The sequence below is a fragment of the Chenopodium album genome, chromosome 2 (assembly GCF_948465745.1).
Source record: "Chenopodium album chromosome 2, dcCheAlbu1.1, whole genome shotgun sequence".
NCBI lineage: Eukaryota > Viridiplantae > Streptophyta > Magnoliopsida > Caryophyllales > Amaranthaceae > Chenopodium > Chenopodium album.
In genome coordinates this window covers 67,738,796-67,810,884 of record NC_137835.1, presented here as the reverse complement: position 1 = coordinate 67,810,884, position 72,089 = coordinate 67,738,796, and the positions used below count along the sequence as shown (strand labels likewise).

General features: G+C 36.0%; 1 protein-coding gene across 2 annotated transcripts; it reads left to right on the top strand.

Annotated features, from left to right (window-relative positions):
• The first annotated feature begins 37,156 nt into the window (after positions 1-37,156).
• On the top strand, positions 37,157-52,027 carry LOC145599960 (uncharacterized). Of its 2 annotated transcripts, XM_081655915.1 has the most exons (28): positions 37,157-37,531; positions 37,663-37,882; positions 37,997-38,124; positions 38,592-38,708; positions 38,888-39,043; positions 39,412-39,795; positions 39,881-40,038; positions 40,306-40,427; positions 40,524-40,615; positions 40,725-40,956; positions 41,090-41,153; positions 42,862-43,010; positions 43,125-43,195; positions 45,105-45,278; positions 45,377-45,448; positions 47,051-47,152; positions 47,274-47,363; positions 48,100-48,193; positions 48,255-48,348; positions 48,430-48,499; positions 48,622-48,801; positions 49,651-49,773; positions 49,852-49,935; positions 50,039-50,223; positions 50,362-50,500; positions 50,590-50,649; positions 51,378-51,482; positions 51,639-52,027. In XM_081655915.1, exons 1-28 carry the CDS (start codon positions 37,316-37,318, stop codon positions 51,750-51,752), a joined length of 3,795 nt encoding a protein of 1,264 aa, XP_081512041.1. In that variant the 5' UTR covers positions 37,157-37,315; the 3' UTR covers positions 51,753-52,027. The 2 variants fall into 2 exon arrangements, with proteins under 2 accessions (XP_081512041.1, XP_081512042.1); XM_081655916.1 differs by lacking the exons at positions 37,157-37,531; positions 37,663-37,882; positions 37,997-38,124 and having other exon boundaries at positions 38,603-38,708; positions 38,856-39,043.
• Positions 52,028-72,089: the final 20,062 nt, after the last annotated feature.

Here is a 72,089-nt window from a genome sequence, read left to right as displayed (position 1 = left end):
AGTATATAGCTTCCAGATATATTAGTGGATTCCTTTGACATGAGTGGAACATTGATTTCATTCAATGGATGGTATGACTGTGGTACACTCAAACGTCTGCCCGTAACTGGAGATTATAAAGGGTGTTTCCCGATTATTTTAGAAGTTGAGTGGGACCTTTGGTTGCCACAAGATTGGATTGATTCTACCTATTAAATAGGAATGTGTCTTGGCCCCTTGAAGAGGGAGAATTCAGAAAAATGCATGGTCGTGCTCAAATGTATTACATAGTAATCATTTGTTCTTTGAATCTCACTCAGTTTTTCAAGAAAAGATTTGTAGACTAATATGATCACGACATCAGATGTAATCATATTATCAAATCGACACACATTGACTTAAGGAATTTGAATATAGCGCACTTGTCTCAGACAAGTGGGAGATTGAAGGAGTTATGTCTTCGATAAGTGCAATTACTAGATATATCAAGGATCACTATTATGGAGATAATAAGTTCATTCTCTTGGGGCGTCATCATCTGTTGCTAGACTATGAGAGATGATCTTTGGGCTAGTAAAATAGTCCAAAGCCCGCTAGAATGGATCTTATGAGGTCACACACAAAGGTATTGGGTTAAGCAAGTAAGAGGCCCATTAATGGGCCTTATGAGCATTTAACTAATCATGAATAGGATTGGGCTAGTGTAGTTTGATTGGGATTAGGAATTGGGCTTTGTCATGGACTCTTATTTGGAGATGTGATCTATAAATAAGATTCATGCCTAGGGTTGAAATACAAGTCACAATTAACTTACAGTAAATTGTGAATTAAGGCAACCAAATCCCAAAAACCCTAACCACCCTCTCTCTCTCTCTCTCACGACACCCCTCCCCCCCCCCCCCCCCCTTGGACTTGCGGTCGGCCACCCCTAGTGGCTTTCGCGGTGGTTTGTGGTGGTTCGTGACTAGTTCGTTGTTCATACTTCTCCGTAGAAAGTCGATTGAAGAGTTCGATCGCGACTAACTAGCATTAGTGGAGGTCTTAATCCGTGCCTGTGGACCAAGTAGAGGAATCACGTTTGAGGTTCTTTGTCTCCCTTGTTCTTGCTCGATTACTAGTGGAATCACGCTTCAAAGGTATAATTCTTACTCTTTATGTGTTATGCATGAGATCCTTGTTTAGGTACTTAATGAATATGATTCATGTTTAATTCCGCTGCGTAGTACCTATAATTCCCTACACAAGAAGCACAAGAAGAAGATGAAGAACCATGGTATACAGATATCCTTAATTACGTGACAAAGGGAGAATACCCTCCTAATACTGATAAAAGGGCACGCCGTGCTTTGAGGCTCTTGGCCTCACAGTATGTGCTCATCAAGGGAGAACTCCACAAAAGGACTACACTATGGAGAAATCTCTTATGCATAACTAAGAAAGAAGCACACAAAACCATGGAAAACCTTCATGTCGGTATATGTGGAACGCATATGAATGCTAAGATGTTAGTCCAAAAGATTCAACGACAAGGTTATTATTGGACTACTATGGAGAGAGATTGTCACGAATACGTCAAGAAATGTATGAAGTGTCAAGTCTACGCAAATTTACAGCACGTTCCACCTTCGTTTCTCTATACATATACTTCTCCATGGCCTTTCTCTACTTGGGGTATCGACATCATTGGAAAGATAACGCCACCAGGACAAGGGGGACATGAGTTCATCCTTGTAGCGGTTGACTACTTCACCAAATGGGCCGAAGATGCCTCATATGCTAAGCTAACAGCAAAACATGTAGCTCAATTCATTGAGAAAAATATCATATGCCACTATGGGGTACCTCATGAGATGATCAGTGATAATGGAACGCATTTCCAAGCCGAGTGCGCAGAACTATTAAAGAAATATCATATCAAGCATCACATATCATCACCCTACAGACCACAAACAAATGGTGCGGTCGAATCGGCCAACAAAAATGTGAAGACTATCATCGAAAAGATGACGGAAAATTACAAAGATTGGCCAAGTAAGCTACATTTTGCCCTTTGGGGTTATCGAACCTCTGTTCGTACATCAACGGGGGCTACCCCTTTTTCTTTGGTCTATGGAGTTGAAGCTGTACAACCGATGTAGCTCAAAATCCCTTCTCTCCAAATCGCGTTGGAAAGCTAACTAGATGAAGTCGACTAGATTAGAGCAAAATATGATGAACTAGTCTTACTTGACGATAAACGCTTGGCAGCTTTGCGTCATGTCCAAACCTACCAACCGCGTATAGCGCAACATTTCAATAAAAAAGTCAAGGCTAGGAACATCAAGGAAGGTGACTTGGTGCTTAAGGCACTTCGCAAAAATGTGTTGGATCCAAGAGGAAAATTTAGACCAAACTGGTCAGGTCCGTACATTGTTAAATTCATTTTGACGGGTGGAGCGGCACAATTGGTAGACATGGACGGTAACGATTTCCACAATTTAACCAACTTGGATCAACTCAAGAAATTTTATGCCTAGTTGCATGGGTTCATGACCCGATAGAGCTATGTTTGGCCTGATTCCTTTTTAAGGATACGTAGGCAACCCCTCAAGGGGGCCCGGGCACTTAAAAAAAATCCTTCCTCCATTGATCAAGTACATGCGCTAGTTCAGCATTGCGCCACGACAAAATGGATCTTAAATCAAGAAAATAAGACATTGCGCTAGTTCAGCATCCACCACGCCACATCATCACACACCATGGCACGACAGTTTCCATCATGGCACGGTGGAATTCCAGCAAAAAAAAAAAAATGTCGCGCCATGGGAAGGTTCACCGTGTCACGGCAGTTTCCACCGTGGCACAGTGGAATTCCAGCAAAATAAAAAAAATTGACGCGCCACGGGAAGGTTCACCGTGTCACGGCAGTTTCCACCGTGGCACGGTGGAATTCCAGCAAAAAAAATGCGGTGAATTGTTCCGTGGCGCAGTAAAACCGAACTTTGCGAATTCTGTTATTTGTTCGATGTTTGTTATTATTCTTCCATTGCGTCCGACTTCTTGACTCGTATATAAAAAAAAAAATCTTTGTAATTTTTATTTAGGACGAAAATAAATATGCTATTATTATTAAATGTGACTACAATTATTGGCATCATGCGCCTTATTTAAAATTAAAAATTATAAATCATATAAGCAAAGCAATATTGATCTAATCCTTCTTCATTTTAGGAACCTCCTTCTCTTTTTCAACTAGGACGGCCTTCACCATTAATGTGTCTTTTGTAGCTCGAACCGTCACACCCCTAGTCGAACTTTCACCCCTTTCACCTTTCTTAGAATTCTTCGATTGCTTCACTCTATAAACCATCTTTTCCTTACCTTTTCCTTTCACATAATTCTTCTTTTTAGGCATTATAGGAGTCTTAAACTCAATTCCTTGTGTTCTCGGACCTAGACGATCATTAGAAGGCGTCTTCTTACTTCCAAGACGTCCCTTCACATCAAAGTTGCGTGATCCGACTCGATCCCTTCTACTTCTAGGATTCAACCATGCCTTGTACGCACTAGATAAGGGAGGAGGAGCTTGGTTACTTGCAAACACGGACCACAAAGGTCTTCCAATCTAATAAGCCTCGTACTTGTGAACGTTACTTTCATGCAACGATACTTCACGAGGACTATCGTTATAGTGTGGAACTACTTGTTCAAGTCCATATTGTCGCATCAATCGAGAAGGACAATAAAAAGTCAGCTTTGAAATACTAGGAACGCGACAATACGGAGTATCATTCGTGCCAACCATCCTAGTAAGCCTCCACCAAGGTACCACCCACCGAATGGAAAATTTTCTCTTTGCAAAGAAGACCTTCCAATCATCATATGACATGTTTGCAAAGTAATTCTTCTTCCTGCGGACTAGATCATTGGGACCATATTTTTCAATATCGTTAGGGGCTTCAAAGAGTCCAAACGCTTCATCAACCAAATCTGCAAAATAAAAAAAAATTAAGTCAAAAAAAAAATTGCAGAAAACCACCGTGACACGACATAATGCACCGTTTCACGGCAGACATGCATCGTGACATGATGCCTGCTTTGTGTCACGGGGGCTAATCAGAGCGCGTTTTTACTTGCAACAGTACTAGAGAGCCCTTCCTGACGGATTTTCGGTCAGCTTTTGCTTCGTCAAGGTCGCGCAAAGTTTCTCCAAGGCAAGTAGGCATAGAAGATCTCCCAGATTCAACATGTTCAAGCACAGACGCTAAACAAGCATGTCCTACCCTACCGTTTGCAAATAAAAGCTTGCTAAACATACAAAAAATATACATGATAAGACTCAGAGACAGGGCGATTGAAATACAAATTTGCAAGCTTTTCTAAGTCTACCTCATTACCACACACAATTTTATTTAGATCTGGATCTGTCAGATTCAGATGGCGTTTAAAGTCTTGTTAATAATATTCACGTAGGGTAGGCATGGCAATGAGAAATCTGGCAGGAAATCCAAAGATGGCACCGAATTCCTCCGGCAAGGGGCATATTTCATCATAATCAAATTTAAAACAATGTGTTTCTAGACTTCAATAGTCAAAGAATAAGACCAGTCGCGCAATGTATTATCAAAATTCTGAGACATTATTATTGAAATATGAAATTCTAATTATTTTATGTTTCGTATTTATGCATATCACGAATAAACTGGTCCTATTTTATAGCCAAAACGCTTGGAAATACTCAAAATCTATCTTTCTATGCGCGCAAACTACACCGCTGAAGAATAAGTGCAACGTGACACGGGAAATTCCACCGTGTCATGGGAAATAGTGCCGCGACACGACAGACTTTGCCATGACACGGTGTACACTATCGTGTCGCGCTGCCCACTCGTTTTCAATTTTTATCCTTTACCTATTTTTATCTGGATTTTTATTGTTTTGTCTCTACCGTTTATCTTCTAGTTCTGTTTTTCGAGAGTTTCATTCCTAATAAAATTCTCCATTTATTTTATTTTTTATTTTTTATTATTTTTTCTTTTTTATCTTTATTATCTATTATTATTTTATTTTATTATTTATTATTACTTTATTCTTATTTCTATTTTTATTTATTTATTTTTATTACTTTTTATTTATATTTTTATTTTCCTTTTTCTTTTGGGGAAGTTGTAAAACTTGTCCCATTTTCATGTTTATGTTTATTTTTCTTTTTTATTTTGGGGGAGTTGTAAAACTTGTCCCATTTTATTTTTTTATTCCTTTTTTCTTTTGGGGAAGGTCGGTACCTTCCACTTACGATTTTTTCGCATCATTAATAAATACACAATCATACACAATGAGTCTCAAGCACACACTATTACACACTAATAAATGCATAAACTGTGAATAAAATATACAAAGTGAATCATGATGCATAAACAGTGTCAAGTGTCATCAACCAAATTACAAAATAAAAACCCTCGGTCAAAAATCTATAGAACTAGAAGAGTGAGGATCAATGTCATCTCCAGCCTGTGAATACGAGAACGGTGGACCAAAGAGTCCCTCCATCATCCGGGTAAGAGTAGTATCCCTACTAGTCCCTGTAGCTCCAGTAGCATACAAACTCAAAGCAGGACCCGTCCAACTGGCAAACGGCGTAGACTGACTCCAAGAGGTAGGAAGTGTCGGTGGAGGCATCGTCCCAGACACTAGAATTGAAAACAAGACGGACACTGGTGGAGGAAGCGCCCCAGACAATGGAACTGGGTATAAACCCTGATCCACAGGAGTAATGACTGGCCTGAACTCATGCTGTGAAGGCTGGGAAGATGAAGGTCGCTGCCACTGACCCTGAAAGTGCTGGAATGGCTGGGAAGGCTGAGGCTGCTGCCACTGAGTCTCCTGAAAAGGCTGAAAACCGAGGTTGCCGCTAAGACTAAGAATGCCGACGAACCTCAGGAGATCGTCTGCCTCGACTAGGCTCCCCCTCGTCCGAGCCTCTATGCCTCGAGCGCGAGCAGGACCTCCGTCGCTCTTAAAAGACACAAAATCAAAAGATCTCAATGGTGCAAGATAGAACAAGTGGTAAAAATGAAAAAAAAAAGTGAACATACCTCAAGAACATCGCCAAAACCGCCCTGACAACTCGCACCACGCCGAAGCTTGATGATGTAGTACTTCAAAGCTGTAGGAGTTTATAGGTACTACGCAGCGGAAATACGTGAATCATATTCATACAGTACCTAATCCCAAGATCTAATGCATAACACATAAAGAACATATAATCGTACCTTTGAAGCGTGATTCCACGTGCGATCGAGCAAGAACAATGGGAGATAAAAAACCCCAAGCGTGATTCCTCTACTTAGTCCACGAGCATGTATTAAACCTCCACTAATGCTAGTTAGTTGTGACTGAACACTTCAAACAACCTTCAATGGAGATTTGAGCCACGAACACACCACAACACCACCCACGCACCACCACACGCGCCACCCAAGGAGGAGGGTCGTACGGACAAGGAGGAGAGAGAAAGGGCCGAGTAGAGAGAGAGAGAGTTAGGGTTTTTGGGAAACTTGGTTGCTTGTGTGACAATTCACTATATGTCAATTGTTCTGTCTTGCAACCCTAGGCATGGTTTATATTTATAGATCATATCTAGAAATAAAACCAAGTCAAGTCCAAAACCCATTAGACTCTTCTAATTATCTAAGCCCAATTATCAATATGGTATGTCATGAACTCATGAGGCCCAATAATGGGCCTCTAGCTTGTTTAACCCAATACTCTTATGTGTGACCTTGTAGGATCCATTCTATAAGGCTTTGGTCCATTAAGCTAGCCCAAAGATCAATTGTCATATCTAGCACCAAACATTGACGACCCTATAGAATGAACTTATTATCTTCATAATAGTGATCCTTGATATATCTAGTAATTGTACTTATCGAAGACATAACTCCTTCAATCTCCCACTTGTCTGAGACAAGTGCGCAATATTCAAATTCCTTAAGTCAGTGTGTGTCGATTTGATAATATGATTGCATCTCATGTCGTGATCATATTAGTCTACAAATCTTTTCTTGAAATACTGAGTGAGATTCGCAGAACAAATGATTACTATGTAATGCATTTGAGCACGGCCATGCATTTTCTGAATTCTCCCTCTTCAAGGGGCCAAGACACATTCCTAATTAAATAGGTAGACTCAATCCAATCTTGTGGCAACCAAAGCTCCCACTCAACTCATGAAGCAACCGGGAAACATCCTTTATAATCCCTAGTTACGGCTGGACGTTTGAGTGTACCACGGCTACATCAATCATTGAATGGAATCAGTGTTCCACTCATGTCAAAGGAATCCACTAATATATCCGGAAGTTCTATACTTGAACTTCAAAGTAGGTCAATAGTTCGATCATGCATCATTCATGCATATCCATGTGATTGACCGAGCATCGTCACTATGCTCTTATAGCCCATGAAACTGCACTATCTAATCAATCTTACATGCTAGTCCAATTTATGAAATCATTTATGTCCACTTTAATGATTCCGAACTAGGAACTTAAATAATGTATGAATTTAGTTCACCTGTGGGGTTTCATTCAACAGGTCATCAACCTGATGAGCCCATCAATTCATAATTATTTTGGACATTTTATTTAATCTTGAAACCACGATTAAATAAGATTGAAACTTTGTTTCAATTGATAAACATAATTCAGCAAATGAATGTATTACACATGTAACTTGTTTTTCTCCAAAAACAAATACAACTTCTAATTACATCATTTGCCTCAATCCAGTTTCATTAGCATGTTTCTCATGCTTTGGAAATGGAAGGAGTTTTGTAAGTAGAGTTCATGAGGCATTCTCATAAACATGAATTTTGCAATTTCTAAATTTTAATAATATTCATCTCCATACACTAAGAATCTTCTTTAATCCCTTTACTAGGAATTTTGGAATTTCTAATTTGTATTCCAACATCACATTGGATTTCGATTGAAACCTATTATCACTTGTTCTAAAAACACGTGAATCAAATAGACGAGTATAGTCCATGTCATTCATGATGCATCTTTTGCGAATTGCATAAGGATCATCACTCAAAACCTTAGTTTCATCAACCTTTCTCAAAGTATTGAATCGTTAAGCAATGTGCCATGTTACATGGGATTGAAACTCCTTTCAATATAATGTTGAACCTTATAAGAATCTTATCAATATAAGCTTCTTAACCAAGCTCAAACATCATTCGAGACCTATCTCTTTAGATCTTGAATCCCAAATGTACTCATCATCCTCTTCAAGGTTTTTCATACAAAATGCACTACCCATCACTTGACTCTTCAAACAATGAATAATTTTCTCTTTATACTAGACCAAGAAGACTTCATAGCTCCCACTAAACATCTTGTACACACAAGACCTTTTCTTCATTTTACGAGAACATCAAACGATTTGATTTACTCACAAAATTAAGAACACTAACTCCATGATGCTATGCATCCCTAGGATTATTGGATCTTCAAACTTTTTATTGTATCATATACAAATCTTCTTTCATGAACAATTTCAATAAAGTTTTTTGAAGTCCATCTACCAAATCTTATAAGGTAGTAATCACTAAAAATATTTTTAATAGATCTTTGCAACATGACTAATGTAAAGTTTTCGTCGTAGTCATAGTCATACTATGAATTAGTTGAATCCTTTAACAAGTCTTTGCTTACTTAGAAAACATTTTTCTTTCTTGTCTGTTTTGCTTATAATGGGTCTCACCCAATTAGGCAAATTATTCAAGTATTATACGCTTGCTTACAGACTTAGAATCTATTTCAGATTTTCTGGTTGTTAAACCATTTGGAGTTATAACTTGTCAAATCATCTTCATTACTTGCATAATCATCATGTTCCAAAATAAATACTTTAGAACTCTTAGTCAATATGAAATCATATTTCTTTGGCTAAGTTTTACATATGCTAGTCATCATTGTGGTTTTTTATGCAACAATTGAAACTCATACAACAACTTTATTTAGCTTTCAATGAGAAACGACAATAGAGGATTTGCACTTGGAATGTACTACCTTCGACACGTGGTTATTATTCCCATTACACTTAATGAGACCACACGTTGTCATTTGTAACATGAGGTGAATCATGCTCATATTGTTGCTTTGATTCGATTATTTCTCAAATTTCTTCAAGATTTTCGAAATCATTTTTCTTGAACTCTTTCAAGGCTCTCGAACTTTTCAAGATTCTTATACTCCCACTTGCCTTTTTGAGGAGGCACTTTTTAGCATAGGGTGAACCAACCATGGTTTGAACCATGTTTGTTTGTTGCTTACTCGAACTCTGTTAAGATTTACACTACTCAGCTCCCACTTGACCTTTTGGAACAATTTCCATAAGGGCACCTACTTGAGCAACAAACATTTTGTGCTAAGTATGATTTGTGTAGTAGTACCCCGTGCTCTGTGTAGGAATTGATCGTGCATTAAACGATTTAATACAACTTTTATTCCTTGCTTTGTAGAAAGACTTTATAAGAACTCTTCTTATCCATATCACATATGAAACCTTTGCTACAATTTGATTTGACTTATGTATCTTTGTTTAGTTTTGTAGCTTATCTTAAAAGTATATCCCCTGAATAATGGTTGGAAGATAGTTAATTTTATCCATTATCAAAATATATCTCATATATATTGATAGCTCCCTTTATAAACACTTCACAAGGTTTTCTTTCGGAGTTTGTCGTAAAACGATTTCACAACTCTTGGATGTTCATCAAGGTCTTGGCTTAAATTTTTTTTATTACGATCATATCGCAATATTTTGAATGTGTTGCCAAGTATATGTCTTGACTTAAATTTTCACAATTACAATCATATTGTAATGTAATCATTATCTTGTCAAGTTGATACTGAACTTCATACTGAACATTTTGAACTTTTCAAAATTTTCACTCTCATGCTTCAACTAAGCACAAGTAGTGATCGTATCACAAATGAAGTTTCATTGTCCGTCTCTACCCTTTGAACCTTTGGTTTTCTTACATCGATATGTATTCGACCTCGAGTTCGCATCATCATTTCTCTAAATTGTGACTTTGTCAATAATTTCAAATTAGAATGATATTTACATATATCAATGGATTCATAATCCAATGATATTGAAAGTCCATCCCTTTGGATCTTCCGCATGCAATGTTCATTTTCATTCGAATTAATTAACATATTAGAGACAATTTATATATAGAAATGGTTTAATAATTTCTATCATATAGAACTTTGAACCTATTTAGCAATCTCAAAACACATTATGACTCAATGAAGCATAGAATAAATTTATTCCACGTTTTTGAATCTTAGATCCTTAGTCATTACTAACATTGAATGGTATTTTGATAATGGCAAGAATGAATAACATTTATTTAATTCTAGCCAATAACAAGGTAAGGTGAAATATAGGTTCTACTTGTAAAGTTGCAACTTTTGCTTCCAGACTCGTAGATTCTACTAGTGAAGTAGCAACATTTGCTTCTAAACTTGTAGATTTATTTCTCCCTTAACCATACTTCTTCATTTAGTTCAACCTCATTCTCAATGAGAGATAACTAAACAAGACATCATATGTCCAAAAAGTAGCAATGTGCTAAATCAATTTCTATAATATACTTCTTAAATTGGAACATTTCCATTCTTTTACCTTCCAACTATATGAGGTAGTTTCTAATCAATTGGAATTGGTCCATTTAATTTGAAACATTTGTTGTTCATAATAACTTTTAGCATGTAAGTAGTTCTAGGTTTGAGAAGTAGCAACTTGTTTGCATTTCTTGGCCTATAACTTCTTAATGCAATCCTCATATATTCCTAAACCTTTCCCATTTGAGCCACTTAGAACACTTCTCTTTGGTTTAAAATGATACTTTGCTTAACTACTTTAAGCCCATTTCATGATTTTGCTAAGTCTATTCAATCATTATTTATAATAGAGTTTAATCAACTATTTAACTCTTATATAAAGTGGATGAAGAATAGCGTCATTTGATCAACTTTTGATCATAGAGATTTCCAATCACTTTCTTATATTCAATCATATTGAAGATAAGAGATTTTATTGGACTTTTATACTTGTCTTTTAGAGGGTTTGTACCTCCCATCTCACTATATCCCTTGAAACACTTTTCAAAATGAAGATGTGTTGGCATTTTACTCAAACATTTTGAATCAAACCAACCTTAGACATGTGACATGTTTAATTATTACCCTTAGCTTCAAGGTTCTAAACTCTTTAGGTAACCTTGTTGAGTATAACCAATTAAAAGTGTAAAACGTGATTTACCCCCACTCCCCTAAGATATAATATGACACCCAGCTGAGGCATGACCTATCATAAATATCGAAGGTTTCATCGGGTTTTTAATTGGAAAAGCAACCTCAATATTATTGGGACCTAGATTTATTATGTTGTGATTAAATAGTGAACTCTAGCGCATCATCACAAAACATCAATAAAATCTAATATGCATAACAAACTGAATGCATAAACAAGACATAGCATGGCCCCTAATCCTAAGAAACTAATAAAGCAAAAAAAACTCCCACTTGAACCTTCATGGATCTCATCCACCTTGCTCCTTTGGGCCTTCAATTCATGGGCTTCTTGGATTAACTGCAACCTGTAATACTATTCTATTATATCTACAACTTAAATAAAATAAAATAAATTACAAGAATACTTTATCAGTACGTAGACCGTACTAAGATTACAAAAATACATCACGATGCGCAGATCGTATTTAGTAATCTACTTGGTCATACTAGTCAATATATAGCAATAAATAACATCATATATTATAAAATTGCCACATAATAAATCACTCATCATGCTTTCCTAAACTACAACAACGAATGTTCACAATTAAGGAAACATGGCACCAAAATATCTCATATTTTAATTAATGTAATTAGATAATATCATATATTATTCATGACCATCAATAAAATATCATATATTCTAAATTAGTCATGAGATAGAATCAAATCTTATTTTAATCTTAAAAGATAAATCATATTTATCCTCAAAGATTATCCTAACAAAGTTAGGAAATTCTATCCTAATTACCAGCCAATCACAAAATTTTAAATCAATTATATCCAAAATTAATCATGGGATAATCACATTACTTAAATCAATTATTATCCTTTTGGAACATGCTCAGAATATCCTAACAAATCTTATCCAAAATTAACCACTTTAATTATGGATAATTACCAATTTAACAATCTTTAAATATGGATAATATCAAATATAACAACTTTTGAATATTTGATTTTATCCTAAAATAAAAGATTTTATCCAAATAAAATTGATTTTATCTTTCAAAATAAAAGATCATATTTTCAAAATATTTTATCTCATCCAAAATAAATCATATTTATCTTGAAATATTTTTAAAATAAAATAATTTTTTTTTTAAAACCGTGCACCAGCCACCGTGGTGTGGCCAGCCGAAGCCGGCCACGGTGGCCGTACACCGTGAGGTGTACGCTGCTCTGCAGCGGTGCACAGCAGCAGCAATAGTGTCGTGCAACTGTTGCACGGTGCTGTTGTTGCTGCACCCCTGACCCGACCTGCTGCCCTGCCCCGCCCCTCCCTCCGGACCACCTGCAGCGGCAGCCGCAGTGGCTGCGCCACCCAGCCGCGGTTGCCGCTGCTAAAACCCCCTTTTTAAAAAAAAAATTAAATAAAACACATTTTGTAAAATTAAATTAATGTTAATGTGGTCCAATTAATTTCAAAATTAAATCACATTTAATCTTGAAATTATGTAACTCGTGAAATTAATCCCCAATTTAATTTAACTCTTAAATTAAATGATTTGATCATGAAAAATTCATAATTTATCATGAAATCAAATAGATTGAAATCATTAGTTACATAGTAAACAAATTAAATAAAAACCAAAACACAAATTTCATAAATTTGGGTTTAGGGTTTCGAAATTATTGAAAAAATAGGGTGGGGGGTTCGAAATTTTCGAGTAATCTAGGGCAAAATTCGGATCTCTTCATGGCTATTTTGAGCATTATTAAATCTCATTTTATCAATTCCAAGAGTTAAATCACATTTAATATAATAATTGACCCATAATTAAATTATTCTCCCTCCTAATTGAATTAAAATTGTGGACTATCAAAGAATTATAGTCAATATGGGTAAATGCAATAGGCTAACTGATACCACTGTAGGAGTTTATAGTTACTACACAGCGGAAATACATGAATCATATTCATACAGTACCTAATCCCAAGATCTAATGCATAACACATAAAGAACATATAATCGTACCTTTGAAGCGTGATTCCACGTGCGATCGAGCAAGAACAATGGGAGGTAAAGAACCCCAAGCGTGATTCCTCTACTTAGTCCACGAGCATGGATTAAACCTCCACTAATGCTAGTTAGTTGTGACTGAACACTTCAATTAACCTTCAACGGAGATTTGAGCCACGAACACACCACAACACCACCCACGCACCACCACAAGCGCCACCCAAGGAGGAGGGCCGTACGGACAGGGAGGAGAGAGAGAGGGCCGAGTAGAGAGAGAGAGAGAGTTAGGGTTTTTGGGAAACTTGGCTGCTTGTGTGACAATTCACTATATGTCAATTGTTCTGTCTTGCAACCCTAGGCATGGTTTATATTTATAGATCATATCTAGAAATAAAACCATGTCAAGTCCAAAACACATTAGACTCTTCTAATTATCCAAGCCCAATTATGAATATGGTATGTCATGAACTCATGAGGCCCAATAATGGGCCTCTAACTTGTTTAACCCAATACTCTTATGTGTAACCTTGTAGGACCATTCTATAAGGCTTTGGGCCATTAAGCTAGCCCAAAGATCAATTGTCATATCTATCACCAAACATAGACGACCCTATAGAATGAACTTATTATCTCCATAATAGTGATCCTTGATATATCTAGTAACTGCACTTATCGAAGATATAACACCTTCAAAAGCGTCAACCAGCTTCATGAATCCCATCATCTCCGAGTGCGTAGGCTGAGAACAAAACAAAGAAAAAGTCAGTAATAAGCGGTATTAAAAAGGACGAATAATGTGACAAAAAGCTTACCGGCTCAAACACATCAGGCAAAGACTCATGTGCCTGTATGAAACCCTCTAGCACGTCAGCAATATGATCCTCAATAATACCGATCGGCCCCGGGTAACGAACGGATTGAGGCGGGACCTCAATCTTCCCCACATGGCGAACATTCGTCTGAAAATACGATCGTATAATCAGGTTATTTGACGGTTTAAACAGAGACTGGCGACAAAATTCTCAAAAGAAATCATACCTCGGGAAGATGGGGTGGAGGAGCCAAAGAGGGAAGCAAGTCCTGCGCATAATAGACCTCCATACGCACAAGCTCCTGCCAAGGAAAAGTGTAGCGCTCTCCCCTGTTTATCAACTCCTTTAGCAAACGTGAGTCCAGCATCGACTCCGGTGGAGGCAAGGGCACCACAAAGCGATCATCATTGTGCTGAAGAACAACACGCTCCCCAAGATACCAAGCAAAGCGTACAGTACCAACAAAAACAGTACGGTATGCTGAAAGCCGTAAGGCCTCAGGAAGATCAGTCATCCCAGCCCAAGGCCGATACTGGATCTTAACAGCAACCTTAAAAACCATAAAAAGTTGCAATCAACACCGAAAATAACGTCAAGGCAGAGAATAACATGTTGAAAAATCAATTCTTACACCAACGGAAGAGGTGCCTCGGCACAGCAGCCCGCGTAGCGTAGGGACGAACTCCACTCATGACACGCCTCGGTCACGCCAGCTAGCTCCGACAGGGAAGTCATGGACCGCTCCACGACGCTATTGAGGGGCCAATCCCGGAAAGTACTCATAGAACCATAGCTGCAATGAAAAGTAGTCTCTAAGCACATGAGTCAAACAGGTTAAAACAAAACAAGAAGAAGAAAGATCGTCACCTCTACGACTCTCCATAAACCGTAGACAGTGACAGGGGCCTGGTCATTCATTTGCCTACATCCATAACGTAGCGACAAGAGAAGATCGACATATCCAAGGCTGGCCCAACTATAAGATCCTATCTCGCCAATCCTGACAAAAGAAGGAAGGTAGAAAACGAGCGCACGTGAACTCCTATTAGGAGAAAGAGTCAAAGAAATAAGAATCAAAATGAAGATCCGCACTCGCTGCTCAGGTGATGTCTCATCCATGTCAAAGCCACGGGCCAGAACAGAAGCCAATCTGATCGCCCGCTCTTAGGACCACCTCGAGGCACCGGCTGAGTCCTGATGTGATGAACGACCGGACCTAACAAATCTGCTACCTCAGCCGCCCCCCAAGTAAGGCCAGGAATTTGCCGTACAACCCGATCGGTGAAGTGTAAACTGTTGATCATGATAAAATCCAGGGGGGTCACTGTCATCTCCCCCCAAGCGAAGTGAAAAGTGTTGGTAGTATCCCAAAAATACTCAAACAACGCGCGAACGACTGTCGGGCCACAACCCCGGGGGCTACGAAACCCTACGACCGCCGAATAAAAATCTCCTAAACTAGCAGATTCCCACAAGGCGTTCGTAACATGATCCCTCGTGATAATCCCATATAGCCGGAGAACCAAATCTCCAGCTCCGGATCCATGATGGCGAAGCGTGCCATCGACTATGTCGGCAAGTGGACGGTGAGAAACGTGGTTATCACGGTAGAAAACCAACTCATCTGGCGTCCACGGAGGTGGAATCCACCTGCCCCTACTCGAAGAAGGACGAGGCTCGGTCTCTAGGGCATCGTCGTCCATGCCCTCAGGAACGGTGGGAGTGTCCTCCCGAAAATCCTGACGCCACGAGTAGAAAGATCGCGATCCCGTTGTCTAGGAATGCTATTACAAAAATAAAAATCTAAATGCTTAGCATCATTTCCTAAGTTATTTAGTTATTTATTCAAAAACGGCTTAACAATTATCTCAAGCTGCATTTTCTATTATACGCAAAATTTTTACCTCAAGGTTAAAAATTAGCAAAATAATAGAATTAATTCTAGTATTTAATTTCTCCATGACGAACTAATACTATGTTCTCCTAATTGCATGATACTATGTTCTCCTTGACAATATAGTACATACACAAAATAGAGCATGTTTCAAAATTGCACAAGAATGATAAATCGGCACATCATGGCATATTTTACAAAATCTACAACCAATATATCACCATTTCAAGTGCAAAAGAATAACATGAACAACAAGAACACCATTTTACACAAGTGGTACCAAAAAATGGTGATTTGCTCAATTTCTCACCAAAACACACAAACTTGGTCTCAAATTGCTCACAGACACATATACATTCATATACAAGTCAATTCATAGCAAGAATTTTGACATGGAAGCTCAAAATTAAAAACCCCCAATTTGATTTTTTTTTTTTTTTTTGGGTTCAAGCAAGTATGGAATTTACAACAAATTTTGAGACGAAGCAAAGGAAACTTACATAGATCCTTGTGAGAAATCAAATATGAGGAAATTAGCAAAAAATTGGAGCGAATTTGGTGGAGATTTGAGCTACAAAAGCTCAAAAAACCCGCAAAAATGGTGCAGCAACCACCGCGACACGGTGGTCTAACGCCGTTGCACGGTTAAGCTTCCCCGTGTCCCGGTGAATTCGGGACAGCGGTGGAGCTCAGGCAGCAGCAGCGGGAAGCACCTGACGAGTGACGGTTCTGGTCTTTGTGGCACGGTGACTGGAAACGCGTCACGGTGGCACCTGACGAGTGACGGTTCTGGTCTTTGTGGCACGGTGGCAGGAGACGCCAAAATGAAAAATAAAGAGAAGAAAAGGTGATAACAGAAAGAATTCGAGAACGAAAATGGGAAGCAGGAGCTAGAATTTAAAGACAAAAATACGACCGTTACGCGACCCCGTTCCCATGCCACGTATTCTTGGGTGTTCCCGCGCATGGCATGGAGTTGTGTACGAGACGCGTGGGCATTTTGAGCAAAAACAAAACCCCGCGACACGGGGAATTGCACTATCTGACGCTACTGGAGCACGTGTCGTGGGACTTATTTACGTGGCGCGGTGCCCTTTTTGTTTGTTCTGCACGCTCCTTTCAACCTTATGGAAGATATTTAAGCATCTTTGATCAAGTCGGAACGATTTTTCGCAACTTTTAGTCAGTTTTTTTTCTCACGGAATTGCGCAGAAAATTTTAATTAGTATTTAAAGGGTACTAAAATTACCGATTTAACCCTAATAAGCATTAGGGTTGCATTTTCGACACTTTAAACACCTAATATGGTTGGATAGTCGACTTGAAGGTAAATCATCTGCGGCCACGTTCGGGGATAATCGAACCATCATACACTTGCAAATTTCAGCGATTATATCAGTTGTCGGTTTTCCTCAAGCATGGAAAGCGTTATCGGTGGATTTTTCTTTAAGTATAGAAAACCGCCAAGTCGGCTTTCCTCAAGCATGGAAAGCATTATCGGTGGATTTCTTCAAGCATAGAAAAACACCAAAATCATATGTCGACTTTCCTCAGGCATGGAAAGTATTATCCGGTAGGTTTCTTCAGGCTTAGAAAGCTACCAAATTCATCAGTCAGCTTTCCTCAAGCATGGAAAGAATTTCAACAAACGTCATCCAGTGGATTCCTTCAAGCATAGGAAGCTGCCAAACTCATTTGTCACCGATACACTGATGTCAGATACGTATTCTATCCCTTTACTCTTTTATTTGTGGAACTCACATTTTTTTGCAGGTATCGGCGTGTACATAGTGATTTAGGATCGCAGAACGTCTTAAATCATTCTCCGTCTCTATCGACTACTTTGACTATCGTTTTCGAAACTGACGTTTCTACAAACTCAGTCAAAGTGGGGGCTTCTGTAGACACCTAAAAATGTCTCCACAAAACCAAACCCGATGATGAACAATCTTTCACCGCCATTATTGGTCGGGTTCAGTATTTAATCCCGATAGTGCTTAAAAATTTGTATTTAATTAAATTCAATTTTTGAATAGTCCATGGATCAGTCTTGGTATTTAGTTAAAGCATAATTTATTTTTAATTCCAGCCCAAGCCTTTTTTTATTTTTTTTTATTATTTTGGCCCAAGGTTTTTTATTTTTTATTTATTATTTTAGCCAAATTAATAATAAAAAAATAATAATAATAAATCAGAAATGGCCCAAAATTATCAATCGGCACTTAAAAATGTTGAACGAAATTAGGGTAAAAAATGAATTTAGATGGAAAAACGGACTACAGGTACCCCGCGTCACGACAGTAAGCACCGTGACACGGGATCCCGTGCCGTGCCACGGTGGAATTCACCATGACACGGTGCATGTACTGTGATACGGGACAATTCCGTGTCCTTTCCACATAAACCCTTCACGCGTTTTATTCCCCGTACCCTAAATATTTCCCGCGTCACACAGCTGTCCACCGTGTCACGGAAATTTGTCCCGTCTGATGGTGTCGGCACCGTGTCACGGTGCCCTCTGTCGTGTCGCGTTGCTATTTTTTAGGGTTTTTATCTTTTTAGGGTTCCGTGTGTTTCCTTTACACATTTTTTCTATAAATACCCCCTCATTTCTGATATACGGGGTGTAGACACCCAAATGTGTCTCCCCAAAACCAAACCCGGTGATGAGTGTCTTTCGCGTCGAATCATAATCGAATGAAGCGAAAGTGTGGAAAGTCTAGTGTTGCGGATAGTTTTAATTTCTTTTCTCTTCTCACTGTTTTTGAAAACTTATTTTAAGAAAACAGCCAATCCAGTTTGGTCGGTCCATGATATGGGTCCAATAATAGTGTAGTTGGATAGGGCTTGCAAAGACCTTTCCAACGATATATTATAAGCCCAATTCCGATGAATATTGAGGAAGTTATGGCCAAATTACTAAACTAGGCCCGGTTTGAGCCTTATATGCGGCCCAATGATCTAGGGGAAGGCCTAATATGATTTATCATTCCTAATGTAATTAGGAATGGTTTTAGTCTTCTAGATTCTTCTAGAAGGTTCTTTTCATTCCTAATTCAATTAGCATTGATAAATTGACTTTTGTTGACTTTTCATAGTTTTAATTAAAATCAAAGAACATTTTTCAGGAAAAGATACGATTTTATCCTCCTGTACGGCAAAATTTATCTGATTTTAGAAAACGTGTCAAAAACAGGACTAGCGCCTAACGCCAGACATTGGCGCCTGGCGCTAGGCCTGGCGCTGGCATTAGCGCCTAGCGCTAATGTTGGCGCCTGGCGCCAATTAATTGGCGTTGGCGCCAGCTCTGTTTTTTGTGCGCCAATGCTCTGTTTTGATATTTTATCTTTTTGGCTGATTTTCTCTATAAATAACGTATTAAAAACTCCGTTTTCATTCACCTACAACCAGTTTTCAATTCTCTCTCATTCTCTTTAATCATTCGTTAATTCTCATCAAGATTTCCTTAATCATTCACCATCTCTCTCTTTCTCTCTTTTCTAAAATTGTTTTTTACATACAAAATTCCGCATTCACAAGATCTAGAAACACCTAGCCATATTCGAAGTTGCCTTTGCCCTAGACGTGAAAGGTTTAATTTTTTAGGGTTTGGTCCCAAATCTCTATTTCAATTATTTAATTTAATTGTTTGTTTATTATTTTCCTTGAAGTTACTAACGTGTGTATTTTGTTATTAGAAAGAGGTACGAGGCATCAAAGTAAGTCTTTTAATGATTTATTGATGTTATGATGTAGAAATCATGTTTAAATTGTTATTATGATATTCCTAGTATCATGTCTAGGGTAATTTTAATATTAAATATGATTGTTACGATGCTTCCTATTTTTTTACTAATATTTATTCATGTTAGTATCATGTTAGGGTTAAAGATTTGATTTTTATTGCTTAGTGACATGCTAGGGTTTGTTATTAATCTTGTTAGTATCATGCCTAGGATCTTGCTATTTTTTTATTATGCTTTAACATGATTTATGATTCTAATTTTATTATTGCTATAATTATTATTATTATTATGAACATGATTATTATTATGATTAATATGATTGTTATTATGGTGGTTATTGTTATGATCATGATTATAATTATTATTTTATTGATGATGATTATTTATGTTGCTTGATATTATATATTGTTATTGCTTGATCACACCTTTTATGCATGTTTAAAGGAAATTGGTACTTGTAATCACGCTTAATAAGATAATTAATAATCTTGTTAGGGTTAATTTGATTATAATTCAAGTGATCGCCAATAATAGATTTGTTTGTGCATTATATTCAACCGACATAGATAAACAGGTTTAGGGTTAATTCTATTGATTGCATGTTAATTAGAAAGCGCACATGAATACGATCAGAATAAAGTAGAGGCCTATTATTAGGGCAGGTTCAATCTCTTTTAGGTTGGATTTGTACCTTCATCCCCGAACCCTTATTTGGTTCTAGACCTTATGGAGTTGACGATCTTTGGATCGTTAAGGGGTGTAACCTTCACCTTGTGAACGGTTTACAAGTTCCTAAAACTTGTTGGCGACTCTTTTGCTCTATCTTCTTCCCTTTTGGACGCCACCATACTTTAGTGTATGATCACAGTGGGGTTCAAGCTAGGGGGTTAACGCTTGAATTTATTCCCTACAGTTTTTGGCGACTCCTCTAGGGAGGATTTCTATTTAAATTCCTAAATTTGTTTCGGCAATGATTTAGAATGAGTGGATGAGACTCGAAACGTTCTAAGTATTTCATGTGCGTAATTTTGATTAACATTATTGTCATATGCATAAAAAAGATCTCATTGGAAAGACCATCCGTAATGAGTTAAAAACATAGGATTTTACACGTAGGAAATTTGAGAAATATCTTTCACAACTAGGACCGAAATAACACCGCGCGAAACTGGAAAATTTTATCGAGCACAGAAAGCTGCTGAGGCATGTGGGAAGTAGCGCCAATGACCAGAGCATTGGCGCTAGGCATTTAACTGTAGCGCCAGACGCCAGAATTGGCGCCAGGCGCTACAACTAAATCCTGGCGCCAGTCTCTGTTTGCTGTCCCCAATTTCCCTCAATACCGAGCCAGAAATATGCATTCTAATTTCGACCGGTTTTTTGTATTGTTTGCTCGATCCTACTTCCTGATTGAATTTTTTCTCACTTTTCTGAAACCCATATGTGTTCTACATATGGACATAACCGTCTGGGAATTCATGCTCCATCTACCTAATTGAACGCTTTGTGTAACAAAGGGTACATCCGAGATGTTGAATTCACCAAAGCATGGAAGCAAGTTTTTTCTAAAACTCGCGGTGTCCCATCCACTCACGCCAACCCTTCACGGTTAGGCTTCCGCGCGGTGCATCCGGACAATTAACCATGGACCCTCTATTGACTAAACCCATATCCCGAACTTTAGAGAACTAGAGCCATGGTTAGGTTTCAAACTCATTGCATCATATTATGCCTACTTGGCTAATTGTGCATTATTTGTTGTGCATATGTTCTATGTTTTTCTTAACCGTTTGTTGACTTGTGTTGAGATTAAATAAATTAATGACTTAGAGAACTTTGCCTAATTAATTAATTAATTAATTAATTAATTTGAGTCAATAAAGTCTAATATTTTAATCAGAATTGACCTAGTACGACTTTAGGCATACCCCAGTTGATTAATAACACCGAAAACAGTCTCAGATTGAAGCTCCACCATTGGCGCCAAAATCTGAGCTGTAGCGCCACACTGTGGAGTGTGGCGCCAGGCGACAGCTTTGTCGTCTGGCGCCAAGCTGCACAGTGTGACGCCAGTTCTGTCGTTTGGCCGACAGTTCGGATTATTGGTCGAGTCATCACCTAGTGTCTAATTAACCGGTTTGCTAATTAATTCAGTTAATTTTCGCTGTCAATCATACCTTGTCGAGTCATTAATTGAGTCTAGTCACATAGTTTAGCCACATGGTCATGACACGAGTCTTAACATGTCACCTACACTCACTAGTCTTAGCACACACTTTGAGTATATGTCACCATGACCATGTCTTAGGTTCATGCATGAGTCGGTCTTTTTCGTCATTTGAGTTGGGGGGTACATTCTATTCCTAATTTTTCATACCCCTCCATCTACATCATTTTCCTTCACATTCTCTTCCAATCTTTCTTCACTTCCTCCATCGATTGCATGTTGAATAAAGTTTGAGTCAAATAATTAACAATAAATATCCCTAATTTCCTTTTCCACAGTACTTGGTCGAGGAGAGAAGGGCGATTAATCAAAGACAACCTCTTTATTCAAGTCTCGCTTTTTGATAAACCGATTCGTCAAAAGAGGAAGGCTAAAAAGATAATGGCAAGTCAAGAAGAAGTCAATGAGCTTAGGAACCAACTGGTTACCATGACTGAAACACTGAAGCTCCTCACACTTAAGGTCGATGATCCCGTGAAACAACAACAGATGAACCTCGTGCAAGAAAGTTTGAGCAAGCTATCTAGCGACTATAAATTTCAGGGCATGAGTTCACAAGGGGTCTCGCTGGACAAGAAACTTCTTCCACATAAGTTCAACGCCACTGACATCCCTAAATTCAAGGCAACAGATAACCCTTACTTCCACCTAAGAGCTTTCGAAACCATAATGAGTATTAAGGGTATCGATAAGAAGGTTTTCCCCTCTCTGTTCCCACTATCTCTCGAAACCGTTTTCCAACAATGGTTCTTCTCCCTTGACAAAGAGAAAACCTCTACCTGGGAATCGATAGTAAATGCTTTCATTGATAGATACAAGTGCAATATTCACACTAGTAGAAAAAACCCTATTTGTAACGCCTTATTTGTAACCATCAAAGTTTTTTTAGTTACAAATACTATATTTGTAACCAATATTAGCTATGTCTGTTACAAAAAGGATAATATTTGTAACGGACAACATAGTGTTGGTTACAAAAACATCATATTTGTAACGGACAGCATAATGTTAGTTACAAATACATCATATTTGTAACGGACAACATACAGTTGGTTAAAAATAGGAAGGATATTTTTATTTGTTTTCATAACCGCCCAAAGGCCCATTACTCACCAACCCTAACTACCACTACAGCCGCCCCCTCTCCCCTTCTTTCTTTCTAATTTGTATTCTCTCTCCTCTTTCCCTCTTTCACTGTTCTTTGTTCGTTCCTCTTAAATCTCTTTGGGAACTTTGTCCTCCCTTCTTCTCATCTCTCGTTCAATCATCTCCTCATACTTTGTTCTCAATGACGTAGGCAACCATCACCGCTCACAAATTCTCTCTGTTTCTTCGCCCTCTGCATTCACTGATAGTGGTCACGATGGTGACGGTGGTCGCGAGCAATAACGACGGTGCAGTTCAATTTTAATGTTTTTAATTGGTGTTCATGGTATGAGATTTTTTAAATTTTGCCCTCTAAGTTTCAATTTTAATGTTTAACTTTGGTTTATCATCTTTGTGTTATTGTTGTCAGGTTCTTTAATTTGGCCCCTTTTAAGGTTTAATCTTGAGGTAATTCTTATCTTCTGCATTTCTGATTTCTGTGATTTTCAATTAATTTCTTTGTTGGGGTTTTTTTAATCCGATTTTAATTCATGGATATTATAAATTTTATATTATAACTTGATTATAAAGGATTTTTGACGTTGTTTGAATTTGGGAAATGGGGTTTGATTTTTTTTTTTTCAACAAAGTTGTTGATTTATGCTGCTAGATGTTTATTATTGAAATTAAATTGAAATATTGAAGTGGGTATTATTTGTTGGGCTTAAAAGTTGATATGTGAATCGATATGAAGGTGTTTTTGGGTTTCTAGGAAGTATTATTAGCTTTGCTATACGAATTTGATTGTAAGACCTGAATTTGCAATGTGGTAAGGCTTGAACTTGGTTGTTAGTCTTGTGTTCTCGGTAGAAATAGATTGAGCTAGTCGTCCCCTTACTTTCAATGTTGTCAACATCTTAGTATAATTGAAATATTGAATGGTTGAATGTAGCGAGGTTTGATATCGGAATGCAATGTGCTTTATTGTTTGGAACTTAGGTATCGAATTGTCGATGTAGTATATAGCATGATAATGTTTATTGGTTGCCACACTTTAATTTTGGAGAATTTACGAGTCCAATTAACTATTATTGTCATGTTGTGTGATTTTGATTGTTTTATCTTGTGTTGTTGTGGTATCAATTGATTCATGTGAGTTTGTAATCTTACAAAATTCAAGTCCTTAATATAATAGAATCTTGCTTAATGCTACGATTGATAATTAAATTGAGATTTGTTTTTTTTTTTTTTGAATAAATTAGTAACTTGAGATTATTAAGACCTCAATTTCTATAGATAAATAATGTATTTTTTTATTTATTTGCACAGGAAAAGTCAAGGAGCTGATCAACATTTGATGGGGGAGCTATATCGACACTTTTTAGGATTTTTTATCATAATTTGTTGTAATGAAATGATATAACGTGATAAAATAAAATTTACTTTGTATCTATTAATTAAAAGGATGATTATTATTCCACATAATATTCACTTATTTATTTTTATAATTATCTTTTTGTTTGTTGAATTTTTTTCCCTTAATAATAATAATAATAATAATAATTATTATTATTATTATTATTACATCAACCTAGCATTTGCTAGGTATTTTTTTTTTTAATATCGAAAATGAGCAGTTGTAACCAACATTTGATATGTCGGTTACAAATAGGTACTTATTTGTAACTAACATATCAAATGTTGGTTACAAATAGTAACCTATTTGTAATGAACATATTAAATGTCCGTTACAAATACATAACTACTTGTAACTAACAATTGAAATGTTAGTTACAAATAGGTACCTATTTGTAACGGACAATGTCCGTTACAAATGATAGGACTATTTGTAACCCCAGTACTTGTAACGGCCAAAGTTGGTTACAAATAGCCTGTTTTTGTTAGTTACAAATAGCGTTTTTTCTACTAGTGTCAAGTTGAAACCGATCATAGACAACTTGAGATGCTAAGACAAAAAGAGAATGAAGGCTTTACTTCTTTCTTTAATAAGTGGAGGGAAACTTCCGCCAAGATGATTGAGGTCCCCACTTAAAAAGAATCCGTGAGGATGTTTATCAAGAATCTCCAAGAGAAGTATTCGAAGCATTTAAAATATCAACACAACTTGAATACTTTCAAGGCCGTTTATGACATCGGAATCGAAATCGAAGACGACCTCGCAAAGCAAAAAGCTACTAACAATAGTAACCACAGTGGCTGGAAAGGAAAGAAGAACGACAATCCTTCTTCTTCCGAAAACGCCCACTCTAGTAACAATGTTAGTACCTTTGATCTCAGTGAAGTTTTAGCCATAGATAACCAAGGATCTAAGAAGCAACTAAGGAAAGACTTCACCCCCATTGGGATGAGCTACGATACTGCCTTCGATCGACTCCATGCCAAAGGACTCATTACTCCCATTGGACCTATTCAAGATCCCATACCTGAAAAGAGATTGCCTAGTTGGAATCCAGACGAACACTGCAAGTACCATCAAGGTAGGGGTCATACTACTGAGAGCTGTTGGAAGCTAAAGGAGGCTATCCAACATTTGATTGATAATAACAAGATTCCCATGCCTCTAGTTAACAAGAAGAGCGAGTGATGATAAAGGAAACAACACAAGACAAGAGGCGAGCTTCAACGACAAGATTTCGTGTCCTCTTTTTTCTATTTCTTTCTTATTTACCCTTTCCCCAATAAGTCTAGCATAGGCACCTTTTTATTCTCCTTAGATTTATTTTGTAGGATCATTATTTATTTTCCTTTAATAAAATGAGCATTTATTTCCTTATATGATCATTTCATTGCATTGCATTAAAATAAAATAAAATAAAAATAAAAAAAATAATAAAAAATAATCCATGTCGAATTAAGCACAAGGTATACCAATGATTTGAGGCACCCCTTGTAACCACATCATATCTCCCTTCACCTTTCAAATTTACAATCCTTTCTTCATAAACCACTTTGAGCCTCGTCTAACGACATACCTTTCTTTTTTCAACCCATATCTACCTAACCTTGGGATGGGATGGTGTGTAACTTATGCAATTCTAAAAAAGAACAAAATCTTGAGTGAATTCAAAAGATTAAAATAGCAAAAATAAGCAAAAACAAAAAAATAATAAAAGTGTACAAAAGGGCAAGTGTTCCAATGCCTTTGATATGAAAATATCTTTGATAAGAACACGTCTCAGATTGCGTCTCTTATCGAGTGCTCGGTACCGTTCCTGAGAAACATGAATGCCAAGTGAGTGATAGACCGCATGATCAGGATTGCCCACACTTACAAAAATAAAATAAATGCTAAAGCAAAAGATAAAAGAGAGCTAAAAAAGAGTAGAAACTCAAGCATAAAAATATAAAGATTCAAAAGCGAGGTTGCACACCTTGGGGGCTAATCTAGGGTCTTGAGCCTTTATCCCCTTCTTCTTCAGCCTTTAGCCTAACCGCGTTACAACCCTTAAAAGACCTTTTTGAGGTATACACACTTGTGCGAGGTTCGGCTAGAGCTATGTTCGGCCTGATTCCTAACGGATACGTAGGCAATCTCACATCGAGGTGCGACCGTAATAAACATGCATTCATATTCAAATTCACACACTTACACCATGATCATATCAAAGGATCTCCTATGCTCATCCCTATTCACTTCGAGCTAGACTTGGGGGCTTGATCCCTACATTATTAGCTTACCTAGCCTAAGAGTCACCACCATTTGACTCTTTTCAATATTTTCTACACACCTAGCTCTTGCGGCCTAGCTTTAGAATCACTATCACACACTGCACAGATACATGACCGAATATACTTCCCTTAGGAACCCTTTGTCATGGAATCTTAACACAACGCTGAAGCATGCCTTGTCATATCAACATCACTCAACAACCATAATGGTCATTGCATCACAAAGTATGAAGTGCTTAGCCTCCGTGCCTAAGTTACCCAAATACTTTCATCATTGAGTCAACCATTGAGATAGCCTAGGATGGATTAATCCTTGCACCTTGAGAGATAGTATCAAATGACATTTGACTAAGTTCGTTCAACATGCATTCGAAAGCTTCTTTCTTTTTCACGTCTTTCTTTTTCGGGAGAAAGTCGGTACCCTCCACAAAAATGACGGAAAATTTTTTCTTTTTGCATTTTCGAGTCGCACGATCACATTACAATGCACACACGGGTCATGAGTCACGCGTGTCTTTTCACTTCGAGTCGAGTCAACCTCGAGTCAGTCGATCACAACGAGTCAAGTTTATGCCTTGAGTCGTTTCAAGTCAATGAGTCAAGCAATGCTAAACCTTAGGTCAACCCTAAGATAATTAAAGAGATTGACAAAGTTCTATAATAAAAAATAAATACATGTGCAGTAGAACAGGGAAGACCCTACTCCAGTTCCAAACGAAAACATCTAGCGTCTGACAATAGCTGTTAGCGCCTGGCGCTAGATCACAGCGTCTGGCGACAGAGTCAATTCTTGGCGCCAGAGATATTTCAGCAGCGACAGAGCTCAAAGCCTCTCAGAACAGCAATTTCGGGTTCTGTAGACACCCAAATGTGTCTCCCCAAAACCAAACCCAGTGATGAGTACCTTTCGCATCGAATCATAATCGAATGAAGCGAAAGTGTGGAAAGTCTAGTGTTGCGGAAAGTTTTAATTTCTATTCTCTTCTCTCTGTTTTTGAAAACTTATTTTAAGAAAATAGTCAATCCAATTTGGTTGGTCCATGATAAGGATCCAATAATGGTTTAGTTGGATGGGGTTTGAAAAGACCTTTCCAACGATATATTATAAGCCCAATTCCGATGAATATCGAGGAAGTTATGGCTAAAATACTAAACTGGGCCCGATTTGGTTTTTATATGCGGCCCAATGATCTAGAGGAGGGCCTATTATTAATTATCATTCCTAAAGCTATTAGGATTGATTATAGTCTTTTAGAACACTCTAGAAGGTTCTTTTAAATCCTAATGGAGTTAGGATTGATAATTATGTTTTAAAGAGTTTGAAATTGAATAAAACTACTCCTTTTAAGAATCCTTGTTTTGTACGAAGTGGAATATATTCAGATTTTATTTTCGTGCCTCATAATATTTATCCAAATTTTATATGGTTGGATAGATCTTGAAATTATCTTTCCAATGATATATTATAATATTAAATCCGAGTTATAACGAAAAGATATGAATGAGACATGAAACTTTATCCAAAACTGACACCCTTCCACTATTTTGGCCATATCTTTTTATCTAAAAACTATTTTAATCTGATTCTAATTGGGTTAGAAAGTAGACTTTAAGAACTTTTCAACGACATATTATATGCCTTATTTGGACTTTCGGATCAAAAGATATGATAAAAACAAAAACGCGTGAATATCTGAAATCAGCGCCTGGCGCCAATTAGCTGATGCTGGCGCCAATTAGCTGATGCTGGCGCCAGCTCTGTTTTGCGTGCGCCAACCTCGTTTTGCGTGCGCCAAGTGCTCTGTTTTGATATTTTATCTTTTTGGCTGATTTTATCTATAAATAACGTATTAAAAACTTCGTTTTCATTCACCAATTCTCACGAATTATCATCAATAATCAGTTTTAATTAGCATTCGCCTACAATCAGTTTTCATTCAATTAATTCTCTTAATCATTCATCATTCTCTCATCTCTTTTCTAAAATTTTCCTTTCACATACAAAATTCCGCATTCGCAAGATCTAGAAACACCTAGCCATATTCGAAGTTGCCTTCGCCCTAGACGTGAAAGGTTTAATTTCTGAGGGTTTGGTCCCAAATCTCTCTTTAAATTATTTAATTTAATTGTTTGTTTATTATTTTCCTTGAAGTTACTAACGTGTGTATTGTGTTATTAGAAAGAGGTACGAGGCATCAAAGTAAGTGCTTTAATGGTTTTTATTGATATTATGATGTAGAAATCATGTTTATATTGTTATTATGATATTCCTAGTATCATGTCTAGGGTAACTTTAATACTAAGTATGCTTATTATGATTCCTGCGATGCTTCCTATGTTCTTCCTAATATTTATGATTGTTAGTATCATGTTAGGGTTAAAGATTTGATTTTTATTGCTTAGTGACATGCTAGGGTTTGTTATTAATCTTGTTAGTATCATGCCTAGGATCTTGCTATTATTATGATTTAATATTAACATGAACATGATTATGATTATAATTGTTGTAATTTATGATGATTATGATTATGAATATTATTATTATTATTATTATTATTATTTTGATGATGATTATTTTATTTATGATGATGATTATTATTATGATTATAATTTTATTGTCATGATTATTATTGTTGCTTTATATTTATTTTTATTGCTTGATCACGCCTTTTATGCATGTTTAAAGGGAATTGGTACTTGTAATCACGCTTAATAAGATAATTAATAATCTTGTTTAGGGTTAATTTGATTATAATTTCAAGTGATCGCCAATAATAGATTTATTTGTGCATTAAATTCAATCAACATAGATAAACAGGTTTAGGGTTAATCCTATTGATTGCATGTTAATTAGAAAGCGCACATGAATACGATCAGAATAAAGTAGAGGCCTATTATTAGGGCAGGTTCAATCTCTTTTAGGTTGGATTTGTACCTTCATCCCCGAACCCTTATTTGGTTCAAGACCTTATGGAGTTGACGATCTCTTGGATCGTGAAGGGGTGTAACCTTCACCCTGTGAACGGTTTACAAGTTCCTAAAACTTGTTGGCGACTCTTTTGCTCTATCTTCTTCCCTTTTGGACGCCACCGTACTTTAGTGTATGATCACAGTGGGGTTCAAGCTAGGGGTTAACGCTTGAAATTTATTCCCTACAGGTTCCTTGCTTAAAGAACCTAAGAATTGGCTCATCACGGAGACACCGACATACTGGTTTTAGCGGAAGCAAAAGGCGAGCTTTAAAGATCGACAAGTGTTGGTCTTCGGTAATTTTCTTCGGAATATTATCGCAACAACTGAGGATGACTTCAAGTAAAGTTATTTTCGACAGCGTTCGCTAAGATTGTGGAGGTTGTCACCAAAGATTTGAGAAGATAGCACGAGATGGGCGGTCTTCGACGGCATTCACTAAGATTGTGGAGGTTGTCACCAAAGATTTGAGAAGATAGCCCGAGATGGACGGTCTTCGACGGCATTCACAAAGATTGTGGAGGTTGTCACCAAAGATTTGAGAAGATAGCACGAGATGGGCGGTCTTCGACGGAATTCGCTAAGATTGTGGAGGTTGTCACCCAAGATTTGAGAAGATAGCACGAGATGGGCGGTCTTCGACGGCGTTCGCTAAGATTGTAGAGGTTGTCACCAAGATATGAGAAGAGCGGTTCATGATGAGGCGGTCTTCGATGACTTTTGCTATGATTGGAAAGGTTGTCACTATGATTCAAGAAAAGGCTCAAGATGTAGCAACATTGATCGACGAAGTTCCCTAGATTGCGGAAGATCGTCAAAACAAACAACAAGATGGCGTTCCATAGATGGTGGAAAGTTGTCAAAAAGCAACTGAAGATTGTTTCAAGAGAAATAATCTTCGATAGTATTCCCTTGGACGTGGAATATTATCAATGCGGATGAAGATTGTTTCAAGAGAAGCAATCTTCGATAGTATTCCTTTAGACGTGGAGTATTATCAATGCGGATGAGGATTGTTTCAAGAGAAGCAATCTTCGATGGTATTCCCTTGGACGTGGAATATTATCAAAGCGGAGGAGGATCGTTTCAGACGAAGCAATCTTCCAAATTGGAAGCAGTTACAGGCGTAGCGGTTTTCAAGCGGGATGGCATTCTCTAGCTTGCAGGAAGTCATCAAAACGAATCGGTTACTATCAGAGACGTGTGCTCGACGGTGCAAGATACGTGTTTCTTAACTCTTTTATCTGTTTAACTAACGCTAGTTTTGCAGGTATCGGCGTTACAAGAATGGTTTAGGATCGCAGAACGTTCATTCTTCGTCCCTATCGATACTTTGACTTTTGTTTTCGAAACTCGCGTTTCGCCAAAATCAGTCAAAGTGGGGGCTTCTGTAGACACCCAAATGTGTCTCCCCATAAACAAACCCGGTGATGAGTGCCTTTCGCGTCGAATCATAATCGAATGAAGCGAAAGTGTGGAAAGTCTAGTGTTGCGGATAGTTTTAATTTATTTTCTCTTCTCTCTGTTTTTGAAAAATTATTTTAAGAAAAAATCCAATCTTGTTTGGTTGGTCCATGATATGGGTCCAATATTAGTGTAGTTGGATGGGGCTTGCTAAGACCTTTCCAACGATATATTATAAGCCCAATTCCGATGAATATTGAGGAAGTTATGGTCAAATTACTAAACTGGGTCCGGTTTGAGCCTTATATGCGGCCCAATGATCTAGGGGAGGGCCTAATATGATTTATCATTCCTAATGCAATTAGGAATGGTTTTAGTCTTCTAGATTCTTCTAGAAGGTTCTTTTCATTCCTAATTCAATTAGCATTGATAAATTGGCTTTTGTTGACTTTTCAGAGTTTTAATTAAAATCAAAGAACATTTTTGAGGAAAAGATACGATTTTATCCTCCTGTACGGAAAAATTTATCTGATTTTAGAAAACGCGTCAAAAACAGGACTAGCGCCTAACGCCAGACATTGGCGCCTGGCGCTGGCATTGGCGCCAGCTCTGTTTTTCGTGCGCCAATGCTCTGTTTTGATATTTTATCTTTTTTGCTGATTTTCTCTATAAATAACGTATTAAAAACTCCGTTTTCATTCACCTACAACCAGTTTTCAATTCTCTCTCATTCTCTTTAATCATTCGCTAATTCTCATCAAGATTTCCTTAATCATTCACCATCTCTCTCTTTCTCTCTTTTCTAAAATTGCTTTTTACATACAAAATTCCGCATTCACAAGATCTAGAAACACCTAGCCATATTCGAAGTTGCCTTTGCCCCTAGACGTGAAAGGTTTAATTTATGAGGGTTTGGTCCCAAATCTCTATTTCAATTATTTAATTTAATTGTTTGTTTATTATTTTCCTTGAAGTTACTAACGTGTGTATTTTGTTATTAGAAAGAGGTACGAGACATCAAAGTAAGTCTTTTAATGATTTATTGATGTTATGATGTAGAAATCATGTTTAAATTGTTATTATGATATTCCTAGTATCATGTCTAGGGTAATTTTAATATTAAATATGATTGTTACGATGCTTCCTATTTTCTTCCTAATATTTATTCATGTTAGTATCATGTTAGGGTTAAAGATTTGGTTTTTATTGCTTAGTGACATGCTAGGGTTTGTTATTAATCTTGTTAGTATCATGCCTAGGATCTTGCTATTTTTTTTATTATGCTTTAACATGATTTATGATTATAATTTTATTATTGCTATAATTATTATTATTATGAACATGATTATTATTATGATTAATATGATTGTTATTATGGTGATTATTGTTATGATCATGATTATAATTATTATTTTATTGATGATGATTATTTATGTTGCTTGATATTATATATTGTTATTGCTTGATCACACCTTTTATGCATGTTTAAAGGGAATTGGTACTTGTAATCACGCTTAATAAGATAATTAATAATCTTGTTAGGGTTAATTTGATTATAATTCAAGTGATCGCCAATAATAGATTTGTTTGTGCATTATATTCAATCGACATAGATAAACAGGTTTAGGGTTAATTCTATTGATTGCATGTTAATTAGAAAGCGCACATGAATACGATCAGAATAAAGTAGAGGCCTATTATTAGGGCAGGTTCAATCTCTTTTAGGTTGGATTTGTACCTTCATCCCCGAACCCTTATTTGGTTCTAGACCTTATGGAGTTGACGATCTCTTGGATCGTTAAGGGATGTAACCTTCACCTTGTGAACGGTTTACAAGTTCCTAAAACTTGTTGGCGACTCTTTTGCTCTATCTTCTTCCTTTTTGGACGCCACCGTACTTTAGTGTATGATCACAGTGGGGTTCAAGCTAGGGGGTTAACGCTTGAATTTATTCCCTACACGGGGCATCAATTAATTCTCTTTTTCTCTCTTCTATGCTCTAGCCTAGACACTAGCCTACCCTTCTTCTTTCAAAATTCCCTCTTCAAGCACTCCAAGGAGTCCATACTTTACTCGTGGTTTTATCCTTAAACCAAGGCGTGAAAGGTAGAACTGTTTGAGGGTTTGGCCCCAAATCAACTTAATTTAATTTAATTTAATTTAATTTAATTATTTTTTTATTATTATTCCTTGAAGTTACTAACTCATTTATTATTTTATAGTTGCAAACAAACAGAGTCAAAGTAAGAATTATGTTCCTTTTATTTCTATTATTTTTCTAACGATTTTATATTGTTGGATTTATTGTTAAATTGCTTCCAATATTAATGTTAATTTTATTGTTATTATTGATCATCATATTGCATGTTTAAAGGGAATATGTAATTTAAAATCAAGACTAATAAGATAATTTGGACAACCGGTTTAGGTTCCTTTTTAATCGTGTTATTAATTCAAGTGATCACTAATATTTTAGAATTATGTGTTGCATTAATATTCAACCAATTTAGCTTAATAATAGTTGGAGCAAATTAAATCTCTTTTTGTATGCCTTTCAGATTGCAGGAATGCTTTTTACTATACGAATCGAGTAGAGGCCAATACGGGCAAATGTGACTCCATGACTCACTTTGTACCATCATCCCCGATCCTCCTTTCGTGGTTCCGAACCATATGGAGTTAGTAACTCATGAATTATGAATGGGGTGTAACCTTCACGGGTTAATCGTTGTTGCCTTCGTTGGCCCTTTATCTTGGTTGCCTTTTATGATCCGTGAACGGTTTACAAGTTCCTTAAAAACTTGTTGGCGGCTCCCTACTTTGCTTTGTCCCTAATCGTATTATGTCAATTCCCACTTCCTATGAGTGCCAAGCACATTCACACATGCTTTAACGTAGGCGCACTTCAAACGACGCCTACACCAGCCCCAACCACCATTGAAACCGGCGACCTAAACCCATTTGACCCACCTCAAAAACCACCCTTCCTTTACAATTCACCCTCGAAATGGTTAAAATCGACCATGGAAGCCCCAAAATGGTCAATTTCGATGGCTGATTCTTCCATTTCAAGGGTGGGGAAAAAGGGGTAGTTTCGAGTGGGCCAAAATTAAAGGGCTAGGGTTGTTTTCAAGAAGAAGGAAAAGGTAGAGTAGCTGGTTTAGGGAGTGGTTGGGCTAGTTTTGACGGTCAAGGTGGGGCAAGGGGTACCGGGAACTGGGGTTGTCTGCTAGATGGGGGTTAGAGTTGCCAGTGGTGGTGATGACGGGGCTGGGTTAGGATTTAGGGTTTTTTTTTTTTTAATTTTAATTCTTTAAAACTACGACATTATTGACAAGTGTACGTAGTGGGTCCCACTAGCGGATTCCATCCAAGAATCCGCTAAGGGGTGGTGAAATCCAATGTTAAATTGGGTTTAATTTTAATTTTAATTTTAATTTTTTTTGTGGTGTTATAAAAAATGTTTTAAATTTTGTGGTGTTATAATTAATTTTAGCTAGGGTTTAATTAAATTAAATGAGATTACTTATCTTGCACTTAAATTTACTTAGCATGTTATTCTAATTCGTAATTTCTATTTTGTTTTGATTCGCCCTACTTGCTTGCCATATTGAAACAATGTGATTTTAGAGTCATCGTATCCATTGGGGAACACGAGATTGATTCATATAGATCAAGTCTTTCTAAGTATTTTCTTTATTTATGTTGTGTACTCAATAACAGTGATTGGTTTTTGATTAATAATGACGTTAGAGTATTATCTGCCGCCAATTTTAGTAAGTTAGTGGTTTTTAAAGTAGTCTTACGTTATCACATGGCGGCAATACGCCCAAGCTTCTCTCTATAGTATTTGATACGTATTATTCTACTGTATTCGTAGAGAGGAATTTGAGAGTGTTATAGAAAAAAAAATCATCTTTTGCCCTATTATCGGTTATATTGGTAAAAATTTGTGCGGGATGACAATGATTGTCAAATTTTCAAATATATTCAAATGAATTAGATGAAAATCATCCTCACGGCTACAAAAAAATTGTTAGATTGTTTTATGAAAAGATTGTATCTCTCAGCAATGTGTGCAAGAGATATATCATAGTGCAATATCTATTCAGCGATCGTAGCTTTTATTAAGGAGACTTTTGTTTGATTCTTTTTTCCTTAAATTTGTGAGAAAACATTTATGTGAGAAGATTCAATGGTTTCTCAAATCCTCTTAATAAGCTTTAAAAAGTTCCATTCAAATCCCAAGCGCCAGAGTCAAACCACTAAAACCTCATCCATCTCTCCAAAGCCCAAAGCCCAAAGCCCAAAGCCCAAATCCAATACCAAAACCCTTCTCAAAGATCGTTCACTCCACAATAGTTGATTTACTAAAACCCTCAAAGATTCAAATCTGGGTGCGATAGTTATGGCGGAGGATGCAGAGCCAAGCCAAGACAAAGTATCAAATGAATGGCCGTAAATCACAAAACGGTAAAAAGGGAGTGTATAAACAATACTATAGTCAAAATTTCTCAATTAAAAAGAAATGAAGACGATATGATTATTACCAATTAATTAAAATTATATTCTTAAGATAATAATTTCATCCAGATATGATTTCTTGAAATTAATTATCTTTTTCTATTGTGCGTAGGTGCATGCATAACAAAATAAAATACAAATGGTAAAAAAAAAATTATTTCTCATTTTAAAAGGTTGATCGTATCAATACACAATACCGATATAAATTTCCTTAAAACAGTTATTGCAAAAAAAACATGAAAGATATACATGTAGTGACATTTGTCACTGCTGACGTGCTTTTGACTCCCTCTATCCTACAAAAAAAAATTACCTTATATATTTTTTGTCAAACATTAAAATGTTGACCATAAATTTTCAATATTCTATAATAAAAAATAGTCATATGAGATCATGATGAATATATATATATATATATATATATATATATATATATATATATATATATATATATATATATATATATATATATATATATATATATATATATATATATATATATATATATATATATATATATATATATATATATATATATATATATATATATATATATATATATATATTGTCAATTTTTAATATTTTTACACATATAAATTGAAGATACTCGTATTTATTAGGATTTGTCTTGAAGATCGTGTAAAGTCAAATGGAGAAATTTTTAGGGGAGGAAGTAATTGTTTGGAGTCCTTCCCTTACATTAATTTATTAGGACTCCAAGTAATTGTTTGGTTGCAATGTGAATTTGGTTAATAGATAAATATCAAAAAATGTATTTACTAGGAATTTCGAATTCCCATGGGAATTAGAGACAACCAAAAACCCCTAATTATTGTAAGTAAATCATTTAGAAAATGAAAAGACTTCCAAAATTTCGACTCACTTACTAATATGGAGTATTAATTTTGGTCAAACTAAAATAACTTTAACCACATTATATGATTTATACAAAAGGAAAAAAAGATTAAGGCCAACTTTCAATAATTCAACATTCATAATTTACATTTACGCGTTATGGAAGATATTAATGGTCAAATATACATACTCCCTCCGTCTCCGATTGATAGTCACTTATGTCATTTTTGAGCACTCAAAATGTTAGTCACATTTGCTTTTTTCAAGAACCATTAATATTATTTTTTACCAAAATTCTCTAATATTTGCAAAAATATTTGTGCAAATTTAACTTTTCAATGTAAATTTTACTTTCCCATGTAATTTAATTACTTTCTCTCTCTATTTTTTTGCATAACCAATGTAAATTTACTTTTTCAATGTCCTTTCTTTAATTCTTCTTAATTCCCGTGAGTTTTCTTCAAATATGACTATCAATCAGGGATGAAGGGAGTATTAAAACTTTTGTAAAAGCTAAGTGAGTCGAACTTTCAAAACTGAAATGATTATGGAGTCTAAACACCATAGTCTATTTAACATATAGAGGCAAAAGAAATAAATTAATCAGCAATCCATAAAATAATTGTTGGCTATTCGTATTTGGTTTTTCCCGTTTCTCCATTAATTTATAAATTTCCCCTCTCTTTCTCAGTTTCTCTCTCCTCTTCTCACCTTGTTTGTTTTCATTTCTCTCTTTATTTGAAAGCAGAGAAACCAAAAAAACGCAGAAAATAAAAACTGAAAAACCCATAAACACCAAACTCTCTTAGTCATGGTTTCCACCCGTCGTAGTAGTGGATCTATCTCTTCTAACAACACCACCAACAACAATAACAACGCCACCAACAACAGTACCAGTAGTACCAGCAACGACGACAACAACAAGAGCAGCAACGTTGCTGGAATTAACAGCAACGGTAACGGAAATGGAAAAAGATCGTCTCCTTCAGCTGATGATATTAAACCTCCCTCACCTAAACGTTTGAAGGTTAAATTCTTGAAATTTTGAATTATTTTGCTTGTTGTTGATTAATTGATTGATTAATTATTGGGTTGCTTTTATTTTTTATTTTAGTTGAGTTTTTGAATTGGGTTGAATTTGATCGGAATTTTGAGTAGGTTGAAAATGGGGTTACGTCGGAGAAATCATCGGAAATTCCAGAAATTTCGAAAGAAATGTGTACTTCTCTGCCACCAGTAGATCCCCTTTTGCCGCCGGAATTTGAGATGTATAGCGGTGGTGGTGGGGAGGGTGTTGATTCCGTTAAACCCGAGGAAGTCGATACCGGTGCCGCCACTGCCCCTACCGCTCCTGCTTCATCACCTCCGGTTGCTGCAGGTGTGTTTCGTTTTCTTGCTTACTATGTTTTTTTTTTGTTTTGTTTTTTTTTTTTTTTGTTGGGAAAATTTTGAATTTCATGTTATTTGTTCTATGTTGGTGGTTTGATTGAAGGGAATACGCCGGTTGTGGTTGAGCAACCGAGAAACTCGTTTTCGCCAATGAGGATTTATCAGAAGCAAAGCTTGGGTTTAGAGACGTCCACTACTCCTTGGTGTAGGCTCTTGTCACAGTATGCTCAGGTGAATTTCAGATTTTTGAAATTTTTGTAATCTTTTTTAAATAATTTATTTGGCTAGATATTAGTGCAATTAAGTTGAATTGGTTTTTCTTGAAAATTTTCAATTTATATATTTGAAATTATTGTAGTTTTTTTTTTTAGCTAGATTTATTGGTGCAATGACTTGTTTGGAAGGAGTTAGGAAGGATATGAAGTATATGTATTTGCATGAGGATGAAGCATTGGATCGTAAGGGATGGAGGAGGAAGATTTTTGTTGATGCCTATACGGAATAATCAAATTTGGTTCATGTAGCCGACCCCACTTATGGGATTGAGGCTTTGATTGATTGATTGATACATTGGTGCAATGAAGTTGTAATTTTTTTTTAAAATGGGACTCTATTTCTGTTTGAGAACTGCTGTGGGGGATGGGTTTAATTGTTTGTGTCTCATGAAGTCGGAACTAAGAGTGTTTATTGTAATGCAGAATCCGACTTTAAGTGTATCAGCACCTATCTATACAATTGGTTCAAACAGACAATGTAACTTAGTCCTGAGAGACCAAACAGCGAGCGGGATTTTATGCAAAATTAAACATGCTGAGGTATTTTATTTTCGTTGGTTCAATACTTTTTGTATGATTAAGTTTAGATCATGTTTGAATCATTTTTCTGGCATTGATGCTGTGAATTCGCCAACAAAGTTCTTTCTTTTGTGTTTTGGAAATGAAGTCTCTCTGATGTACTTGCAGTAAAAATACTCATTGTTTGCTGGTATTATCAGCGTGAACTCCGAGAAGGCGGCATGATTGCTGTTCTTGAAAGCACAGGAAGCAAGGGAGCTGTGTTTGTTAATGGGATGGGTGTTAAGAAGAATACAACTCGTCTTTTGCATTCTGGGGATGAAGTGGTTTTTGGTGTGGCTGGAAGTCATGCTTATGTATCCTTTATATATACCTCTTACTACCTCTGTTTATGTATTCCTATAGAGCCCCATGAATATTAACAGAAGGCAAGGTATAACATGCTCATGCAGGGTCTAGCTATAATCATCTTGATATGTAGTTGAAAAATACGAACTTATTGATGATAATAGATGTGCATTGATAGTTATGTAAAAGTAAATGGGTAGATTATAATAAACTTCAAAAAAAAAAAAAAAAAAAAAAAAAAAAAACTGGAGGTGGTATCTTTGAACTAGGTATTTTCTTCAGCCCTTTCTCTAACTTTTCACCAGGCAGAGCACTTTTTGCTTGTGCCAATCATTTTGCTGTGATTAGATTTACCTTTAACTGGTCAATTGTATAGATATTCCAGCAACTTGTGGTGGATGTTACTGTTAAGGCACCTTCGTCAATGGGAAATACAGAGGTTCAGAATGTTGTTGGAAAATATTTTGTTGAAAAAAGATCAGGGGATCCTTCGGCAGAGGCTGGAGCTTCTATATTGGCATCTCTTTCAACTTTGAAGTCAAATCTATCTCGTTGGAGGTCTTCAGGTCTTAGTACTCCTAAAACGCACCAAGATAGTGAGCTTTCTACACATGCGGTTATTCAGGATGGATCAGAAGAGCTTGATGGTATGGAAGGTGACTCAACTCCCAACATGGAGTGTGATAATGTCACTGACATTGGTGGGACAAGCAAGAACCTTCCTAGTGGTTGCAACACAGACAGCCCTGAAGGAGGGAATGTAAGGCTGTATCTACTGTAAGATTTTCTGGGGTCTTAAGCTTTTAATCGCATCTGTCATGCTGATTTTTTTTTTTGGATGATAGGCATTAGAGGAAAGAAATGAATGGACAAGGAGTTCACAGCCAGCATCGACATCTGGAATGTCACTCAGATGTGCAGCATTCAAAGAAGATATTAATGCTGGAATAATTGATGGCAATTCTGTCCAAGTTTCGTTTGATGACTTCCCTTATTATCTAAGGTCTTTATGCTTGTTTCTTTTGTTGCTCTTATAAATTGAACGTCTCTAGGTTTCTTTTCCTTGTTTAATTTCCCTTCAGATTTTCTATTTTCCTATTCTCAAAAGTACATTGAATAGACCCAAAAAATATTCTTTGAAATAGGAAAAATAAGTGCATCGATTGCCAACTTCTTGTTACTTGTAAACATTATTACATTCCATAATGAATAGAACTTTAGTTGGATTTTAAAGACTTGCACTGATCTCCTTTTGCTTTGACCTTTGCAGTGAAAATACAAAAAATGTGCTGATTGCTGCGTCCTACATACATCTAAAGCACAGAGAGCATGCAAAATATGCCTCTGAACTACCTACTGTTAATCCAAGGATTTTACTCTCAGGCCCAGCTGGTGTGTTGGAATTTTATGTCTTCTTATTTGTGTATGCTATTTTGTTTGATTTTTAGCCTGTGAAAGCTCTTTACCAAAGTTTATGCTCTAATGCAGGTTCTGAGATATATCAGGAGATGCTGGCAAAAGCGTTGGCCAATTATTTTGGGGCTAAACTCCTCATATTTGACAGCCATGCCTTTTTGGGTGTAAGATTTATTGACTTTAAACGACCAATGATGGTCTCTTTCAAGTATGTAGCATTCTTTTTGGCTAGGGGAATTGAAATTAACTAACATGTTTATTTTTTCTTTTTAGGGCTTGTCAGCAAAAGAGGCAGAGCTTCTGAAGGATGGGCTCAATTCTGAGAAAACAACCGGCTCTACGAATAAAATCCCTGGTTCAATGGAGCTGGATAAGAGTGCATGTCCGGTTGGTGACGCAGATACTCCCAGTTCTATTTTACATTCATCTCAAACCGATGCTCATCCCAAGCTAGAATTTACACCCTTTTTTTCCAGCTCATCTAAAAATCACACTTTTAAAGTGGGTAAGTGGCTTTAGCTTCTGTGAAAGATTTCTTATAGCCAATATGTATGCTTTCGTAATATCTGCTCTTCTTTCCCCTTATCTTATAGTACTAGTTTGGGAAGTAATTTAATAAATAATAATTGAATATATAGGTGACAGAGTGAAATATATTGGTTCAGCTTCGATTGGCTTATATTCATCAGCATCTCCTTCAAGGTAGGGTATCTAATTGTTTTCACTTGGACTACTTTCAGGTGTATCAATCATTGAGCTGATGTTCTGAGATGTTTGTTCATTGAATGTGTATTAATTTTTTTTTTTGCCAAAAGTCACAACATTGGTAGTTTTTGAATTTTTTTGAGAGTAATGTTTCAATATTATGATTTTTTTTTTTGTTTTTTTAATTATTTTTTAAAGTACACTTTATTATAAAGGATATAAACTCTAAACATTCAGTTTAAAGTCAGCTTTATGCAATTGCTTATTTGACAGTGAAATAAACAGTTATCTGTCTATGCTGTTAACTTTAAAGCTATATAATTACATCTTTTATTACATTGTGTTGAGGTTTCTTAAAATCCTTACAGATGACATGCCAAGTATGGTTGGAGAACATCTTGACCTAGTGCCAAGATGTTCAAGTACCTAGATTGCAAATTTGCAGTCTTGTACTTTGTGAGTCCTTCAATGAGAATAGGGAATCTTGACAGGATGTTTACTGAAGCTTTATTTTCCATTATCGTGTGACTCTTGGATTTGAACAAAAATTATGTCGATAGTTGAACATCTCCCATCTTCTCAGATATACTATTTGTTGATCAGGAGGTCTTCTGATATATGATTGATTTATTTTTGGATGTTAAGCATACAAGAGATCAGTCTAATGGGTGGATTATAAATGTTTTGTTTGTCTTATGTCTTCAAACTCCGTTATAATGATGATCAATTATCATGGAAATTTTGTATTTATAGTAGACAAACTTTGATACTGCCCATGGGGTTTCTTTCATAATTATGGTGTTTCTATAATATGGAACTCAATGTCGGAGGCTCATAGGTATGTTGGGGGTTATGAGAATCTAGAATTTAATTGATGCTCTGGATTGATCGACTATTGGAATTTTTTTAGTTATTAGAATGAGGATTTGAATTGAAGTAGAAACTGTTTATTAAAGTAGAAACTGTTTATTAAAGTAGAAACTGAAGTAGAAACTGTTTATTAAAGTCCACTCCAGCTAGGTCATTCAAGTGAAGTGGTGATTGTTCATATCTATGCAGCATCAATATGGATTTGGAAACAATAACGGGGAAATGGGTATGGCTAAGAAAATTAGAAATGTTAGAAATTAAAATGAATCTTCAAAATTATTTTCTAAGCTGGAAAAGAGGTAATATTAGGGTGTCAGAAGTCAAAGAAGGTGAAAATCAAGAAGTTATCTTTTGGGCATCCCTAATTCAACCTTTAAAATAATAAAAATTAAAGAAGGCAAGAGGAGTACATTGCAACTGATATGACATTGCTAAGATTGAGAAGAAGTTGAAGAAGACCCAGCCTCCTGTCGACACCAACAGGTTTGTGGATTGTGTCGACTATGCCTTGTTCGAAGGATGTAGATCTGTTTCATCCATGTCAGTAAACAGTCGTATTCGTACTACATAGGCTCATATTTTAGAGATGGAAATGAAATGTGAAATGAAGGGATGTGCTACCAGTTATTACTATTGGCAATCTAGCTGCTATTACTAACCCACTGTCATGTTCCTGCGCTCTTTTGTGATAAAGTTATTTATAAGTTATCACAATTATGTATCGGGGAGTATTTGATTGAACTTCTTGCTAAATTGTGACTTTATGGTAGCATAATTTTTCTGTAAGTCATGGTATGATGTTATTCTACTTTATGTCACTGTTGGATTCATGCAGGGGCCCCAGTTTTGGTATGCGTGGCAAAGTTGTTTTATCTTTTGAAGATAATCCACTTTCAAAAATTGGTGTAAGGTTTGACAAATCAATTCCTGCTGGTGTTGATCTTGGAAGCATATGTGAACCAGATCATGGTTTCTTTTGCAATGGTAATGCATTGCTAAATCCTTCAATACTGAACAGGGCAAGACCTTGTGATGATCTTTCTTTTAGCCATTTTCCACGTTATAGCATCGATGACACTTTGTTTCCTAATCTTATAGTCCACGATCTGCGTTTGGAGAACACCAGCATGGATGACCTGGACAAATTATTGATTAATACACTATTTGAGGTTCTCTCTCTCTCTCTCTCTCTCTCTCTCTCTCTCTCTCTCCAGGGAATGACATGTAGTGCTGGCTAACTGTAATTTAGTTTCCTTGTAATGTTAATGAGTCTGATGACAAGGCCTTTTAATTTTCTTTTACGTTTCCTGATATTGCAAACAATGTATTATTGTTTGAAAGTGTAGTGTCTTTTCCCCCCAAAACATAAGAAACTCTATCAAAGATGGAGTGAATTTACAAAACAGAGGACAGGATGTTTCCACAATGATGTAAAAGGATTTGTTTATTTTCTTATTTAAGCATCACTTTTTTACCCATACTCTTAAGCAATTTCTGTCCTCGGGCTTCTGGTTTGCATTCCTTTTCTTGTTGAATTCACGGGGTTGAATAATCTTGAATCTAAGTTATATATGGAGGTTTGAGCATCTAGAATTGATCAGGCTGTGAATAACTCTACCTTATTTTGATTGTAATGATACTTGGATGTAGTCTATGACTTTATGCTGACTTGATGGCTAGATTATTGTACCATAATCAAGGTTTTGTCTATAACACTGGAATTGTGAAATTGAGAAGTGATTAAGTGTTTAGGTGAGTAGATGAAAATGTGAGACACTGTAGGTTTTGTCTATAACACTGGAATTGTAAAATTAAGAAGTAACTAAGTGTTTAGATGAGTAGATGGAAATGTGAGACACTGTAGGCTTTGTCTATAACACTGATATTGTAAAATTGAGAAGTAACTAAGTGTTTAGGTGAGTAGATGAAATTGACAAGGTTGTGGAATGCTGACATGGAGGGCTCAGGCCATTGTAGTCAAAATCGCGATCCGGATCGTAAGATTGTGCGATCCTACGATCCCATTTTAGCCAAACAATTTGGATCGGATGTAGAATCGCAGAGCAAGCAGGATCGCCGTAGGATCGGTCAGGATCGTACAAGATCGGACGATCCTGTTTTTCGCTTAAATTATTATTGGGTTGTACAGAATCGGTTGGGATCGGACAGATCGTGCAGGATCGGTCAGAATCGAGTAGCATCAGTCATGATCGTACGATCCTACTTTTTACTTAATAAAATGAGCCTAAAGCAATTAAACTTTTCTCTAAGCTAAAATAATTACTATATAACTACTAAAACTATAAATTTTACAATTTTTATGGATTAAAAAGTGTTATCTAATTATGGAGCAACCTTTTTATTACTCTTTTTATCAATTTTGTAGGATCTTACGATTCTACGATCCGATTTTACCGATTCGATCCTACTCTTCTCACCGATCCAAAGTAGGATCCCGATCAGGCATTGCTGCCTAGTTCAAGTATTTGTAAACAAGATATCAAGCTGGATTTTGGATAACATATGAGTGGACTGAGATTTCTTATTTTTTTTTACATTTCTTTATTTTTACTTAATTTTAAGAAGGTTATCATTTTTATTTGCCGGAAATAGTGGGGGAAGAAGTAAGATAATCAAGCTCAAAAGGCATGAGATGGATCAGGGATGTGGTTTTGCTGGCCTTTGTCCTAGGGGGAATTGATATTTGTACGCAGTCTGTGTTAGCTCAGGCACTGTAGTGGCCACAACCATGATTTTTTAATGCTAAATACTAGGTGGCTGTGTCGATGATATTTTGCATCTGTTTCTTATTGAGAATATGAGGAAGATGGTCTTGTCTTGTATATGTACAATGCTTTAGCTTATTAGTGGCAAATTGCTGGTAGATTTTGGACATACTCTCTCATTTCTAGCTTGATTATATGTAGTGTGGCCATTTATTGCTTTGGAAAGAAAATATTGTGAGGTGTGCTATTTTGAGTCTTTTAGCATTGCATTTTGAGATTTTATAATGTCGTGTGCTAATAAACCATTCTCCCTGAATATATTTATTTTTGACACTGACATGACTATCTTTAGGCCATATCAAATGAGAGCAGAAATTGCCCTTTCATTTTATTTATCAAAGATGCGGAGAAGTCTATTGTGGGAAACTCGGAATCATATTCAACCTTCAAAAGCAGGCTGGAGAAGCTTCCTGATAATGTTGTTGTAATTGGCTCTCATACTCAGAATGACAACCGCAAAGAGAAGGTGTTTATTATCTTTCCTCCCCTTTAGTCTGTGCCTTTGCCTTTTTTGGACTCTGTGCTTGAAGTGGTCTTTCTTAAGTTGGTCTTGTATTTTTATAGGCACATCCTGGTGGTTTATTCTTCACGAAGTTTGGCAGCAATCAAACTGCTCTCTTGGACTTGGCTTTCCCCGTGAGTTTCTATTCTTATTTGTTAATTATTTCTTATGACTTTAGTTATTTTATTTTGTTGCTGTGTTTCTTGTAATAAGGTTGTTGGTGATTTCATATTACATAATTGATATTTTTTGCTTTGTATAGTCAATATTTGGCTCTCTCTCTATATTTACCTCTATACACACAAATAATTTTCCTCCATTGAAAAAGCTTGTTTTTGTTTTAAACCTGTTGGCATTGCTGTTGGTATCAAGGTTTTATTTTGCTATTGATTGTTTGGTTATTAAACTATAGAGAATTATATATTACCTCTGTTAGGGTATCATACGATCATTGCCCCTCAGTCCCTTGTTTATTGACTATTCTCTACTCAACTTTGCGAACATCTAGTGCCTGTATTTTTTGGACGACATTTTATTTTTAAGCAACTTATCAATGCTTGTAATTGGAAATTTTGGTTTTCACATTTTGATTCATTTGGTAAAAGTTCTTTTCAATTTAGACCAAGTACTTCATTAACTTATAAACAAACATTAGTGTATGGGAACTTGTTGGACTCTTTTTAAAGTCAACCTTCATATAATCTCTATTGATACTCAATTAAAAATGTTAATGTTCTAAGGTGTGCCTTGAATACCGTAAAACGATTATCATGAAAACTAATATGGGACAGATAAACAATGTATGATTTCTATGTCACCTTATCGTCAGATTTATAATTTTCATGATGTACTCTTGGTTCCATACCCGAATTCGACTCCTGTATCCTAGTCAGAATGCAATTGAGTCAAGCTTATGGCATATATGAAGCTAACAGAGGATTTTTTTTTTATAAGTATGACCTGCATTTTAGTGAAGAAGTGTGTTTTAAAAGAGCTCTCTTACATTGTTCATCACGCATGAAATCTTCTTTCTAGATGAAATTGTGAATAAACTCCAGTCACTTTCAGCTTTTGTTGTTCCATATAATCAGGCCCTTAATTTGTATGTTTTTTTCTGGATTTGCTTGAAGTTTATGTAACTTTAACTAAAATTAGCCATTGGCTGCCTTTATTGCTAGAAGCGTGTCAACTTCTATTGTATATATTCCTGCCTAAATTACTTATGACATCATTTTTTCCCCACGTAAGTTCCAAGAATAAATTAATATATCTTTGAAAAATTTATGAAATTATGAATACAAAATTTTCAGAATTAAAAAAGCACCTGTTTAAATCGTGTAATGGACGGGACTAACCTAGTATTAAATATGAGTAAGACTTGCAACACTAGTTCTTAGTTTGGTAAGTTTATCTTTCTACTCTTTCTCTGAAGTTTGGGACTTGCTCCCCTGCGCCCCCCTTAAAAAAAAAACCAGTATTTACTCTCCTATAAATTGTATATGCCGCTCATGTAGCAAATAAATGGGGACTGGGAGTTATTGTGATTTGCATGCTCAATTTTGTTGTATGGATAATCATGGTTTTTACTCGTTAAAGGAGCTGATAAGCCCGAGTATTTCTTTCTTTCTTTCTTGGTCCTTTTCACATCTTTATTTTTCTTGCCATCAGTTATTTATGCTTTGAATTTTGAGGCAGATTGATGGACCAACTGATTTGTCTACTTACACATTTCTCAGGATAGTTTTGGAAGATTACATGATAAAGGGAAAGATGTTTCGCGAGCAATGAAGGCTCTTACAAAGCTTTTTCCAAACAAAGTTGTCATTCATTTGCCTCAGGTTTGCTTTGACAGAGTCCCTTCTTGTATTCTTCATCTATATCTTGATCCTTACCTACCTTCTTCTTGGACCTCTACACTTTGATATTTTCCAGTATAGTGATGCTTGTTTTATTATACAGGATGAAACGCTTCTTGCCAGTTGGAAAAATCAATTAGAACGAGATGTTGAAACTCTTAAAATGAAGAGTAATCTGGGTCACCTGCGTACTGTGAGTCGTCCATACTTATTTGTTGTTGTTGATGTTTGTTTACTTCATCTGGTGACATTACCCTCCCAGAGTTATAGTTTGACTATTTTCCTATTCTTAAGGTTCTATTTCTTTTAACAGAGAACATTTTCCTAAATAATGGTTCTCTCAATTTTTTTAGTTAAGTTGATAAAGGGCGGGAAACAATTTTTCCAAAAGTGGAAGATAGTTTTTCCAAGAGTGGAAAACATTTTCCTTTTGAAATTCCTCCCTATTCTTAATATCCTTTCCCTCTCCAATCCATCTTTCTTCTACTACCATTTTCCTCTTCCCTTATATTTTTCTTGTAAGAAACAAACAAAGTGTTTTTTAAATTATTATTTTTATTTTATAATTGTGTTTTCTCTTGAAAAGTTGACTGAAATATCATTATTCCAGATAAAGATTTTCGTCAAAATAAACAGAGCCTAAATCTTGATTTTCAATTCTACAATATTAGCTTTTAAAATTTGTTGTCGCCTACCGCATCTTGACTGTGCATCATGTCAGAGTTGAGGTATCATTGATTATGATTCCTGAGGTGTTTGAATCGTGGTCACAGGTTTCTCCTGTAACCTTTGTTTAGGGTTCTGTCTCAGATTTCTCAGCTTTTAATTGTATGTTTGAAAATTTGCCTCTGTTTAAGTTGATTTTATTATTTCTGTGTATTTTGTCAAATATTTATTGATGGATTTTTTAATTTTTGATCATCCTATAGGTTTTAAGCCGTATTGGCTTGGAGTGTGAAGGGCTGGAGACATCATGTGTTAAGGATCTGACGCTTTCGAATGAGAGTATGTCTACCCACATAGGTACATGGTCGATACTTACTGTACACTGCTTAGAATAATACTGAGAAATCTATGTGTGCAGGTGCTGAGAAGGTAGTTGGATGGGCTCTAAGCCATCATTTGATGCAAAGTTCTCAAGCTGAGTCTGATGCAAAGCTTGTTTTGTCTATTGAGAGGTATTTGTTAAAAAATGACTTTATTTGTTCTATTATGCTGGATGGGTATAGTGGGTGGTGACTTTTGTAAAATCCTGGCAGCATCAAGTATGGTATTGATGTACTACAAGCTATCCAGAATGAGTCCAAAAGCTTAAAGAAGTCGCTTAAGGTAATTTCTGATGCATGTTTACAATTGTAATGTCCTTGGCATGTTTTCCACATTTATCTTAAATAAAAATTATTCATGTATTGAGTTGTAACATTTGACTTTGGGTAATTGGCAAATGTCAGGATGTTGTGACAGAAAATGACTTTGAGAAGCGGCTTCTCGCAGATGTTATTCCACCCACTGACATTGGGGTGACGTTTGATGACATTGGAGCTCTTGAAAATGTAAAAGACACACTAAAGGAATTAGTAATGCTTCCCTTACAGAGGCCTGAACTTTTTTGCAAGGGACATTTAACCAAGGTCCGTGTCAATTGTTTTTCTTCATGATTTTCTGTATTAAGTTGTTATCTATTGTTACTAAGCAAAACTTTAGGGCTCTAAATGAGGACCTTGTGTTTTGGGTTTTTGGTGGAATTTTAAATTTTCATTTATACGTATGTTAATTTTCTGAATGGCCTTCTATTATTATGGAAAAACTCTTGTAAGTTGTAACCTTATTTTGCAAAAATAAATCATCAAACAACCGAGAGTAAAATGTAATTATGAACCCCCCCCCCCCCCCCCCCCCCCCCCCCTCTTAAAAAAGGGCCCTTACCACCCTTACCTCTCATTTTTGAGTCTTAGATCAAGAAAAACATTAGGTATTATTATTTTTATATGTGTGCATACCCATGCTTAATTCAAGATAACACATCCTCATTACCATTTCTCCTCAAATGATATGCAAGTATTTATGTCTTCACTGCCAAATGTTAAAATTCAAGGCATACAGAGGAGACTATTGAATGTAATGTACCATCTGTCCATCTTAAAACATGCTTTGAGAACCCCAAGTTCCTCTGTGAAAAAATAGCAAGGTTTTTGGCGAAGAGGCTCAACTCATGAAGTGTCCTCTCTATACATGGTGCTGTGTATATCTCTCTTTACATGACCTACATGTCTCACTAATGCACTGGTACTGGAAGAAGACACTCTTTTCCTAAAAAATAGCCAAGGCTATCTTGTTATGTAGAACTGTTCATTTCTGTACAGAAAAGCGTGTTTTTTTTTTTAACTTTTCAACAAGAATTTATGTTTCTCTAAGTGCTAATCATGCTAGAAATTGTCGTGGAAGAAAAATTAATGCTAGTGTGTGCTGTGTTTTTTCAGCCTTGCAAGGGTATTCTTTTGTTTGGCCCTCCTGGTACTGGGAAGACAATGCTTGCAAAGGCTGTGGCCACTGAAGCTGGTGCAAACTTCATAAATATATCAATGTCAAGCATTACTTCTAAGGTTAGCATAAGGAGGCCCCTATATTCAACTTTCTTGTCTCCATATGCATTTCTAACTTGTTTCCTTTCTTCTGTTCAGTGGTTTGGTGAGGGTGAAAAGTATGTGAAAGCTGTTTTCTCACTTGCCAGTAAAATTGCTCCTAGTGTTGTATTTGTAGACGAAGTAAGTTCCTTGTGACCTGATCACTGTTTCATTCATGATTTCCCTGCTGAAGTACCAGAAGAAAAACTTGAACTTCATGGTTGTGTTTACCATCTGTTTGTAGGTTGATAGCATGTTAGGGCGTAGGGAAAATCCTGGAGAACATGAGGCTATGCGTAAGATGAAAAATGAATTTATGGTGAATTGGGATGGCTTGCGGACCAAAGATACGGAGCGAGTACTGGTACTTGCGGCCACAAACAGACCTTTTGACCTTGATGAAGCTGTCATCCGGAGGCTTCCTCGTAGGTGAGCAATGTTTATTTTGGTTTTCCATGCACTACCTTGGCTTTTGCCTTGATCTTGCTGGTTTTTGTGGTATATTGATGTTTGGTTTGGCAGTATAACCTCTGATTTTTTTTCAATGTGGAATTGTATTTCTTGCAGGCTGATGGTTAACTTACCTGATGCTCCAAATAGAGCAAAAATTATAAAAGTAATATTGGCAAAAGAGGATTTGTCCCCCGATGTTGATTTTGATGCAATTGCCATTATGACTGATGGATACTCTGGGAGTGACCTTAAGGTTATAACCCTATAGCTTATTGTCAATCATTCTCTGTTGTCCTTAGTAATACAGGGCTTCTTAATTTCCAGCTTTTACTTGTATTTCAGAACCTATGTGTGGCTGCTGCTCATCGTCCTATCAGAGAAATACTGGAAAAGGAAAAAAAGGTTCTTTTTTCCCCCCCATAATGTTAGGACTTATTGTTACTCCTCCATGTCCATGTTCTTAGCTGGCTATTTACGTGTTTCCGACCTTTTTTAATTTTGACAAATGTTTCTTACAAATCAATGGTAATATCAATTGTGAAAAGTTACCTTTGCAGAATTTACATTTAGGATATATGTTAGACAAATATTAATGTTTATATGAGATGTAGAGAGCGTTAAATTTGTCTGGGGATTGAATTTTTTGAAAAAAATTCTGGTGGGATGGGAAGGTTTTGTGTTCATATTGGTTATATCTTATATTGGTGAAGAAGCCTCAGGAGTGAAGAAAATATGACATCTATATGCACGAAGAAAGAGGAAATGGTTTGTTGTAATTTAGTGCAACATGGTAAATCGGTGATTAAATATTTGTACAGTTTAGTATATATGACCAAGCCATAATTGTGTTGTGACTAGAAGTTGAACTACTCTCTCAAATTGCTGCTGTTTCTCATGATAGATTTTGCTTACTAACTTATTTCATTCAATCAGAAGCTGTATCGTTTCTTGCTATTCTATTTTGCCTCGTCTCTCTTCCTAGATGCTGTCAATGTCCAGAGTCTTCTAAGAATAGGAATAAATCCATCTGACGTATCTCACAATGAATTGTCTCCAATTTTATTTTCTAAAATTAATTTCCTGTATCCATGATAAGCTTATCACAATATGGTTTATTCCACTGATGGCAGGAACGCGCAGCAGCTTTGGCAGAAAGCAAACCTCTTCCGCCTTTGAATAGTAGCTCTGACATTCGTCCTCTGAATTTGGATGATTTTAGAAAAGCACATGAGCAGGTAAAGAGTTGCCTTTGATTTATTGGTGGATATGTGAGGATAGTTGAGCTAACTTGAACTCCTTTCTGATGGATTTCCTCGTTTGAGCTGATTTTTTCATACCATTTTTTTTTTTTTTTTTTTTTTTTTTTTTTTTTTTTTTTTTTTGGGAAATAGGTTTGTGCTAGTGTATCATCCGAGAGTGTTAATATGACTGAGCTTCAGCAGTGGAACGAACTATATGGCGAGGGTGGTTCAAGGAGGAAGAAGGCACTCAGCTATTTCATGTGAATTTTTTTGTATATACAAAGGTTCCCCCTCCCCTCTATTTTAGATCTCTAGCTCACAAGCTCTCAGTCAGAAGCAAATTAATGCTGTGTCTGGGCAGTTGAAGCCATTATAATATCTTGTGAATTATAGCCTTCTTTTAATTTATAATTTTGGCCCTGACCTTGAGTTTCTTAGGATATCTGTATAAATAGGGATGGTGCCTATTGAATTCTTGGCGCATTGCTTCCCTTTGTTTCATTCTTCTCCCCATAATGTTTCATATATAATTTAGAATCTCTTAGGGTGCAAGTTACTGAGGCTAAGAAACTGAGGAAGAAAATTAGAAAATGAGTATATGCTAGAAGTTGACCACATTCTTCATTGTTACAACCTAATGAGTAATGATAATGCTTACAATTGATGTCCGAAATTTTTCCTTTTATTTTTCTGATAAATCTCTTTAAAGATATCCTTATTTTGAGTAATAGCTTAACTTACCCTGCTAATTAGTTAAAGTTTTTTTTTTTTTTTTTTTTAAAAAAAAGCTACATTGATATACATCATTTAATGGACTTTGGTAGTTGGTGTATTGAGTATGAAGTGTATTGCTTGCTATTGGCTGTGGCCAAACATGCTAATTTTGAGAATTTCTGATCACCAAGTGTATGGTTGGAAGATTTGTTTTTCACGGGTTTTGGTTGTATGATGGAATTCATTTGACTAATTAACCTTTTCTTATGTTTTTCATGTTTCATTTTATTAGATACGAGAAATATGTAGAAAATAAATATATTTTGGACAAATTTTGTTTAAAGTAATTAAGACAATTAAAGTCATACTCTAATACTCTATACATTGTACGGAGTATTAATCAACAAAAGGAAAGTTGTACAAAAAAAATGATGTGTAGTATACTAGTATGTAATTTTATAAAGTATATGAAAAGGATTTGTAAATGAAAATTGCCAAAAAAATAATCATAAATTTGAAGAGAATTTAATGATATGCAATCTAAGTTAAAAAAAAAAGTTCATTATAGAAGAAAATTTGTATAGTGTTATAAAATAGGTGAAAAAAGAAAAAAAAGAGGTAGAAGTAATCTTCATTATTTTTCTTCATTAGACCATGCCTATTATTTACGGTGTCAAAATTACACCCGATTCGAAATCGACTAAAAAAATATTTGTTTTAGATTTTGACTTGTGTGGCCCCAAATAATTAGCATGAGTCCACTTTAAAAATTGAACATGATGAAATCTGCTAGAAGAACTCGAAGAACAGAGAAATTTACATAAACCAGAAATGAGTTCGGGAGCGAGGGTACTAAAATAACGTTCCCTTTAAAGGAGAATCGCTATTCCAATCCTAGTGCGGTCTCTACTAGCGCTTCCTTTTTCACAATTTCATCACCAAACAATATATGCAACGTGATACCTAAAACTAAGTTAGTTGATTTTATTTACAAGCATTAATCACGTAGGAATTACCATGCAAAGTCGTTATTCTTTATTTGATTCAAATTCGTGAAAGGAGCAAAAATAAACAAGATTCGCCTTGGCTTAGGAGATCAACCAATCAATTAATTATTCAATTCTAATCTTATTTAATACAAGACACTATGTGAAATTGATTAATTAGATATCCTTTTAAAGTGGTCAAACAACACTATTTTATTGATTAAAGTTCTTTTAAACAAGAAAAGTAAATGTGATTTATCTAAGTGCTCGGGAATTTAACACTTCTCTTTGCTAGATCTCCGTTTAGAACACTTATGGACTTTTTCTTGTTCGGGAACCTCCACCGTAGTAACAAAATATCAAAAGGGGTGGGTGTTTAGGACAAGAGGCTTTGGTAGCACAAGTTCACAAGAGTTTCTGCCAGGATTTTAGGTTAATTTCTGTCTATTTAAGCCTCGTAAGACCCTATTTATAAGGAATGGGTGAAATTAGGGTTTTAAGCATGTTGTCGCAGCAGGTGTCGCGCGCATCTGGATGAGTTGCGTGCAGCATCCCAGCGTAAGTGATTTAGTTGCACTGCTATGGGCAGCGCAACTAAATGTCTTGCGCGCGGTTTTATGGAAGATTCGATTCTATATTTTTATAAAATTCTGAATCTTCCGCGAGCGCATCTCTAGAAGTTGCGTTGGGTGGTGCGCGCAACTGAATTAGTTGCGCGCGCCAGACCAGCGCGACTCATTGAGATGCGCGCGGGTTTTTCTGCGGTAGCTTTAAATTTAACCTAGGCACCTCTAAATCCGTCATTATTGGGTCTTAAGCACGGGCTTAGACCTAATTATGATCGGGTTTAGTTAATTGGACCTTGTTTTGTATTTTTTTGGGGTTAGGCTAGTCTTTTTGTGTCTTTGCGGTTTAGCCAGTCATCCATAAGCATTCTTCACTTTAATCCAACACGAAGATGGTTTTATTTATCGTCATTGCACTTCCTGTCGGGACAGGAGGCCAAAAGTAGATGTCTACAATATGCCACTAGATATTATTACATAAGCTGTAATATCTAACAAACTTCATAACAAACTCTGCCAGCGTGGCATAAGCACACCAAAAGCATGATCAGCAGTTGTAATCAGCATCAACAATATCATCAATATCCCCCCACAAGCTGGAATGGATGTCTTCAGCACACATGATCAACTCGGAAGAAAGCTTATGATGCTTAGAGACAGATAGAGCCTTAGTCATGATGTCTGCTAGCTGTTCTGCAGTAGGAAGATAGGTTAGCTTGATCAACCATTCCAAAACCTTCTCCTTGGTGAAATGACAATCCAGTTCTATGTGCTTTGTACGCTCATGGAACACAGGATTCCTGCATGCCTATGTGTATAGCACTTTGATTGTCACAGTTAAGAGTAACTGGAAACAAATCATTAACACCAAGATCACCAAGCAACCTAACAAGCCAATTTGTTTCTGATGCAGTGGCTGCCATGGCTCTGTATTTAGCCTCACTGGAGCTCTTAGAAATGGTAGACTGTTTCTTAGACTTCCAAGTAACTGGGGAGTTACCAAGGAGCAGGACATAACCAGTCACTTATTTCCTTGTATTTGGACAGGAAGCCCAATCTGAGTCAGAAAATGCCTGTAAGGTAATCTTATTTGTAGCCCTGGGCAAGATTCCTTGATCCAAAGTATGAGCTATATACCTTAGAACATGATCCAAGGCTTGAACATGTGGGAGTCTATCTAGGCTGATGCAAGAATTGACTAAGAGTCTTGACTGCATAAGCAATGTCAGGTCTTGTATTTGACAAGAAATTCATCTTCCCAACCAAAGATTTGTAAAGCTTAGGATCAGGATAAAAATCACCAACCACATCCTGTAGTTTGAGGCCAGTAGGGAGAGGAGTTTTAGCAACCCTAGAAACATCCATTTGACACTCACTAAGTAATTCCTTAGTAAATTTCTTCTGAGTCATCAGAGTCACTACAATTCCCAGAAAATAATTCAGCAAGCCCAAATCTTTGATGCTGAATGTAGAATGTAAATGAGCTTTAAAATGCTCAATTTCACCCGAGTCTGACCCAGTGACAATAATATCATCAATGTAAACAACCACCACAATCAGATTACCATTATTCATCTTTGTGAAAAGAGAATAATCATTTTTAGATTGAATATAACCCATTGCCAAAAGTTCAGTATTCAACTTGGCAAATCATTTCCTTGATGCCTGTTTTAGGCCATATAAAGACTTCCTTAGTCTGCAGACCATCTTGCTGGGGTTTACCAAATCTTCAAGAGCTTTCATATAAACTTCTTCAGTGAGATCACCATGTAAGAAAGCATTGTTGATGTCTAGCTGATGTATTTTCCAATGATTACAACCGGCGACAGACAAGATGCATCTTATAGTAGCCATTTTAACTATAGGAGAGAAAGCTTCCATGTAGTCAGTTCCATACTTCTGTGTGAAACCCTTAGCCACCAGCCTAGCTTTGAGCCTCTCAACAGAACCATCTTCTTTTAATTTAACCTTAAACACCGTTTACAACCAATGAGTTTCTTACCCTTGGTTAAAGGAACTAAATCCCAAGTGTGATTGTCAATCAAAGCATCCAGCTCTTTTTGCATTGCAGTAACCCAACCAGAGTCTTGTGAAGCTTCTAAGTAACTAATAGGTTCAGAAACTTGAGCAACAATATTTATTTAAGCCCTTGCTGCAGAAGGAATAATACTGAACTGAACTATATTACACCAATGTTCAGTTGCATAGTCTGCAATGCAAATAAAATTGTCAAAATGAGATGGCCATTTTCTAGGTCTAGTAGACTGTCTAAGAGGTTTTGAAGTTTGATTTGAGGTGAGGTTAGGTGTAATAGAGTCTGAAGTTTGATTTGAGGTGGAGTTAGGTGTAATAGAAATAGGTTGTGCTAGGATAGGTTTAGGAACATGACAGGTTTGAGTGTTTGGTTGTGGTTGAGGTATGTGTTCTGGTGTAGGTGAAACTTGGGTGAGTAATAGGTTCTGGTGTAAAACTGAAAGGTTCAGGTATTTCAAAGGTAGTATCAAGATCAAATGGAGTGTTTATGGGTAAGAATATGGGAAGTTTAGGTTAAGTAAGAGTAGTATCATAGTGAAAAGGAAGATGTTTCTCATAGAAAGTTATATCCATAAAAATGATTATCTTGTTATTCTCCAGATTAAGCACCCTATAAGCCTTCTCATCAGGAGGGTATCCTAGGAGAACACCTTGGACTAACCCTAGGATCAAACTTAACTCTATCAATCTTGAGAGTAGAAACATAACAAAGACACCCAAACACCCTCAAGTGTTCAAGTTTGGGTTTAGAGCCATGTAATTTCTCATAAGGTAAGCTGAATTCAACACTGCTTAGAGGCATTATGTTAATGATATGTGTTACACACAGGAAACAATCACCCCAAAATCTAACAGGCACCCTTGATTGGAAGTACAAACCTCTAGCAGTTTCCAGGAGGTATCTATGCATGCTTTATCTCCACCACCCCATTCCGCTGAGGTGTGTGTTAGTTGAGACGATTAATACAAGAGGGGGGGTGAATTGTATAAAGTTCCTAATGACTACTTTTTGCGGATTAATAAACAATGCATATAGGAACTTTCTAAAACACACAGATTTTACGAGGAAACTTTCCAGGGCCCAACTGGAAGTAAAACCTCAACCCTACCTTAGGGATTTCAAACACATAAACTTCACTATAATAGGGAAAACACCAAGTTACAACCTATTAGACACGGACCTTTATTTTCACAAGATCCTCACTGGACTTGCTACTTGATAGGACCCTATCCTACCCAACCTAAGTACCACACTTAGATTCACTCGTACCACCAAAGTACTACACGTATTGCCAAAGTACAAACTGCTTGCACCACCTAAGTACAAACTCTCAGCCTCACCTAGAAGCTTACAAAACTGTATGTAAAGCAAACAATAAACTCACCCAAATAACCCAACCCAATTCAAGTGTACGACACCTAGTATGATAGGTAAACAATGCACGAAATTCGAAACTAATATGACAAGTTAGAAGCTTGGTAAACTTACACAATTATAGCACAGTGATTTCTCCACGCATAAACTCACAAAAAACCTAAAGCCATTTTGCTCTCTACTATTTATACAAGTATCACTCGTATAGAAAGTAGGTTTTCTAAAAGATAAATAAGTTAACTTAACTTATCTTTAAACACGGTTTTATGTAAATCAAGTGGAATAAAATCTTTTCCGGAAAATAAGATTAAAAAGATATTTGTTAAAAAGATTTATCTTTTTAACAAACCGGTTTAAAGGAAATAAACTTTTTATAAAATCTTTTCCTAAAATATATCTTTTATAACTTTCCATATTTATTTTATTTACCAAGCCAAATTGTCACGCTTCTAATAAATTTCATGCAATAACCTTCTTATCATATTAACAATAATCTAGAAGATAAAAACCTTAACTAAATATAATTGTTGCGCCACGCTTTTGTTCAGGTAGGTTACTTGGGCTCCAAGCTTATTAAGTTCCACCAAAGAACTTAAGCTTGCCGTCTTCAAGTTCCTGTTAGGGAACGTTCCTGTTAGGGAACTCAGTTCTTGTTAGAGAACTAGTTCTTGTTAGAGAGCTCTTCTTCTGATTTGTTTAACTCCTTCAATAAAGATCTTTTCATGTCTTCTTAGTTCCAGCTACTTCTTCCATCACCACGATCAACTTCACCTAAATTAATCAAACACTTGAAAACCTTTATGAGTTGAGTTTGCTTTAGTTCAAGCTCATCATCAAAACCTTTATGCTTCAACAATTTCCCCCTTTTTGATGATGACAAACTTAACCAAACTCTAGAAACAAGTTAAACAAAATAGAAGGACGTATTTTTGAGTTTTTGGTTTATTGACAGAAAGTAAACACACACTAAAATAAAACAAAAGCAAAAATAAACAAAGCAAACAAAACAGAAATAAACTAAACTACTATTAGAGAAATTTATGATACTTTCTCAACTAGAACCCAGAACAACTTTAGCCTCCAAGTTTGCTTCTTCTTTTTCCCCTTTTGGCATTATAAAAAAGTTCTGTTTTTAAAGTTATTAAGCATCTAGCCACAGCCCCACAAGCAATTCATCGAGTGTGGGAAACTGAAGGCAGCGCTGCTAACTTCCCTTAAGTTAGTTCCACTCTCCTGCATAAGCATTTATAACATAAAAATACATACATGTATAGACAGTTCCAAAAGGCATTCATTAAAAACTACAAATAAACATCCTACTGAAAATTTTTTTACAAACCAAAATAAATTGTTCAAGCATTTAAAAACATAAGCTGAAAATGTTCATGACTGCAAAAGGAGTAAGGATAGGCTAATATATGTAAGCTGAAAGGTAAATGGCTAAGTTTGCAAGAGGCTCAAAATCTGTTTGCTTTATTCCTTTTGTTGTGCAATAAGAGCTTCCAGCTTGTGCTCAAGACTCTGTATCTGCTGTTGGAACTCCTCCTTCTGTTCCTTCACAGCCTTGTCATGTTCCTGCACAAGCTTCTTTTGTTCTTTCAGTGCCTTCCCTTGCTCTTGTACAAGCTTTTCCAGCTTTTAAACCCGAACCTTTCCAACTAATTCCTTCACTTGAGTTTCAACTCTTTCCATTCTATCCATCAGTTTTGCAACTTGCCCATCAAGCACTTTCTCATCAACATCCAATTCTAAAGGTTTCTCTAGACTGGTTTAAGGAAGAGTACTTGTTGATAGCCTCCTGATTTTCCTAACAGGTTGCTCCACCACTTCTTTTTCCTTTCTATTTCATGTTCCCTTTTCTTTCTTCTCCTCACCCTTCTCCAACTTCTGTATTTTCCCTTGCACCACCTCCAGACTAATACCAACCATTGTTTCTTCATTGATCACATTTTCTGGCTTTTCATCCAAGCCACCATATTTCCCTTTTAACACCACGCCCAGACTTTCAAAAATAGTAGACAAAATGACTCCATACCTTACTTTGGTCTTTCCAGGAATACAATGTGCTAAGTGTTGATACATTAAGGAGGGGAAATTAACCTTAATTCTCCTAGAAATGCAGAAAATGACTGCCATATCCATCAAACATGCTTCCCCTTTCTTAGCAGTTCTAGGAAGAATTGTTTTCTTAACAAGGTTAAACAACAATTTGTTCATAGGGCTTAGATCATTATGACTCATAATGTTCTTCCCCCTTTTTCCTCCTAAAGCTTCAACTATATCCCCACTCAGATAATTTCCCACTTTTACACTAGCTTTTCCTTTGATGTATGTTTCATATCCCTCAGTAGGAGTTTTCAAGATTTTGCCTAGGGTTTTAACATCAAGTTCGATTTTAATACCGTCAACTTCACTAGTAATTACCCCCAATTTTGCTTCAAAATTTTGACAAAATTCAGTCATTGCAATTGGATACATGAAATTATCTGAGGCTTTTGTCAACAAATACTCCCACCCCTGGAACTTAATTAAATTAAGAAATTCTAGGAACTTAGATTGTTTAACCCAATTCAAATCAATTCTGTGACCAGCTACATACCTCCCTGCTTGTGACTCAAGTTCAGCTTAATCAGCGATCTCCTCTTCTTCCTCCTTCTCCGATTCTTCTTTGTCAGAATTCCCTATCTTCTCAGCGAAATCCTCAACTTCATTAATGTGCTCTTCAACCGTCTTCCTCTGTCCTTTCTTCTCTTTCCATTCTTTTAATTTTTCGACGAGTTGCTCATAGGTTAGGTTTTCGGTTGCAGCGGGTTTTGGATTTTGCATGTTATCTGAAGGAGGGGGTACTGATTGTGTTTCGGTGAAGGTGACAATTGGAAGTGATGAAACTTCTTCTTGTTCTGTGGGATGATTGTTTTGTGAGTTTTTCGGAGGAGCTAAGAGAGGTAATTATGGCCATTATTTTCTTTTAGAGGGTTTTAGAAGGGTGTAGAGCTTTTTCACAGTGGTGTAATTTTGATTTGACAGTGATGATGTAAAGTGTTTGAGAGAGACTTTTTATATTAAATGAAGCGGTGTGAGGGATTTAAGAGGTTTTATTGTGTAGTCATTAATTGAACAAGTTCAACTAATTTTTCCGAAATTAAATTATGCAGGATGAATTTACCAAAATTATTTTCTTTCCAAATTCATTTAATTTAAAGAAAACTTTCTGAAAATAAAACACGCAATTGGAACACGCTTTCTACACACATGCAATGTACATTACTACTAGCGAATTTAATTGAGCGTTTAATGGACTAACCTCTAGTGATCAACAACGGTGACACTTCAGCTATGTTTAGCACACCAAGATTGTACTAAATGCTCTTTTTGCTCTATTTACATTATTTTCGACTTTGCCATATCTTGGAAATTCAGAAGCAATCAATTCAGCTTGATCATCCCAAGTTCTAGTCTCAATTTCTCAAATCTTTCTCTGTTCAAAGGTTTGGTCAAAATATCTGCAAGTTGATATTTCGTATTACAAAATTCCAATTTAATATTCCCTTGTTCCACATTATCTTTTAGAAAGTGATGCCTAATGTGGATGTGTTTTACCTTAGAGTGCTGAACTGGATCTTTAGAAATACATATAGCACTTGTGTTATCACAGTAAATAGGAACACATTAAAAAATAAGACCAAAATCTCTAACCTGTTGCTTTATCCAGAGTACTTGTGAACAACATGCCCGCTGCTGCTGCCACGTACTCAGCTTCAGCTGTAGATAATGCAACTGTGTTTTGCTTCTTGGAACCCCAAGAAACTAAACAAGGTCCTAAAAACCGTACCATACCTGAAGTGCTTTTCCTATTAACCAAACCACCTGCATAGTCAGCATCAGTAAAGCCATTTAAATCAAATGAGTCACTTCTAGGATAGAAGAGGAACAAGTCATAAGTTCCTTTCAAGTATCTAAGGATTCTCTTTACTGCTTTCAGGTGAGACTCCTTTGGGTTTGCTTGGAACCTGGCACACAAACCTACAATGAAAGATATGTCAGGTCTACTAGCTGTTAAGTAAAGTAAAGATCCTATACCCATTGGAGTATCATTGGTCTTAGCATTTTCAAGCTTGTATTTCTTGATCAGTTCCTTGATATACTTTTGTTGATGGATCATGATTCCTTTTTCATATTGCTTGATTTGCAATCCGAGGAAGAAATTTAATTCTCCCATCATGCTCATTTCAAACTCTCCACTCATAAGGTCAGCAAAATACTTGCACAAAGATTCATTAGTTGCACCAAATAAAATATCATTAACATAAATTTGTACAACTAATATGTCAGTTCCATTTGATTTTAAAAACAAAGTTTTATCTATTTTACCACGTTTAAAACCATTTTGTAATAGGAACTTTGACAATCTTTCATACCATGCTCTAGGAGCTTGCTTTAGCCCATAAAGAGCTTTGTCAAGCTTGTAGACATGGTTTGGGAACTCTGGATTTTCAAATCCAGGAGGTTGTTCCACATAGACCTCTTCATTTAGAAATCCATTTAGAAATGCACATTTAACGTCCATCTGGAACAACGTGAATCCCATATAAGCAGCAAAAGCAATAAGTAAACGAATAGCCTCTAACCTGGCTATTGGAGCAAATGTTTCTTCATAGTCTATCCCTTCTTGTTGATTGAAATCTTGTACAACAAGTCTTGCTTTATTCCTGACAATAATACCATGCTTATCCAGCTTGTTCCTAAACACCCACTTTAAACCTATTGTCTTCTTATCCTTAGGTCTAGGTTCCAGATGCCAGACTTTATTTCTTTCAAACTTATTTAGTTCAGCTTGCATAGCATTAATCCAGTCTGCGTCAGTTAAAGCTTTAACATAGTTCTTAGGTTCCATAGAAGAAAGGAATGCATAGAATGCACAGAAGTTTCTAAGCTGAGATATGGTCTGAGTTCCTTTTGTAATATCACTCATGATTGCATCTACAGGATGTGACTTCTGATGTTTCCATCGCTTAAGTGTGAAGTCCTTGACTGGATACAATATTTCCTGATCATTGTTAACTGGTTCTTCTGTAGGAACTCGTTCTTGAGTCTCAGTTGGAACTTCAACATGATTTTCCTCATTCTGATCGTGATTCTGTTATTGAGAAGGAGTTCCTGGTGCATTATCCACTTCTGGTTCTTCATTTGCTTGTGGATTCGTTTGCTCAACAATTTCAACTTGCTGCTTCTGCAATGATGTTGATTTTTCATCTGGATCTGTCTTGCGTACAAGTACAATTTCAAAATCATTATCACACTCCTATACATCATTTAAAAATTGTTCAGTTTCATCAAATATAATATGTACAGATTCCTCAACATACATTGTCCTTTTATTATAAACTCTATATGCTTTACTATTAGAGGCATATCCTAAGAACACTGCCTCATCACTACGTTCATCAAACTTTCTCAAGTTCCTTTTACCATTGTTATGAACAAAGCATTTACAACTAAAAGATCTAAAGTAAGAAATATTAGGCTTTCTCCCTTTGATTAGCTCATAAGGAGTTTTGTTGGTGATGGCTCTAACTGATACTCTGTTAAAAATATAGCATGCTGTATTCACTGCTTCTGCTATGAAGTTCCTAGGCAAACCACTTGAGATCAGCATTGTTCTAGCCATGTCTTCAAGGCTTTTGTTCTTGCGTTCCACCAATCCATTTTGTCGTGGGGTCGTTGGGGAAGAGAAGTTGTGATCCATTCCATGCTCAATGCAAAATTCATCAAATTTTGAATTTTCAAATTCAGTTCCATGGTCTGATCTGAGGTGAATCAGTGGATTACCTATTCTTCTCTGTTCTTTTTTTACAAAAGCTACAAATTCATCAAATGTTTCATCTTTACTAACAAGAAAGAAAACCCAAGTAAACCTTGAAAAGTCATCAACAATAACCATAACATATCTCTTACCACTTCTGCTTTGGATTCTCATAGGACCACATAGATCCATATGAACAAGTTCCAAAGGTCTTTTGGTGCTTACCATTTTCTTAGACTTAAAAGAAACTTGAGTCTGTTTTCCTCTAACACAAGCATCACACACTTTGTCATACAGGAACTTAATGCAAGGAAGTCCTTCCACTAGTTCCTTAGATCTCAATTTATCAAGTAAAGTAAAGCTTGCATGGCAAAATCTCTTGTGCCATAATAGAGGATCATTCTCAATGACACTAAGACATGTTAAACTGCTATTAGAAACTTCGTTAAGATCAACAACATATGTGTTTCCTTTACGAGTTCCTTCTAAAATAATGTTCCCAGTGTCATTGTGAATGATTCTGCACTTATTGGAATTAAAGCTTACAGAGTTACCTTTGTCACAAAATTGTGAAATACTTAACAAGTTGTGTTTGAGGCCCTCGACCAAAAATACATTATCAATAGCATGGGAACTTGACCTTCCTACTTTGCCAATAGCAACTATATCTCCTGTCATGTTATCACCAAAGATCACAGTTCCCCCATAGTAGGCATCCAGTGAGAGAAATCTAGATTTGTCTCCAGTCATGTGCTTAGAACAACCACTATCGAGGTACCAAGTGTTGTTCCCCCTCACTGGAACCTGCATGAGAAATCAAACATTAGTGTCAGGAACCCAGGTTTCCTTGGGTTTTTGTGTAACAGCAGCAGGTTCATTCTTCTTGATCCAAATCTGTTCTACATGTTTTTTATTTTTCTGTGTACTCTTTGCTTTCTTAGGACACTTAACCTGTTTGTGTCCAGTATTACCACAGAAATAACAAACAATACTACTAGGCAGGTCAACATACTTCTTTTCCTTTTGGAACTTCTTTTTGAAACCCAAACCTTCTGTTCTTTTGGTTTGAGCTTTGGTGATCCAATCTGGAACTCTGTATTCTACAGGTTGTTTGCCTTTCTTGGCTTTCTCAAGTTCCCCCTCAAGTCTTGCCTTATCCGCTTTTATATCTTCTAATCAGATTTTAGTTTTTCAAAATTCGGATATTGAGTAAGTGGAGGAACTTCAGAATCAGGAGCATCAAGACAGAGTTTCATCAAGGATAGTTTCACATTCAACATTATGTTATCATGTTTCAACCTGTCTATAGTTTCTTTCAAATAACTATTATCATCAAACAGACTAAAGAATCTATATTGAATATCAAATTTCATATTATCAACCCACTCACTGTTTTCTTTAAAAGTAACCAAAGCTTCATCCCTTTGTTGTTTAGCCCTATGCAATTCTTTTAATTCTTCTTGAAATTCTAACACAGCAAATATTAAGTTTTCTTTAGAGAAATGTCTAAGTTCTTTTTGAGAAAACCATACCTCAGATTCTAGTTCCTTTAGTTTTTGCCATCAAGCATAGATGCGCAGTTTCCTCTGACGGTTGATCTTCCTCTTCTTCTGAATCCGAATCTCCCCAAGCAGCCAGCATGGCTTTCTTCACATTGTCCTTGGTGAAGTAAGGCTTATAGACTCTTGACTCTTTGGATTGCTCCTTGCCCTTTGTCTTTCCTTTCTCACCATCTGGTAGTGGACAATCTTTGATGAAGTGATATTTAGACCCACATTTGAAACAAGTTGTGTTTCTTGAACTTGCATACTTCTTGTTCCTATCAAACTTATTGTAGTTCATCATCCTTTTGAACTTTCTAACTAGCATTGCCGTTTCTTCCTCATCAGCTTCCGATTCCTCTAAGTCTTGAGCCTTAAGAGCAAGACTCTTGTTCTTGGAACTTTCAGTATTGGAACTCAGGTGAAGTTCATGAGTCATCAATGATCTAGCTAGTTGTTCCATGTTAAACTTCGTGACGTCCTTGGCTTCTTGCATGGAAGTAACCTTGGATCTCCATCGTTCATCTTGTGGTAGACTCCTTAAGATCTTTCTAGCCTGTTCATCAATAGGAATGTGTCTGCCAAGGGAATTCAATTCATTAATAATATCATTGAACCTAGTAAAAATTTCCTCTATAGTTTCCTTAGATTGCATTTCAAACCTTTCATATCTAGACATCAATAGATCAATCTTAGAACGTTTTAACTCATTTGTACCTTCATGAGTTACTTCTAGTAGATCCCAAATCCGTTTTGAAGACTTGCATCCCATGATACGATTATGTTCATGAGGTCCAAGTCCACAGTGCAAACTTTATAGCTAAAGCATTTAGTTCAAGTTTATGATAATCTTCTTTATCATAATCAGAAATAGGTTTAGGAACTACCTCTTTCTTTTCATTGGTTGCAGTTATTTCAAAATCACCAGTTTCAATGACATGCCAAACCTGGTAATTTTCAGCCTTGATAAAGATCTCCATCCTGTTCTTCCAGTAGGTGTAAAACTTACCATTGAACATGGGTGGACGTTGGGTAGAATACCCTTCTTCAAGTTTCTCCTTGTAATTCATCTCTCCAGGAACTTACTCACCAAAGTTATCTGCTTACACGTGAGAACCTTGCTCTGATACCAATTGTTAGTTGAGATGATTAATACAAGAGGGGGGTGAATTGTATAAAGTTCCTAATGACTACTTTTTGCAGATTAATAAACAATGCATATAGGAACTTGCTAAAACACACAGATTTTACGAGGAAACCTTCCAGAGCCCAACTGGAAGTAAAACCTCGACCCTAACTTAGGGATTTCAAACACACAAACTTCACTATAATAGGGCAAACACCAAGTTACAACCTATTAGACACATACCTTTATTTTCACAAGATCCTCACTAGACTTGCTACTTGATAGGACCCTATCCTACCCAACCTAAGTACCACACTTAGATTCACTCGTACCACCAAAGTACTACACGTACTGCCAAAGTAAAAACTGCTTGCACCACCTAAGTACAAACTCTCAGCCTCACCTAGAAGCTTACAAAACTGTATGTAAAGCAAACAATAAACTCACCCAAATAACCCAATCCAATACAAGTGTACGACACCTAGTATGATAGGTAAGCAATGCACGAAATCCGAAACTAATATGACAAGTTAGAAGCTTGGTAAACTTACACAATTATAGCACAGTGATTTCTCCATGCATAAACTCACAAAAAACCTAAAGCCATTTTGCTCTCTACTATTTATACAAGTATCACTCGTATAGAAAGTAGGTTTTCTAAAAGATAAATAAGTTAACTTAACTTATCTTTAAATACGGTTTTATGTAAATCAAGTGGAATAAAATCTTTTCCGGAAAATAAGATTAAAAAGATATTTGTTAAAAAGATTTATCTTTTTAACAAACCGGTTTAAAGGAAATAAACTTTTTAAAAAATCTTTTCCTAAAATATGTCTTTTATAACTTTCCATATTTATTTTATTTACCAAGCCAAATTGTCACGCTTCTAATAAATTTCGTGCAGTAACCTTCTTATCATATTAACAATAATGTAGAAGATAAAAACCTTAACTAAATATAATTGTTGCGCCGCGCTTTTGTTCAGGTAGGTTACTTGGGCTCCAAGCTTATTAAGTTCCACCAAAGAACTTAAGCTTGCTGTCTTCAAGTTCCTTTTAGGGAACTCGGTTCTTGTTAGAGAGCTCTTCTTCTGATTTGTTTAACACCTTCAATAAAGATCTTTTCATGTCTTCTTAGTTCCAGCTACTTCTTCCATCACCACGATCAACTTCACCTAAACTAATCAAACACTTGAAAACCTTTATTAGTTGAGTTTGCTTTAGTTCAAGCTCATCATCAAAACCTTTATGCTTCAACAGTGTGTCATCACAAGAACTTTGATGAACAATGCCTTTACTGTTATATAAAAGCAAAATCTCTCCCTCACAAAGTTCCTTTGCATTGTTAGTTCTAATGCATAAAACTTTAGCAGCAAACTAATTCTTAATCAAAAGAACAAGGTTATTCAAAATAGAAATATCATCTGTCTTATAATTCATCAAAAATGTTCAAGTGTGTCTTGAATAATAATCCACAATAGTGAGAAAATAACTACAACCATCATGAGTCTTAGTCTTATAAGGACCCCAAGTATCAACATGCAACAATTCAAAGCACTTAGATGATCTAAAAGTACTAGAATGAAAGGGTAACCTAGTTTGCTTAGCTTTATGACACACTTGACATACTACATCTTTCCCTAAATTACAACCAAAATGATTGTTTACAAGTTGAAACTTATTGAAAGGAATATGACCAAGTATGAGATGCTAGAGCTTGGCTTCTTCTGTACTGGCCAAAAGAGAAGTATCTGAAGTATCATAATCCACAGTGTCCTGCTTCAATGGGTCGAAATCATCAGTAGCATATAAACCAGAATTGAGACTACCAAGAACCAAGGAATGATTTATGGTTGGATCCTGAATCAAACATTTATCATGAGTGAAAGTCACCTCACAATTCAAGTCCTTACACAATTTGTATGTAGAAATCAGATTGAATTTGAAACCAGGCACATGTAAAATGTTCTGCAATTTGATTCCATTTTCAAACTGAGTAGTTCCAATTTGTTCAACTATTACTCTCTTTCCATCAGCAATAGTAATAGTGTTAGGAAACTTATCAAACACTTTATAGTCACTGAATAAGGCAAGATTAGAGCATATATGATCAGTAGCCCCCACTATTAATCATCTAATTAGAATTAGAGCAAGTAATAAGACATGTACCTACCACAAAAGCTCCTATAGAAGATTCTGGTGTAAGTGAACCTCCAGCTAAGCTTGCACTAATATCCTGAGATTGCAGAGCTTTGATAATTGAGTTGTAATGATCTACTGACATAGTGACTAGAGCATCAGAATCTTGAGAAACCTCATCATCAATATCACCACCTTGAGCAACTGCTGCAACCTTCTTGCCTTTAAACTTGTTATTGTTACCAAAATGAGGTGGATAACCATTAAGCTTGTAACATTTCTCAACAGTGTGTCCTGGAAACTTGTAATAATCATTGAAAGTAGGATTAGGATTCCTGTTCCGCATCACCAATTTCTGATTGCTAGAAGAATGCTGATATTGAGGTTTATAACATTGCCGAGGTTTTCTATAATCAACTGCAAATGCCATGACCTTAGTGTTGGGATCATCAACACTTAATTCTCTTTGTTTCTTTTCCTAGATTAACAGTCTGTAAGCAAGATAAATAGGTGGCAGAGGTTGCATCATAAGAATATTAGATCTGGTATTATTGAACTTAGAGTTCAATTTCATTAGCAGCTAAAGCAAGCGTTCCTCCTGTTTTTGCTTGAGAAACGTCTGAGTCAAGGCGCAGGAGCAGCCATTGCAAGAACAATTAGGTAGAGGACTCATCTCACTAATCTGATCCCAAACAACTTAATCTGAGTAAAGAAATATGCAATTGAGGTATCAAAACCTTGTTGAAGATCTGATAATTTATGTTGTAAAGTGAACACCTGAGGTTTGAGAATATTGATCCTCTAGATCCTCCCAGATCTCCCTGGATGTAGTGAGATAGAGAACACTTCGAGCAATAGAAGTGTCAAGAGATCTCATAATGTAAGAAATGATGATTGCATCACATCTCCGCCAAGCTGAGTATACAGGATCTGTAGTAGCTGGCTTAGCAAGGCTGCCATCAACAAAACACAACTTATTCTTGGCGGAAAGAGCAATTATCATACTGCGTTTCCATTCACCATAGCCTTCACCGGAAAATTTCTCAAAAATCAAAGATTGAGAGGCGTTTTCATAAGGATGAATGAAATATAGACTTGTAGGATCCTGAATAGGAGGTAGATTTCCAGAATTTTCTGGCATTGTTGAGTAATTGATCAAAGAACTCAAAGCAAATCAGAAAAACAGCTGAATATAGCCAGAATTTGGCAAAAAAAAAAAAAAAAAAAAAAAAAAAAAAAACTGATGATAAAACTCTCAAGATAGAACCGCAGAAATTTGACCAAACAAAGTGCAAAAAACTTACAGAAAACAATAAACAAACAACAAAATTATCAGAGGAAAATGCGGAAGAACAATGAACTAGCAAAATTCAAATGAAATCTGGAATTCCAGAAGCTCTGATACCATGATGAAATCTGCTAGAAGAACTCGAAGAACAAAGAAAAGAAGAAAGAATTTAAAGAGAGAGAGAGAAAGATTATTTTCATTTCATGATTGAATAATGAAAATCTAATACAAGATAGCTATATATATGTCACCAGATATTATTACATAAGTTGTAATATCTAACAAACTTCATAACAAACTCTGCCAGCGTGGCATAAGCACACCAAAAGCATGATCAACAGTAGTAATCAGCATCAGTAATATCATCAATAAATCCGATTTTACATAACTTAATTCAATCATTTGGATTGACACCTCTCCCAATTATACACACATGAGAATGTAGTAACTCTCCAAAGACAATGAAGAGTCACAATGAGGAAATCTAAGACTCTAGGAACTTTGGTCCAAGAGGACTCTAGGGAAGGGCATTTATGTATTGCCCATTTATAAAAAGAGAAAGAGAAAAAAATTGGACCTGCAATTTGGATCTTGGTAGTTGAAGGTTTGCAATTTGAAGCTTGTGAATCCATTTGACTAAATAGCAAGAGAAGAGAGAGAAAGCGATAATCCAACCATAAATCCCTCAAGAGTGATAGTCAAAGGCAAAGTACTGGAGTTATAAATTTGCATTCGTAATTTAGGTCTCAATTTCAAGGAAGTCCACGTCAATAATTACTCTTGTTAGGAATGACGCTAACAAAGTAACAAGTGTTTGTTGGTACATTTATACCTCAAATTGGTATAGATTTTGCACCAACATATAAAGTTTAAAAATACCAACAATCTTGTTGCTATTTTTTTTTTTAAATCTCATGTTAGCGTAATTACTATACCAATATGAGATCATTGAGGTTTAACTATACCAATGAAACATTATTATCATTGAAGACAAGAGTATTTATTGTTTCAGACAACCTCATCAATTCCTCCCTTGTTGTTCTGTCGGTGCAAGAACCGAGGAATTGTCGTCAATTAATTAAATACATATAGTTGGTAAAACAATTGACACTTTGAAGATATCACATTATCCTTCGTTGGTATGTAAATATATAATTAGTACTCCCTCCGTATTTAAATACTTGCTCTACTTTTCATTTCCGGTCATTTTTAATCACTTGCTCCTTTTCCATATTTGGAATACTTTTAAAATATTTAATTCATTTCTTGTAACTAGTGGAACCAACATAAATCATATTTTATTAAATTCATATTCTCTCTCCTCCAATTCTCTCAACTAATTTTGCTTTTTGCATAATTTTTTTATTCTTCCACCCACCCCATTGCCTCCATATATCATACTTTCTTCAATTTTTCCTAAAACTCAGCGCATAAAAAAATAGAGTAAGTATTTAAAAACAAAGGGAGTATCTCCTCCATACCAACTGTCTAGACATCCAATTTTTGTTACTAGTGCATAATGATGTTGGTATATAATTGGAAAGCAGCTACGCTTGTAAGATATCATCGTGTAACCTGAATTTGCCATCGGTGTAGGGAATATTTCAAGCATTATCTCAAACTTGAACCCCACTTTGATCATAAACTAAAGTACGGGGGCGTCCAAAGGGAAAGAAGATAGAGCTAAAGAGTCGCCAACAAGTTTTAGGAACTTGTAAACCGTTCACAGGGTGAAGGTTACACCCCTTAACGATCTAGGAGATCGTTAACTCCAATAGGTTTGGAACCATAACTGGTAGTTCGGGGATGAAGGTACAAATCCAACCTAAAAGAGATTGAACCTGCCCTAATAATAGGCCTCTACTTTATTCTGATCGTATTCATGTGTGCTTTCTAACTAACATGCAATCAATAGAGTTACCCTAAACCTGTTTATCTATGTTGGTTGAATATTAATGCACAAATAAAACTATTATTGGCGATCATTTAAATTATAATCAAATTAACCCTAAATAAGATTATTAATTATCTTATTAAGCGTGATTACAAGTACCAATTCCCTTTAAACATGCATAAAAGGCGTGATCAAGCAATAAATAATAAATAAAATCAAGCAACATAATAATAATTATAACAATTATAATTATAATCATTATAATCATAATTAAAATAATCATCATAAATTATAACAATTATAATCTTAATTAAAATAATAAAATTAATCATAATTAACATAATCATGTTAAAGCATAATAATAATAGCAAGATCCTAGGCATGATACTAACAAGATTAATAACAAACCCTAGCATGTCACTAAGCAATAAAGATCAAAGCTTTAACCCTAACATGATATTAACAATCATAAATATTAGGAAGAAAATAAAAGGCATCATACTTTTAATCATACTTGATATCAAAGTTACCTTAGACATGATACTAGGAAGATCAAAGTACCCTAACATGACGCTAGGAATCATAATAACAACCTAAGCATGATTTCTATATCATAATAACAATGTAAACAAATAAAGTACTTACTTGGATGCCTCGTATCTCTTTCTAATAACAAAATACACGCGTTAGTAACTTCAAGGAAAATATAAAATAAACAATTAAATTAAATAATTGAAATAAAGATTTGGGACCAAACCCTCAGAAATTAAAACCTTTCACGTCTAGGGCGAAGGCAACTTCGAACTTGGCTAGGTGTGTCTAGATCTTGTGAATGCGGAATTTTGTATGTAAAAAGGTTGGTTTAGAAAAGAGAGAAAGAAAGCTTTAGCTTTGAGAGAGAAGAGAATTAGAGAATTGGTGATTGTAGATGATTCAAAACGGAGTTTTTAGGAGGCTATTTATAGAGAAAATCAGCCAAAAAGATAGAAAATCGAACCAGAGTTCTGACGTGAAAAAACAGAGTTATTAGCGCCAGACGCTGACATTAGTGCCAGACGCTGACATTAGCGCCAGACGCTAATGCAAGCGCTAGGCGCCAAGCTTAGCGCCAGGCGCTAATCAAGTTTTTGACGCGT

Bases quoted from the DNA above. Each gene is read 5' to 3' on its own strand.
- LOC145599960 (XM_081655915.1), top strand. From the start codon at position 37,316: ATGGTTTCCACCCGTCGTAGTAGTGGATCTATCTCTTCTAACAACACC. The intron at 47,364-48,099 runs GTGAGTCGTCCA...ATCATCCTATAG, and splicing joins ATCTGGGTCACCTGCGTACT to GTTTTAAGCCGTATTGGCTT. The intron at 51,483-51,638 runs GTAAAGAGTTGC...TTTGGGAAATAG, and splicing joins TTAGAAAAGCACATGAGCAG to GTTTGTGCTAGTGTATCATC.